At 39.4% G+C, this 72,089-nt stretch overlaps 3 long non-coding RNA genes across 4 annotated transcripts; all 3 read left to right on the top strand.

Annotated features, from left to right (window-relative positions):
- Nucleotides 1-6,564: 6,564 nt before the first annotated feature.
- Nucleotides 6,565-10,405, top strand: LOC120315286. Its single transcript, XR_005558643.1, has 3 exons — nt 6,565-6,674; nt 9,106-9,217; nt 10,189-10,405. It is a non-coding gene; the product is annotated as an uncharacterized LOC120315286 (long non-coding RNA).
- Nucleotides 10,406-19,358: 8,953 nt separating this feature from the next.
- On the top strand, nt 19,359-31,565 carry LOC120315285. Of its 2 annotated transcripts, none has more exons than XR_005558642.1 (3): nt 19,359-19,778; nt 22,879-23,331; nt 26,952-27,390. It is a non-coding gene; the product is annotated as an uncharacterized LOC120315285 (long non-coding RNA). The 2 variants fall into 2 exon arrangements; XR_005558641.1 differs by lacking the exon at nt 26,952-27,390 and adding an exon at nt 31,510-31,565 and having other exon boundaries at nt 19,361-19,778.
- Nucleotides 31,566-60,638: 29,073 nt separating this feature from the next.
- On the top strand, nt 60,639-71,209 carry LOC120315287. Its single transcript, XR_005558644.1, has 3 exons — nt 60,639-60,708; nt 69,665-69,736; nt 70,997-71,209. It is a non-coding gene; the product is annotated as an uncharacterized LOC120315287 (long non-coding RNA).
- The last annotated feature ends 880 nt before the right edge of the window (nt 71,210-72,089 follow it).

Below are 72,089 nucleotides of genomic sequence, written 5' to 3'. Positions count from 1 at the left end.
TCTCCTAGCAACTCTTCATCTTACATGTGTTTTGGGATCATGATAGATATATGCAGAGAAGCTCCAACATAGCAACTTCTGGAGGAAGCAATGGAGTCACTTGCAAACTTTTCCGTAATGGTTTCAGCTACTGAGGAGAGGAACACATTTGAGCAAAGCAGCTGGTCAGAATATGCTGCTACCAGAAGCTCATAATTCCTACTTCTGAGCATCATCAGAAGTGGCCCAAAGTAAGATAGAGCTGTCCAAATTTCTAAAAGTTGCAGAGGTCTAAAACGCGAGCCTATTTGGAGCTTGTTATTTAAGGGAAGATGCAGTTAATAGCAATAGCACTAGCATTTATATCCTGCTCCACAGTGCTTTACAGCCCTCTCTAAGCTGTTTACAGAGTCAGCCTCTTGCCCCCAACTATTCTTATAGAAGTTGTCAGTGAACCCTAATGTTTAATATGGTGGAAGGCTAAAATGATGAAATGCATGGGGAAATTATGTGAATTATGTTTTAATTTCCATTCAGTTGCCTTTGCGTATTTACATTTCCCCTTTCTCAGCTGCTCTGGTTTCAAAGAGTCCTTCCTTGACACACGTGAGAAAAGTCATGGTACCCCAGCCCCCCCCCCTTTATATATATATAAAAAAAGTGCATATTTTACTTCTGGTCTACCCTGTTCCCTGATCAGCTAGCTTTCTATACAGGTGGAAGACATGGATATCCTCAGATGCATCCTCCATTTTTACGTGCAGCTTTGCCACAAGTCCAACTCCAGGTCAGATTTGTGCAGGAGTGTGACAGAATGCAACCAAGAAAGAGGCTATGGGAAACTTGAATATTGTATAAACAAATTCCTTCTCTCAAATCCATTTATAACCAGGAGGTAGGTCAATAGGTAAATAGTGAAAGTTTCAATATGCCTCTGTGTTTTCCTCTGTCTGCTAGACAGCTTTGCTCCTGGATGGATCAAGAGGGCAGTGAAACAGAAAACAATTCAGTGGAAGCAGCAGCTTCTGATGAAGTAGCTAATGGACTTTGTCAGACAGCCTCTACTTGCTTGCTTGCTACAGAAGAACTACCTGCATTGCATCTTGTGTCCCATTCATTGTGTACTCTGCCAAGCTTTTGCTCCGAAGGGGGGAGGAAAAACCAAACTAAACAAAACAAAAAGCTTGCCTTTCCAGTGCTTGCTTGCTTGCTTGCTTGCTTTCCCACAAGCCCTTTTTCCTCATCTCTCCTCCTGTCGTTCTCTCCTTTAAAAGGTGCAGCATTGTTACACTTGGCTGGCAATAACAGACTCAACTCCTTTGAAAGTAATGGAATTACATCGCCATCACAGTTCACTGGGCTGCCTCATTTTGGAAAAAAATCATCTTTCTTAATGTCTCAGCTGCAGCAAAAGCTCAGAGGTGGCTACTGACATGCAAGATTGCTGGGAATGCTGACCCAAGAGGAAAAAAGCTAGGTGAGCAGTCCATCCCAGTTCAAAGATGGGTCTATTGGGGTGGAGATGATGGAGAGGGCAAGAATAAGATTCAGTCCGGCTTAGAGCTGTCCCTCTTGTCGGATAACCTTCTAGCTGCAGATCGTTCTGTAAAAAAATTAACATTATGGAGAATTTTTCTGACTTCTTCCTGCTTCAGTTTCTTTCAAAGTCCTCTAAGGACTTCCAATCAAGTTTGTGGAATTGATGAGAAAGTAGTTGAGTTTTTTCCTGACCAGTATTCTAGGTTCTGGGAAAAAGAAATTAAAGGTGCCATTCCACCTCCTTTTATCTGTCCTTTCCCCCCATCAGCATTAGATTTTCATTGATTCAGACTTCCATCTAGAGGGAGGGAGGGAGGGTGGGAAGAAAGGGAGGAGAGTAAGGAAGGAGGGAGGGAAATTTAATTGGGGAAATTTAATTAGAACATTTAGAAATTGAGAGATAGTGTGAGAGAGAAAGTGAGAAAGAAAAAGAAAGAAAGAAAGAAAGAAAGAAAGAAAGAAAGAAAGAAGAAAAGGAGAAAGGAAGAAAGGAAGGAAGGAAAGAAAGAAAGAAGGCAGGAGAAGGAGAAAAGGAAAAAGGAAGAAAAGAAAGAAGGAAAGAAAGAGAAGGAAGGAGAGAAGGAAATGGATTGAATATCTTTTAAATGTTCTGATTAAATCTGACAAAAGAAACTCTGCTTTTGAAATTGACAGAAATCAATTTCAAATAGTTTCTTCTAAGTGCAGGATGTTGCAGATTCAGCGGAGCTATGAGGGTTGGCCTGGAGATGAGAGTGGCACCCTCCAGGTGAAAAGCGAAATAATTAGACATGGGAGTGGAACCCAAGAAAAGGAGAAGATCAGCAGCACCTCTTCAGATAATTGTTCAGAGGAACAAAAAAAAAAAAAAAGGTAGAAGTAAGCCACTGTAATAATTCAACACGTAATTTTAAAAACCCCTTTGATAGGAATGCAATAAAGGACTATCTGGATGGTTACTTTCAAAGTCTGAATGAACGTCCTCCCCCCCGTCAAAGAAGCTGGAACTTACCCTATTTATTTTGTCTTATCTGCCAATAACTAAAGAAGTATCAATGCAGAGAGGATTGAATATAGCCAATGTGTTTATTCCCATTGATTCATTTTTCAGCTTTAATATGACTTCCTTTTAATCTGTATTTTATTGTTGCTGGTTTCCATGACCGCTGTTTTTGAGCAGAAAGACAAACAATTAAATAAAGAAATGTCATTCAGTTACAGACCTTGAGTTGGTATGATCATCATACCAAGGCTTCAGTTAAATGGAGGATTCCATTGATTAGAATTAGAATTCCAACAAAATGGGAAACTTATGATACTAAACCTGACCTCATAAACCCTAAATGCCACTGGTATTTCTCAACTTGAGTGGGATGAAATCCTTCTACAAACTACAATCTTGAGGATGGTCCCTTTGAATTTTGTTCACTCTATTAAGGTGGTCTTTTGGCTCATCGGAACAAGATGCCAGTGCCTCTTAGAGCTGTCCATGGTCCTGTAGATCCTGTTTTCAACCAGTACTCTGTTGCTCATCCCATTCTCTACTATCTAGTCTGTGGCTGTTTCCTGCTTCTGATCAGCAGTCATTTATTTAAGTATCTCTTGAGTAAGAGTGAGGAGATCAATTTAGAGAAAAGGAGGCAGGCCCCAGATGGAGCTTTCAGACATTGCAGATGCTCCATCACTGGAAGTTTTTAAAGAAGATGGATGACCATTTGTCTGAAATGGTATAGAATCTGCTGCTTGAGCAGAGGGCTAGACTAGAAGACCTCCAAGATCCCTTTCTATTCTGTTCGGTTCTGTTCTGTTCTGTTCTGCCCTGCCCTGCCCTGCCCTACCCTACCCAACCCTACCCTTCCCTTCTCCTATCCTATCCTATCCTATCCTATCCTATCCTATCCTATCCATACAGATTTGTTCCCCTGGTATTTCTAATAAGGCTGGACAGAACCATTTGAAACCATGAAGTGCTGGGTCTCTTTTGCATAGCAAACATTACATTAGCTAGAATAATTTGCATTGATATAAGGAAAAGGTGAGATGGTTCTTCCTTCCCAGCTTTAGATGACCTGAGTGACCCTCACCTTAAGATAGGGAGAGAGCTTTCTAGAGGCTTATACCAGAGCTCAATTCATTCCATGCAGGGCAAAATTCAGTTTAGTTTCCATTCCTATTTGTTTGCATGATTAACCACTGTCCAAGCTTCTGGATGTCTAAGCCGATTACGGTGGATCTGTGTACCATTTCCTAAGTAGACTGACTGATCGATTGATCAAGGGCAGATGGGATGTGACAGCAGAATATTATGGCAGACTTCTCATAGTGATGAATGGGCCCACCTTGACACACACTCCAAGGCTTTGCCTCTCAGTAATAAATCTCAGCTCGGAGTCATCTATCTCTGACCTGACGTATGGAATCAACAACTTGGGATACTGAAAATTTCATTGTCTTTATGAACATTTAAGTTGGCTCGGTGGCATAAATGCACACCTTCAGCTTTCAATCTCTTTAATAGTGGCAGGCTTCATATTATTACTTTCTTCCTCTTCTTTTTTTGGTAAGTGTGTGTGTGTGTGTGTGTGTGTGTCTTCTCTGTGTGTGTGCATGTGTATGTGTGTGTGCATCTCCATCCTCGCCAGCTAGCGAGCGGCGAGATTTTTGCTTCTATACCCTATTCTAATGAGCTATCATAAGGGAAGGCTGAAATGGTGAAAATAGCATATAAGATTAAATTTAGTAAAGGTATGATATAGCCAATGTCCTAACAGCAGATGCCAACAATAAGCTCTCCTCGATATTATCAAGTCGGGATTTGAGTATCTTGGGTTTCATTGCACAGGCATAAAATCAAGTAACTCAGGCAACATTTTCGACTTAGGGAACGCTTTCATTTTTATAAGCAGAGGGGAAAATTGAAAAATTTTATCTAGCATTATCTGAGAGGTCGACATCTTGAAGCCTTTAGAGAGGTGGATGTAGGGATTGGGAAAGGAGACAAGGCTTAATCCAATATTGTATTTCTATTTTAAAGATGTTATTATTTGTACCTTTGAAACAATGTTGATGCCTAGTGACTACCTCGGTGAGTCCCAGAAGTCTGCGTCACAAGATTTTCAGAAATGATGTGCCATTGCTAAGTCCCTGATAGTGAGAACAATCAACCAGTGGCATGGCTTGTCTCCAGAAGCTGTGGTTGTTATATTATTGGAGGTTTTCAAGAAGAGACTGGATGGACAATGGTCTTTTGCTTGAGCAAGGGGTCGGGCTAAAAGACCTCAAGGTCCCAAGCCTATTATTCCATCTCTTGTTCAAAGGGGTGCACTAGAGAGCGTGTTCTTTGCAGCGTTCCCCAGGGCAGTTTGCCACGCCCATAAGAGCACACGTGGAGCAGGAGATCAAAGTGAAAGAGGAAGTAGATCAAAGTGAAGGGAATTCAACTATAGGAAGGGAACAGAGTGTTGCCTTCTTCCACAATGCTGATTTTAATCCATTGAAAAGACTGGGCTTTATGAAATTCACTTAAGAGTGTTGTTAGTCTCAATAAAAGCTCTTGAAGAGTTTCTGATAAAGCATCAGGATCACGAGCTGTTTCATTTATTGGCTGATTACAAAGGAGGATGGAGCAAATATGCAAAAGGGAAGGACAGCATTGCAAATGGATTCTCTTGGCCCGTAGAAGTCCATTCTTGAAAGCTAATCAGTTGGCAGTGCACGATAATTTTCAATCGTTTGTACATTCAGCTATTAACTGCTGAGAACCCTTTTCTGCTCAGCTTCAACACCCATGCACAGAGCCTAAAGAAGCATGTACTGGACAGGTGTTCATTTGCAGATTATGCATATTCAACACACAACAACTGTGTTCAATGGAGAACAACCAAGGAAATGTGTGCTTGTAAGAAACACAAATCCATGCATTTGTTCCCTGTAAGCTTTATACAGGCAGGTCACTGATTATAGAGTACAGTAGTCTTACGGCAACAATTGAACCCAAAATTTATGCTACGAAGTGAAACATTTGTTAAGTGAGCTTTGCCCCATTTTATGACTTCTTGCCACTGTTGTTAAGTGAATCATTGCAATTGTTAAGTTAGTAACATGGTTGTTACGGGAATCTGACTTCCCCATTCTGATTTTGCTTGTCAGAAGGTCACAAAAGCCGATCACATGACCCCCGGGACAATTGCAACCATCATAAATATGAATCAAGACAAGCATCCGAATTTGGATCACGTGACCTTGGGAATGCTGCAATGGTCATTTGAAAAACAAGATTGAATAGCCATTTGTCTGAAATTGTATGGGGTTTCCTGCCTGAGCTGGACTAGAAGACCTCCAAGGTCCCTGCCAAGTCTATTATTCTGTTCTGTTCTGTTCAGCTAACTAAATGCCTGTGTGATGGTCTTTTCGGTAGATGTTTTCACAAATGGACGGCTAAAACGCTAAACTAAAGTAAACGGATGCAGAAAAGTCTGCTTTGCCACAGCGTATGTGCTGAATGTACACCCAGCAGGGACAAAGAAATGAGAAGGAGGAGAAATTCAACAAGCTCTGAGCAACTATGGAAGCTCCATTCCCAAGCCAATTTTTTGGAATTTTCCCTAGTTCAAACACTGTAGGAGCAGAATGCAAGGCAGGCTCGACCCGTCGATAAATAATAATAATAAAAAAGCAGCAGAAAAAAAAACATCCAGCTCATATGGATGTTAGTGTTTGGATGCTGGTTCTATTTTATTTTTTTTAATCAGACGTTTTTGATCTATCCCCCTGCACATAAGCTTACTCTACCTCCCCCTCAAGTTAGTAACAGATATCAAGTGCAAGAATGTTTTTAATTGAAAACCATAAATTTGGCCTACTAAATCTACTAACGATTCATTTTAATTAGGGACCCAGCTGCTTCCTGAGATTTTGCAGCTTGGGTGTTAGAACTTTAAGGCGACTTAAATGAGTCTCCAGCGAGCCGCTCTGGAGCTTTTCAGAAAAATCAGCATTTTCTCCAATTGGTTATGGAAGACTTTTCCAAATGGAATTGATTGACAGTCCCCTTGTCTCTTTCCAAACAGGCGCCTCTACAAAGCGTGGGCAAGAATTCACCTTCAGCCCTTTGGATGCTGGAAAACTGACCGAGCTTTGAGGAGAATTCAGAGGCTTTGATCAATGTGCCAAGCCAGGTTTGGCTTTCATGATTCTTTCCTTCGATTTTTGACATGCAGGATGAGAAAATGAAAGAAATGCGGTGGATACACAGGACTTAACCTCTCCTCCCTCTAGTGGTTCGTTAGAGGAACAGCAAGCTTTAGCATGTTCTTGCAGATAAAAACAACCCATCATGCCGTACTTGAAAAGCACAGAAGGAAACTGTTCAGTTCCCAAATGATCCTTGGATTGTGTACAACAACATTTGGAAGCAGGCTTTGGCCGAATCTTGGGATACAATTATGTCTTTTGGTCTATTTCTGTAACTGCTTCTCTCTCTCTCTGTGTCTGTCTCTCCCTCCCTCCCTCCCTCTTCCCCTCTCCCCCTCTCCCTCCCTCTCTCCCTCTCCCTCCCTCTCTCCCTCTCCTTCCCTCTCCCCCTCTCTCTGTCTGTCTGTCTCCCTCTCCATCTTCCTCTCTCTCTCCCTCTCCCTCCCTCCTTCTCTCTCTCCCTCTCTCTCTGTCTGTCTTTCTCCCTCTCTGTCTCCCTCTCTCTCTCCCTCCCTCTCTCAGTGATGGCTCAGTGGTTAAAGAGGCTGAGATTGTCAGCTAGAAAGCTGACAGCTCAGGTTTGAGACCCAAGCATCATACAATGGGGTGAGCTCCCGTTGCAGCCTCAGCTCTTGTTCTATGTATCAGTTTGAAAGCATGCAAATGCAAGTAGATAAATAGGTACTATTTTGGTGGGAAGGTAACAGTATTCTGTGGTATACATCGGTGTATAGCCATGCTGGCTACATTACTAAGGAAATTGTCTTTAGACAATCATGGCTCCCTCAGCCAAGAAACAAACAAATGATGGCTCCCTTGGCCAACAAACAACTCCCTAGAATTGGACACGACTGGACAGAGGAAACCTTTACATTTATCATTATGCAAAATCTCACCATCACAAATGAAGGCGGATGTACGAGTCCCAGGATAATGTTGCAGAATCCAATCTGGGTTGGTTATTGAGACTAGAAGTTCTGTGTTCCAAGCTTTAGACTCATGCTGAAGCCCATCCTCAGGGAACTTCTCTCCTTTGGTCCCGGTGACCAATCAAGATTGGATCCCTTAATCACCTACGTGTGCCCAATATCATGATATGGGAACACAAGAGGCAGAACCTGAGTTGTGATGGTGCAGTGTTTGTTTCATCTCTCTCCATTCTCCCCTGCTTCCTCTTGCCCTGCTTTCTAGGCAACCTTTCCCCTTACTCAAGGATGCCTGCCCTGTTGTCAAACACCTCTGGAAAAAAGACTGTAGTTCCACAATTAATTCTCTTGCTGTTATTTTTCCTGCCCAATTCAATGAAACACAATTTAGGCATTTCTTCAGAGGAAAGAGACATTCTGAGTGGCTGGAGTACGAGGGATGAGCCGGCCACGGGTTGTACATGAGAGACAATGTCGTGTTTCCGTTATGCATCTGGTTTTTGCAGAGTCTCTGGATTTTTAACATTTCCAGGGAGAAGGAAGATGATTGAGGGAGTTAGGTATGTTTTAAGCTAAGCCATATGATGAACAGTTGGAAGAACTAGGTACGTCTAGCTTAATGAAGAGTAGAATCCAGAGTGACATGATAGCTGTCTTCCAGGACTTGTCACAGAGAAGAAGGGGGTCAACCTATTCTCCAAAGCACCAGAGGGCAAGAGAAGAAGTAGTGAGTGGAAGATCATTAAAGAGAGACCCAACCTAGAACCAAGGAGAAATTTCCCAACAGTGAGAACAATTAACCAGTGGAACAGCTTGCCTCCAGAAGTTGTGGGTGCTCCATCACTGGAGGTTTTGAAGAAGAGGTTGAACAGCCAGACTTAATTCCCTCAATCATTCATTGTATGTTTTAGCCTCCAGACCTCTAATCATCATTGTTACTCTGCATACTCATCCTTGGCAAAAATTGGCAGCAGGTAAGGTCCCAACTCAATGGACTGCCAGAAGATGGCTCTATTGCAATGCTGAAAACATCTTCGCTTTTCCCAAGGGCTTTTTACAGGGCATGAAATGAGGCAAGGTCAGCCCACCTCTGACAAAGAGACAGATGGAAGAATGTTCTCCCCCTCCCCCCCTCCCCCCCCCAACCACCAGGAGTAGGAATAGACAGACAGAACTTTATTTCGATCATTGACCAATAACAATACAATTAATAAAGCGAACAAGTCTGTAAGTCATGAGTAGGAATACACATCCTTTCCCTTTTTCAACTTATTTGGTTTGTTGGTGCCGGAGGAGGACTTGTCCTTGGTGAAACAGGCTCAGGAATTGCAGGTGACAATTGACTTCTCTTGCTTGGAATTCAACCCACCAAGTCCTCTGAAAACAAAACAAAACGAAGCAACGAACCCCAATCATGAGCCTGTCCACAGTAGTTCCTTGTGGAAATAATTATGCCAAAGAGAAATTGGTTTGTTTCTTCTTTTGGCAGATGCAGGGAAAGGGCTGTTTTTTTGGCAGACGAAGGCAGAGCCCTGATTTTGAGCAGCCGCTGACAATTCCTGGCATATGGCAGGAGAGGAGACTTCTGCCTTTCCCATCAGGTAGGGCCTGTCTTCTTGACTGTAGCAATGATCGATGCCCTGGCTAGGAAGGGTAGACTTCTGGGAAGGGAGCCAGCAAACCAGACAATGCAAGTAAACAGGGTCAGTCTGGACAAGGACTCTGGGTGAGACAGGCAGATGATCTCCGGTGTACTAACAGGAAAAGTGCTTACTTAATAGATCATCAAAACACCAGTCCATTTGTGTTGCTGGCTGCAAAAGCCACCTTGAAAATTTGGCTCAGTTTGTCGAGGGCTTTAGAAGCTGAGGCAAGAGCCTTTCCCGGTTCCTCAACTTCAAATTTGAATCTGTTCTTTAGCCAGTTGGCAGGTGGGAAACATAGGGACGCGTTAACTCTTTACATGCAGTTGCAGAAGAGAAAGAGAGCTAGGTTTAGCCAGAGATAGAAGCTTTAAAAGAGCCCAGCCCATCTTAGTCCAGCTGTCCGACCTGTCTCAACTTGAAGCTTTAAGCAAGAACGATCCTTCACTCCGTTTGTTGAGAAAGATGGCAAGAAAAGTTCCAGAATGGGGTAATCTATACGTAAGGGTGTAGGTCTATACATCTGTTGTGCATAGTATGTTTAAATGTGTGTTATGTGTGTGTACACTTTGAGAGTAAGCAGCTAAATTTCATTTTTGATGTGTGCCGTTGTGCCCACAGTAAAAAATGACAATAAAGGTTATCTAATCCAGGGGTCTTCAAACTTGGCCCTTTGATGACTTGTGGACTTCAACTCCCAGAATTCCTCAGCCAGGCACGGATGCCTGGCTGAGGAATTCTGGGAGTTGAAGTCCACAAGTCATCAAAGGGCCAAGTTTGAAGACCCCTGATCTAATCAAATAAATGTTAGGGTACAATTATAGTCATAACTCGAGGATTATCTGTACCAGTGATTGTTTAGCACTTTTCTTCTGGAAAGACAGCAATCAGAAAACACACCTACCTTCCTTCTACCTCCCCATTTCTAGGTACCAGACTGAGAATGGGTGTCTTGAAGCCAATGCAGACCTCCAAGAAGGAAAAAAACAAAACGCCTTTTTTCCTACTCATGTTGGGCCAGCATCTGTTTTGAGTTTCTTGAAACTTCTCTTCCCTTGTGAAGAGGCATTTATTTCTGAAGGTGCTTGAGAATTTAGTTGAAATGTCTCTTGATTTCAGGCTTGTTTTACTGTTTGAAGTGGCAAAATGTGGCACAGCTGTTGCTTAGGGAGACATTCCCCCCCCCAGGTCTATAGCCTCCTGAAAAAGTCCCCAGGGAGATTTCCTACAACGTCTGCTCCGGGGATTTAATGGGAGCGTGGGAAGTCAGGCCGGTTAAAGATGGCAGGCGAGATGATTGTATAATGAAAGAACAGGCCATTTGAGTAAACCCTTCATGTAGCCCAGTCCCAATTTTAGAAGGAAAAAAAAATCTGTTTCTTCCTAACAAATCACAAGTAGGGGAAAGAAAGAAAGAAAGAAAGAAAGAAAGAAAGAAAGAAAGAAAGAAAGAAAGAAAGAAAGAAAGAAAGAGATGGAGGGAGGGAGGGGAGTTGAAGATGAAGACAAGGAGAAGGAGGTGAAGCAGAAGAAAGAAAGAAAGGAAGGAAGAAAGAAAAAGAGGAAAGAAGAAAGAAGAAAGAAAGAAAGAAAGAAAGAAAGAAAGAAAGAAAGAAAGAAAGAAAGAAAGAAAAGAAAAGAAAAAGAAAGAAAGGACAGAAGGAAGGGAGGGGAGTTGAGGATGACAAGGAGGAGGTGAAGCAGAAGAAAGAAAGAAAGAAAAAAAGGAAGGAAGGAAGGAAGGAAGGATTGCAACTTCAAACCAATGCAACTCATCCTGGCACGCATACATAGAATCTTCCTGCTTTCCTGGCCCAAACAGAACATTGCTTGCTCAATTTGCTCCTTCAGATTCTTCCCTAAGAAAGGCCATCCAATATCAACCCAAGCTCACTTTACCCTCCCTCTCTCCCCTGCCTGGATAAAAGCTGAACCAGCTCAGATCTTCCACCTCAGGAACTGTTGCGGCAAACACCAGTCTGGTGCTTGGAAGCTAACAAATTTGCTGTGTCACAACTGATAATCAATTCAAGTAAAAGAATGTCCAAATCAATTGAGCTTTAGCGAGGGCAAACTGACTGGACACCGTTAGGCCCCTAGCAAAAAAAGTAGGCCAAGCTTGATAAATTTGCCCTTATTATGGCTATTGATGTTTAAATTTCTTCAGGGACCCAGCTACATGGGTGCCTGGTGGTGACAGAGGTACAATGACCTCCTTCGATTCTTAATCTACACCTGTTAGTCAGCTCCCCAGTTACTTGTGAGTGTACTCCCGCTTAAAGGTTAACAAAAAAGAAAAACAGGCCACATTTATGTGGCACAGCTACAGATCAATGCAGAGTAAATAACCTTCTCCATCTTATTTCCCCCAAGCATTATTGATCCTAGTTCTTTGTTCTTTGTCATGTTTCTGTCTTCTAATCCTGGGAGACAATAAACAATCGCCTCATATTGGACATGTTAACTGGTGCGTTATGACAGCTACCATTTTGTCACTCAATGTAGCACTTGCTCTATGAAAAAAAAAATCTTACTTCAGGTCTTTGTGAGATATTGGCTCTCTAGACTGAATCCCAGAGCTCAGAATGATGGGGATGGTTTCTTTCAATTAATTTCTTTTCAATAAAGAAATAAAAATAAAATGTGGATTTTTTTAAAAAGAAAAAACAAGGGTCCTTTTTTTTTTTTTTTTCAAATAACGAACAAAGATACCACCATAAGAGTTTAAGGGGTAAAAGAGCATGAGATGAAATAGGAATGGCAGTAAAATAATAAAAGTGGGAAATTTTAACGAAGCAAAAATTTTAGTAAGATGAAACGTTTGTCTCTACTTCCCAAAAGGCCAAGAGAAAGGCCACAACTAAGGTTTGCATGGGATCAGATCCCATACTTTGATAAGCACCTATCAATAAATTGTTATTGAGGGCTAGATTTTACTACTCTGTACTCCCAGGTATTTTATGGGAATTATTCACCTGCTGTCCAACATCCAATGTCACCCATTTTAATGGTCATGCCAACTTCATGCAGAAACAGAGGACCACTCGCTTTGCTGCAAGAAGATTGTGCAGATGACAACAAACAGCTTCATAGTGCAGTTCATAGTGACTTCGTAGAGTTATGCTTAAACTTCCTTGAGAAAGAAGCAACCACAGTACATTGGAAGATCTGCATGAAATATCATTTGCCTGCAAGGAAGAACTGGTGGGTCCACAAAATCAACCAAGTGATAGAAAATGAAGAAGCTAAAGTCCTCTGGACCCTTAGAATTCAAACAGACACGCACCTGCTATATACAGCAAAGATAATGTCAGTAGTAATAGGTGCCTTGGGTGCAATCCCCAAACATCTGGATTATGACTAGAACACCATTGGCATTGACAAAGTCACCATCGGTCAATTGCAAAAGGCAGCTTTACTTTGAATAGCTTACCTCTTGTGATGATACCTTTAACACCATTAAACAACAACATCTGCCTATCCCAGTTCCTTGGGAAGGACTTGCTAGGTTGGACAAAAATGCCAAATCCAGTCTAAACATCTGGCTGTCAGTGTGACTAACCACAATATTAATAATAATAATATCCTGAGACCCAACTATTAGGGACCATTGCACATAGTTGCAAACAAAGACTTGAATGGAGTTCCAGAATTCAAGGGTAATCACAGTCCTAAAACAAGAACAAATGTGCCTGGACACCATAAAAACATAAGAAGTTTATTCCTGTTAACAGCAGCACACAAATGGAAAGGACAAATAAATAAATAACTGTACGCATTTATCCTTGGAATGATAACAAATAGCAATGACATTAATAACTTGTACAGAGTTTTATACAGTTTCAAATTATTTTTTTAAAAAAAATAATACAGTGAACTCAGTTTTACACAACTAATTAATTAAGAAGTGCTGATCCTCAAATTTCATGCTAATTGTAAAGTTTATTGACTGGTATTGTATTCTTTTGTCCATTAATTTCTTTTTTTATTTTTGTAGTTATTAATTCTATGCTGTTGTTTTGCAAATGTTTTAATACATACATTTAGAGCACTAGGAAAAAAGTGGACGGAGGGTATTAAAAATAATATAGAGTGGTGAAGAAGGATGTGCAAGTATGGATGAAACCAGCCTATCTAGGCAAAGCCACTCCATAAATCAGCCCCAAAGCAGGCAATGACAAGCGATATGTTACAAAAAACAAAAAAACAAAAAAACCCGACCCTATATGGACAGGTGTGAATCATTTAGGTTAGCCTGAATACCAGATGAGACCTCCTAGTCTGAAGGGATCCCTCCAGTTTCTGGGAAACAATGTATAATTATCATGAATAGATCTGAAGGTGATGACATGGATTGGGCCAAAGCAATAATGCAAGGGCTTTGTGAAAATATTTCTTTGTGGGTGGCGATGTGTCAAGCACATAAATACAGACTCTATGGACAGATGTGGCTGGATGAATAACATCAAAATAATAAAATTGGATGCTTAATAAGAAACAGAGGTTGGGAAAAAAGTGCAATCCTGTCCAACAGGACATTTCTAGGTAAAGATTGTAAAGTAGATCCTGAATGATTGGTGTCGAAGATGAAGGTTAAACTTAAATAGATAATTAAATTAGGTGTGCTATCAAGATATTTAATCAGAATAGCAAATCCTTGCAAGAAACACATCCAGTATGCTTAACTTCATGTAAATGGAGCTAGGAGAAGAGATAAGTGATCCCGTGAAAAACAAAGCAGGAAAAAAGTTCCCAGCATCTCAAAGGAGGGGGAAAAAAAGGATCCATGCTTTCTCAATAAACTAGAGATAGTTGGAGAATGCTTGACAGACTTTCAGCATCAAGCAGAAAAAGAGACCAAAAGTTCTCAATTAAGAACATCAATACACAGAGGAAAAACGCAAGAAAAGGGAGATGTGAGGTGTTTTGAATGTGATCAGAGAAAACAGGAAAAATTACACTGGAATACAAATATTCAAGACGGACGGGATCAAAGGTGGAAAAGCCATAAAATGGGGCAAAAGTCACTCAACAACTATCTAACTTAGCAACTGAAGTTTTGGGCTCCATTGTGGTTCATACTTTGAGGACCACCTGTACTTTAATTCTGGGAGCCCTGGGAGCGCTGACTAGATTCTTCTTCTTCAACATTTAAGGAAGTATAGATTTTTCACCCCAAAATTCTCCAGCTAAAAATTTACTTAAAAGAGACCTGGAAAGTTTTTAAGAATATAAGAAACAGTTGGAGGTGTCAATCATTGATTCCATCTACCTCCCTATAGAAAGGAACAAAGGGGAAAGACTAGATTTTTTATGAAAAACGAATAAACAAATTCTCATTCCCCACTAATTTAATATTACTTATATTTCTGCATGGTGAGCTGTTGGGAATTAAAGTCCTGTTCATTGGATTCAGGGAGTGTGATCCTTGGCAAACATCTTGAAGATGAAAAGATGGATTTTCATGAAGCCAATGACACCTCCCATTACAGATAAGGCCTCCCTTTCAAATGAATGTAAGAGGGAGCCTCTGAACGAGGCACGTAAAATCCTAAGTGGAGCGGGAAAAAAGAGTGAAGTGAGAAGCAAAGAAGCAGCTGAAGGACAAAGACATAAAAATCAGCAATGCCACCTTTGCATTACAAGGCAATAGACTTCTATTGATTTTTCTGGGCTTACCGTCCCTTGTTTTAGTGACTAATGATTCCTTCTTGGGTTATGATGACTTTGCATTTCATGTTTCTCCAGAGGGGAAATGCTGCTCTTTGTAGTTCAGTTTTGGGAATGAATAACAGAATTGGAAGGACCTTGGAGGGATACCTCTTCAACCCTAACTCTAACCCCCTGCTCAAGCAAGCCACCTGTCCTGTATGGTTGAACCTCTGGCATAGCTCTCCTCTTCCTCAGAGCACAGAAGCCCCATGATCAAATCAAGCTAGTGGTGGTTGTTATTATTCCTGCTTTCTTGTCCTGTACAGTATATATTTCCTAGCTAAATACGTATCCCTGTCTGTGTGCAAGTGGAGACAGTATTTCCGCTGGGGTTGCTGGTATAATGAAGTAGTCAGGCACGCGCATGTTTGCAAGCGTACAAGTTAATGGGATTATCAAAAAGAAATGTGGAAGTCATCTTTAACAAATGGATAGTGATGATTTGAGAAACATGACTTAGCTCTGCTGTCACAAGGACTGAATTATTGAGTGCAAAGGCTAACGGGCCAACATTCAGAATAAGAGGTATCTTTGTTGGTAGAGGTCCTGCTTTTCCTCCAATAGAAGATCTCTGAAGGGGGAGTTGATGGAGATTCTCAGTCATCCAAAGTCATGGCTGTCCCAAAGGTGCTTTTTCAAAAGGCAACTGGACTTTGTTCCTTGAAGACATTTCGCTTCTCTTCCAAGAACTGAAGAAGCTTCTAGGACAGTGTTTCTCAACCTTGACAATTTTAAGGCATGTGGACTTCAACTCCCAGAATTCCACAGCCAGCAATGCTGGCTGTGGAATTCTGGGAGTTGAAGTCCACATGCCTTAAAATTGTCAAGGTTGAGAAACACTGTTCTAGGATGAGAAGCGAAACGTCTTCAAGGAAAAACGAAGTCCAGTTGCCTTTTGAAAAACACCTTTGGGTCTGGAGGGGGAAAGAAAATACAGAAGGGGTGGAGACAGGGAGTTAAGAAGGAGAAACTGGGTGGGGAGAGAAAATAGGAGAACTCATTCTCACGAGCAAGTGGGGGATCTTATGTGCCAGTTCTGACAACACTAGTGGGTTCTCAGTGGTATCTTGACCCCAAACCACTCCATCTTTCTCACTAAGGCTAAGGGGAGGAATGTGTGAATGACCTTGGGAGACAGGAAAGTGCACAGCCATGTGAACAGTTGGACAAGAGGCACCTTAGTCTGACAAAGTAATGTAAAGTAAGTAAAAAAAAAAAAAAAAGGTACCACTACGATCTCAGAAGAGAGCTTCCTAGCTTCTGGAGCTGTAAAATTGACCAAGAGAAATGTACTATCAAATGTGCAGGTTTCTGTTAATATAACCTTAATCCATGTGGCTGTGCTTCCTGTCTGGACTACCTCACAAGGTTGAGATCAATCTTTGCAAGTTTGAAAGTCCCACATACCATTACAGAATGTGCTGCAGGGACAGAACGAACCCTAATGAGATACTTGGGAATTTTGTTGAGGATTCTGAGTTCCACTGAGCTAAAATCCCAAACCTGCAATCTGCTCTTGAGGAGAAGGTCAGCTATGATGATCCTTACCCAACCGATGGCAGTTTTCCTTCCTTTCTTCTGCTTTCCTTTCTCCTTCTCCCTCCCCCCCCAATTAATTAATAGTTGATTGGAGAAAGAGAAAGAGAGAGAGAAACTCAGTGCTCTTTAGTACAGTGCATTAGCTGCTGCTGCTGCATAAATCTAAATTTGGTGAGGTGCCACGAAGTCTGGACCCAGAGCAGATGGCTTCTTAGTCCTGAAGAAGCAGAGACATGGGGTAGCAACTGAGGACATGAGTAAGTGAGAGATGGTAGGAAACGGTGACAGCCAACACCTGCCCATGTCAAACTTTTTAAGCATTCTCTGCATTGCTGATTGAACAGTGTTATTTTAGCTCTGGGAGAGGGAGTTAAGCAAGTGGACGTGCACTCACTCCTCTCTCTTTGTGGCTAAGAGGTTGGGCAGAATTGCAAGCAGCCCTACTCTTACTGTAAAGTGGCCTACAAGTAGTCCTCGACTTTCATTTCGTGACCGTTCGAAGTTACAACGGCACTGAAAAAGGCGACCTATGACCGTTTTTCATACTTACACCCATTGCAGCGTTGATCATGTGATCAAAATCTGAACGCCTGGCAACTGGCTCCTATTTATGAGGGTGGCAGCGTCCCTGGGTCATGTGATCGCCTTTTGCGACCTTCTGACTAGCAAAGTCAATGGGCGAAGCTGGGTTCACTTAGCAACATGTTACTAAATGAACAACTGCAGTGATTCACTTAACAACAATAAAATGGGGTGAAACTCACTGACCAATTGTCTCATTTAAGAACATATATTTTGGGTTCAATTGTGATGATAAGTTAAGGACTGCCTGTACTTAGACATCCCTGGGACAGTGATATGTTGTCTTTGGGAAGAACACTATTATATAAGGGGGAAAAAACCCAATGGAAAGAAAAGTATGATGTTACTATATTATTATATTATTTTGAATATAATGGAGCATCCACAAGATTTTTTTTTAAAAAAAAAAACAATGTAACAAGGGATTACTCAGATCCCCATTCTCATTGTCTTTCTAGATTACAAGCTTACGGAAAACTAGCTTAAGGTCAAAGACATCATTGTCCCCAGTATGCAGATCACTGTTTCTTCAGTCTGTTTCTGTCTGTCACATATTGTTCCATTGCATCCAATTTCTAAGCAAATTATTAATAGTAATGTTTGGGAAATCCACAGTGGCTGACAAATGAGAATGAGGTGTGTCTTTTTGCAAAATAATCCTTTTTTCTTTTCCAACATTCTATATGTGCCTCTTTAATGAAATTTAAAACAAGCCCTTTCAATGCATTTTGCTAGGAGACAGCATTTAGCTAACCTTGGTGGATGCTAAGAAATAGTTACGCAAAGTTAGACCTTTCTAGTATTGGAATGGGATACCACCAGGAAATCTCAGATTTAGGCAGCAAAATCAAATCCTCCTCCTCCTCCTCCTCCTCCTCCTCCTCCTCCTCCTCCTCCTCCTCCTCCTCCTCCTCCTCCTTCTTCTTCTTCTTCTTCTTCTTCTTCTTCTTCTTCTTCTTCTTCTTCTTCTTCTAGACTTCCCTTTCCTTAATATAGGCTATTTTTAATGTACTTTCCCCAATATATAATGAATATTCCTTGCTAGATTTGATAAACCAAAGGCTTAGTTTATAGTTTCATCCATGCCTTGCTAATGTATCAACTTTTATCAGTTCTACTCAGTAGACGAGACCAGGAAATCAATTCCACAGGAAGGCTACAAGTACTTTTATTGAGATTGGCTATAATACCAGTCTCTTGCAAGTCTGGCTGTGTTGCATCTCCTCCCGCCTCTTATACACCAGTGAATCAGGCAGGCATCTGCCTCAGCCACTTCTGAAAGTAATCACCTTGTTCAAAAATGTTTCAGCCCCTTTTGTTGCAATAAACTTTCTTGCATATTTCTATCAAGGTCATCTTCATTACTCTGTACAACTTTAGTGGATGGTGGGATACCTCCTCAACTATGAGAGTCATCCGTAAAGTAAAGCCACTTTCGTGTAGTTGTTAAGGTGCTGGCTCAGAAAGCAGGAATCTGTGAATTCTAGTCGTAGTTCTAGGTGTGAATACTGGTTGGGTGAGTTTGGGCTGATCACTCTGTTGCTCAGCCCAACTCACCTCACAGGCTTGTTGTGTGGGAAATAGGAGGAGGAAGGACCATTAGCGATGTTCACCTCCAAAAATCTGCGCCCCAAAACCCTGTCTGCATTTCTCTGTGCTGTGCTTCAGTCTTCATGAAAAGCAGCTCTCCTTGATGAGACATGACTATTTGCATGATGCCTGCCTAGATCAGCATGAAAGTCCTGTCAGTATTGTTACACTGAATAGAATTATAATAGAATTATTAGGTGTTTGTTGTTGACATTGTTTTTTTCAGTGATAATACTTTTTTAGGTTTGGGGTCATTGAAGCAAACTTTTTGAAGCACAAATGCACCTGACCAAGTATTTTGCTGTTGGCAAATTGCTTTCCCAGTGAGATGCACAACCCGCCTCTACTTCATTGTTGTTCATATTCATACACACACACACACACACACACACACACACACACACACACACCCCTTGTGTGTGTGTGTGTGTGTTTGTTATTACTTTAGTGCTTTGCGTAAACTTTACATGCCCACATACACACATGCACACATGAAGCCTGAATGCAATCAATGAACATATGTGCTACGGTGGCTGTCTGGAGGTGGTCAGCGGTGTTTGTGTCATGCAAATGCTTCTATGGGAACAACCTGGCAGCTGTTTTTTTCCAAGCTGACACGTTATCTGGAAGAAGAGGCCAAAAGAAGTTCTTGGCTTTTATTCGGATGTGGCTTGGGGTTGAGTCTGCCTTTTCTCTCACTCGGTGAGTTGCCATTAGCACCGCTGACAGTTACTAGATAAAGTTAAAGACTCATGCAGTGATCTGCACCCTAATTGGACTGTAATGTATAGCCTCAGTCAGGCAAATCTCTCCATAGACGGCAATCAAGCCATTTAGGGAAGATGCATCGGCTGCCAGCACCCTGGAGTAACCTTAAGCTACGCTGGCCTTTTAGCAGCAAACACAATTAATTTTGATACTGAAGGGCAATTAGGACTGGGGTTAAAATGGAAAGAGGCTGTGGGGGGGGGCACAGAAATATTCCAAACAGAGAATGCCAAAGATTGCAGAAGGGAAAACGGTTTTCCTGGAATTCTGTCCCCCTCTGCAAATGCCTGGTGCCTCGTTTCCTGCAGCATCTGAAGCATTGCTAAAGGTGAGTTCTCCACACGACACAAACTGCCTGATTAGCAGAAAGATTGCACAAAACTTTCTCTCCCTGGTGTTGTAGAGAGAGTATTTTAGCACCAAATGAGGTATGATTTTTTTTTAGCTCAGGTATAAAAAGCTAGATTTGGTACATGAGAGTTTAGGAAATGTGACTTTCCAACTACATACAGTACCGTAGATTCACTGCAGAGAGTCCTTTACTTATAGTCACAAGTGAGCCCAACATCTCTTAGTTGCTTAGTTATATGTTCTAATGATGTCTGTCATCCTATGCACTTCTTCAATTTTCAGCAACCAGAGGTCCCTTGCTGTGTTGAACTATGTTAGCTACCAGCTGCCAAACTGGTGCAAACTGGATGAATCCCACCACTGAGCTGTTGGCTTGCAACCTACACCTTCCCCATACCTGCTAAAGTTGTCTTCCCATAGGTGGTGGAATTCAATTTCTATAATTTTCAATCCCAGCTTGGCTAATGTTGAATGATGCTGGGAATTGTCATTATACACTATTCAGAAGTTTTACATTGGAGTTTATTTCATTGTACACTTTAATTCTTTTTTTTTTTAAAAAACACCTTATTTCTTGTCTGTCTCTGAAAAGCAAGCTAAAAACACTGTTGCACAAAGAATGTTATTTTTCAAGAGAGCTGCCCCCAGTAAGGCTAGTACATTGAAATTAATGAGCTATTATAAATGTACCTTTCAAACTTCAAAATATCTAAATACAGAAATGCCCAAAGATCTCAGGAAGATGTTTACTTAAGCAAGATTTGAGCAGCTTGACACAATAGTTAAATGTGGTTTAATTAAATTCCTTACCATAAATGTACTTGTATTGTGAACTCAGTACATATATTATTTTAATGTCAACTGTATAAGAAGAAGAGACATCAATATCTTGCACTGTGCATGAGAGGAATGGTCTATTGGGATCCCTATCATTAAAATAACATATTTTATGTGTGGTCAGAACCCAAATAATATATATAACATGCCTCATTTATCCGAATAAATTTTACAGTTGAGAACAACATATGTGGATGTGATTGGGATAAATTGTGGAAATGTCACAGAAATGTGATCTTCATTTTCTTTTAGTTCTGCTTTTTACTCCATTTTCTAGCACATGCTCACATTACGCTTCTGGGTTTTACATTCTGATATGACCTGGCTGATCAGTAAAGTAGTATGATCAGTCAAACAGTCAGCCAGATGTTTAGACTGGATTTGGCATTTTTGTGTCGCCTGGTCCTTCCCAGGGACCTGGGACAGGCAGATATTGGTGTATATTAATACTAAAGATATCATCACAGGAAGTAAGCTGTTCCAAGTAAAGCTGCCTTTTGCAATTGACCGATGATGATTTTGTCAATGCCAATGATACTCAAGTGGTGCTCGAGATGTTTTGGGATTGTACCCAAAGCACCAAAGATAAGTACTATCTTTGCTTTCTTTTGTCACAGTTGTTCTATTTGCAACTGAACCTTCAAATGACTTTGAGAAACAAAACTACTTGTCAGTTCTTTGTATTTTGTGATTTTCTCTGATTCTTTTTCTCTATTTCTAATGTCTCTAATGACAGTGTCCATTATCCATCCTCTTTTATCTTTATTATTAACAATTGTTAAGTTGGGGGTGTGATGTGACAAGTGTCCCACTGTGTTTAATTTCTTCATTTTCTATTATTTAGTCTATTTTGTGATCCCACCACTTCTTCCTTCGTGGCAAATGGTATTGCTTGCAGATACTCCTATGCACCATTGTTGCTAAATGTCATGCCGTGGTTTGCGTCATATATTGTGTCATATTTTTGCAGCAGCTCTCCAGGTGATGCACTGTTTCTTCAGTTCTTTGCAGGGGGGGGGCATTTTGCTGTCTGCTGCTATCTTCTCAATTCTGCCCCAATGTGATTTTTTTTATCCCCTTAAGGCCTTATCTTGGATATCCAGAATTAAATGACTTTTCTTGCAGCAGTCCTGCAAGATTTAGCCTGGTTGCTCAATCAACAATCAGGTTGTATAGGGTCTTCTGCTCGAGTAGGGGGTGGACTAGAAGACCTCCAAAGTCCCTTCCAGCTTCTATTCTATTCTATTCTATTCTATTCTATTCTTATTCTTATTCTTATTCTTATTCTATTCTTATTCTTATTCTTATTCTATTCTTATTCTTATTCTATTCTATTCTATTCTATTCTATTCTTATTCTTATTCTATTCTTATTCTTATTCTATTCTATTCTATTCTATTCTATTCTTATTCTTATTCTTATTCTTATTCTATTCTTATTCTTATTCTATTCTATTCTATTCTATTCTATTCTATTCTTATTCTTATTCTATTCTATTCTTATTCTATTCTATTCTATTCTATTCTATTCTATTCTATTCTATTCTATTCTATTCTATTCTATTCTTATTCTTATTCTATTCCTATTCTATTCTATTCTATTCTATTCTATTCTATTCTATTCTTATTCTATTCTATTCTATTCTATTCTATTCTATTCTATTCTATTCTATTCTATTCTATTCTATTCCTATCACCATATTGTTTATGGTAAAGGCACTCCTCTGATTCCTGTAATAAGACCTGTCCAGTAGGGTTGAACCTCTAGGATGGTTCTATTTCCCCTCAGAACCTCAGAACCATGTCAAGGTAATGCTTATAATAGAATAACAGAGTTAGGAGGTACCTTGGGGTCTTCTAGTCCCACCCATTGCTGAAGCAGGAGTCTCTATACCATTCTGGATGATGATTGATTGATTGATGATGATGATGATGAAGAAGAAGAAGAAGAAGAATCTCAATAAATGAGACATATCATTGTTCCCAGATTCATCCTCTTGTTAGTAACCCAGAAACTTTGCAAATATGTTCCTGGGAACCATGAAATGTAACATGTGGTTTGTTTCTCAGGGTTATTGGAAGACTCAGTTGCAAAGTATACTTCACAGTTGGCTTTTCTATTGTAAGAATGAGGGACAATGTTATTTTTAAAGCCTTTGGACCATCCCATCCGTGCCATAAATGTAGATCTCAAATGGAATCTCCTGACCTTTTAACATGTGGCCTTCTCCTAATCTCTAGGAAGACTTTTGTCCCTTCTGTGACCGTCAATAAAGAGAAGTTTGGGTATATGCATCACATATTGAGTCAGCTCAGTGATGCCACGTGAGCCTTCTGAATGTGTCAGAATGCTTCATCATCCAAGGCAGAAGGAAGGTGGTGGAACCTTATCCGTTGTGAATATGGATTCTCAGCAGGCTGGGCCTCTAAAGTAACTTCAGCTGTAGCAGCTTCTGCCAAGTGGTCTCAAAGTATCCCTCTAATTCCTGGATGGAGTCCCACCTGCCTCACCCTGCAGCGAGCCAAGTTGGAGACCCTCATCCCAGGGTTGAAGACATACGCCTGGCACCATATCAAATACTTAACCTTTAGCACCTCCCATTTTTGTACAGCCGAGAGAGAACTCCTTGGAAGTGCACCAGAGGAAAAGCAAGTGGACAAAATAGTCCGCTGCCCTTTGGGGCCAACGAAGAGGTAGGGCTGGAATTATCCCAACAGCTTTGCTCCATTTCTGACAATAATGATATATATTTGAAAGGCCCTTAGCATTGACCTGAGATCGCTCAATTTGTTTTGTCAGCTGTTTTGAAAAGTGCTTCCCATTCTGCATTGTAAGTCATTGTTAGGAGGCTCTGCTTTTTTTTTTTTTTTGTTTTATTTCTTCTTTGTTTGGCCATGGTGGCTTGTTTTGTTTGCTTTTTTTTTTTTTTAAGAGAGAAACAAAAACAGAAGAAAGCAGGAAAAAAAATAAGCTTTCTCCCTACAGCTCGGCTCTTTGTGCCTATGGGTTTTATTTTTATTTCTTTGAGCATTCACCTCTCACCCTTCTTCGGCAGACTGCCGTAACCTCCCGAGTCAAAGCAGTAACTTTCTGGCTCTTCATTTCCTCATCCGGTGTCCAAAGTCACAGGACGTGGGTTGTGACTTTCTGTACAGATAATCTGACACACGACAAGTAGGAACGGAAAGCTGTGATTCATTTCAACAAAAGCTTGGAGCGTCGGCTTGGCTGCAAGCCGGAAAGAGACACATAGGAAATGGCTGTTGTGTCGCCAATGGGCTAAAGAGGGACAGTTTTGGCACTGGGGAGAGTGTGAAAATGTTAGGTCATCTCTAATAAGGAGGAGGAGGAGGAAACTTTCTGTCACACACACACACACACACACACACACACACACACACACAGAGAGAGAGAGAGAGAGAGAGAGAGAGAGAGACTATCAGATAAAGGACAAAGCCATTTATCTGAGCAACTAACAATGAAAGGGAATTAAAAATATCTTTCTTTAACATAGATATCAAGAGTTGCACAAGAATTAAATATTTTCATAAGGGAGCAATATAAAATATGTGCCCTGATGAATTTTCTTTTTATCTTTCTCAAGGCCAGAGAAATTCCTTTGCTCTTGTTTGGCTTTTTTTTTCCTCCAAGGCGAATCTGAATTTTGAATCAAATAGCCATACCCACAGTAGATTTGCTGATCCATTTAAGAAGAGAAAGGCATGGTCCTTAATTTTTGAAAATGCCTCATGGGGCTAGGAATCTTGACTCACCCCCTGCCCTTTTAATTGCAATATTGGTTAGGGATTAGCTGGGATTTGTGCTGTCTGACACTAGTTAGTTCTCTTCTCACAGAGGGGGAAAGGAAGTGTTGCTATCATGGTCAGAACCCTTTCTCTGGACACCATAGAGCAGAAGATGTGTAATCTGTAGCCCTTCAGGTTTTTCAGAGCTGAAGTTTCGTCATTGACCATCCTGGATATATCTCTAGGAGTTCAGTATCATTTAGAATAGAATAGAATAGAATAGAATAGAATAGAATAGAATAGAATAGAATAGAATAGAATAGAATAGAGCTGGAAGGGACCTTGGAAGTCTTCTAGTCCAGCCCCCTACTCAAGCAGGAGAACCTATACCATCTCAGACAGGTGAATGTCCAGTCTCTTCTTAAAAACCTTCAGTGATGGAGTGCCCACAATTTCTGGAGGCAAACTGTTCCACTGGTTGATTGTCCTCACTGTCAGGAAGCTTCTCCTTAATTCCAGGTTGTTTCTCTCTTTGATCAGTTTCCAACCATTGTTTCTTGTCCTTCCCTCTGGTGCTCTGGTGAACAACCTGACCCCCTCTTCTTTGTGGCAGCCCCTCAAATACTGGAACACTGCTATCATGTCTCCCCTATTTCTTCTTTTTTTTAACTAGCCAAACCCAAGTCCCACAGCCGTTCTTTGTATGTTTTAGTCTCCAGGCCTTTAATCATCTTAGTTGCTCTTCTCTGAATTTTTTCCAAACTCTCAACATCTTTTTTGTGATATGGTGACCAAAATTGCCTGCAGTATTCTAGGTGCGGTCTTACTAGGGCTTTGTAAAGTGGTACTAATACTTTGTGTAAGTAGTTCTTTCGTTCTTAGTGGTTGGTAGATTGGATCGATGTCAATGTCTCCCTTTCAGCTCTAGGATTCTGTGATTCTAAGAAAGATGATAACGGGAACTCCTAGTGGAGCAAAGCTAAGAAGAAACTGTTTAAGGAATAAAAGAGATCAAAGGAGGAGTTAGAGAAGGAAAATAAATGATTGGACAAATGTCTATGGAAGCTCTCAATCATCCAAGACAGGGCTGTCCCACAGGTGATTTTTCCCCCCAAAAGACAACTGGACTTTCTGCTTCTTTTTTCTTTGAAAACATTCTGAAGAAGCTTCTTGGATGAGAAGTGAAACGTTTTCAAAGGAAAAAAGAAAACCAAGAAAGTCCAATTGCTTTTTGGAAGAAAACACCTTTGGGACAAATAATTGGACAGGGAACTGAGGTAATAACCAGTGAAATTTCAAGGGTATTTTTCTTGGTTTCTGATATTCTATTTAGAACTTGAATGTCTCCTTCATTCCAATTAAAACTGTCCACCTTCCTTTTTCCTTCCCACCGCTTTCATTTTAAATGTTGGCCTCCAATTGTATCTGGCCAGATGCAACATATTTTATTTCCTTTACGCTGCACTCTGTCGCCTCCATCTCCTGATTCTCTTCCCACCTTGGTTCCCATGTGACGGCTGCATTCCTTATTTATTAGTTTATCTATCAAAACAAAAACCTTGATAATTTTCCCCAAATGAGAACTGGCATCCAGTCAGAGTCAGGGAGATGAAAGGAAGGTTTAAGTCTACTTTCAATATTATAAAAAGGTTCCAAAATAGATATCAGGGTTAAAAAGTCCAGATGGTAATTTAACTGCATCCTTGCTATAAAACTGATTTGATTTATGGGAGTCCATAATGGTATCTCAGTTTAGATCTAAGCAGCTTGGTTTTCTCTCATCTGTAGCTTTTGAACGGCATTGGGTTTTTTCCCCTCCTACCATCAATCCTTCACTACAAAGAGATACCATTATCAAGAATTTGGGAGTTCTTTAAATGCCAACAATTGATAAATGTTAACAATCCTAATCCATGCAAATTACTGGCCTCTTTATTTATAATACAAAGCGGATGTGCTTATTCAAAGTATTCTAAATGAACTTTGACAAGCTGTACAATTAAACAGCCATCTCTTTTTCACTGCTGTCTGTTGAGCAGCACTCAACCTCTGCCTGGGAACCAGACACTTTCGGATTTTCGAGAAGTCTGAATTGATCAAATAACCCAATCTGCACATCAGAATATATAAAAAAGATGTTGAGACTCTGGAAAGAGTGCAGAGAAGAGCAACAAAGATGATTATGGGACTGGAAGGTAAAACATATGAAGAACATTTGCAGGAATTGGGTATGTCTAGTCTAGTGAAAAGAAAGATTAGGGGTGAGATGATAGCAATGTTCCAGTATTTGAGGGGCTGCCATAAAGAAGAGGTTTCCAAACATTTGTAACTCTGGCAAGGGAGTCCTGGTTTCTTCTAACCATCTTCTATTTTAAAAAGCGAAATTTCTATGTTGCCCTCTCTGTCTTTGTTTCAGCCTAGCCTGAGTTCACCTTAACTCAATTATATTATTATTACAGCGTGTCAGTTTGAGTTGCTTTCCCACTTATTGGCATATGGCTGTCTTCACTTTCATTGCTAATTCTTTTCCACTGGACTTGTTTAAAACATACTCATTTTCTCTTTAGACTCCGTGTTGTTCATGCATTACATTTCAATGATGCCTCAGTGGCTTCATTGGGAGAAGGAGGTGGATGAGGAGGGAGAATAGGACTCAGGAATCGCCTGGCTTTACATACGTCGGTTCAAGATGAGATGCCAGATTGTCAAAACACAAACGAGATGGCAGGGAAAAAGGTGAGCTGGGCAACCGATCTGTCAAGCGCTTGCCTAGAGGGCAGGTCCCAATTGGACCTTGTCCAAGGCTGTGGGCAGGAGAAAGAAAAGAGCCAGGCTGCTTATTGAAAAGAATATTCTATTAATAATTTCCCTCGGTGTTTAAATATCTTCCTTTTGACTATGCACTTTCAGCACTTCAGGAATTCTGGAATGAAAGGGAAGAAGTTGCTGGGGAAATGACACCTTACTTCAGTGGTTCTCAACCTGTGGGTCGGGACCCCATTTGGGGTCAAACGACCATTTCACGGGGGTCGCCAAACAACGCAGTCTGCCATTTTTTCCCCCTTTTCCTTAGCTGTGCTACTCCCTTTTATTCTATTGGCTTTTGAAAGCCAATAGAATAGACTCTCTTGAATAGAGTCTAATTCTATTGGCTTTCAAAAGCCAATAGGAATTGTCCAGGCTGTCTCTGCCCTGCTGAGCCCGCCAAAAGTCCCATTCTGCAAACGGTGCTGTACCAGTTGAGTAGTCCTCGACTTACAACCGGTTGAGTAGTCCTCGACTTACGACCAGTTGGGGGTCATAGCATTAAAAAGGTTGAGAACCACTGCCTTACTTCCTCTTCCTCACCATTTCTCAGGTAGGAAGAAATCATAGCTGGGAGCCTTCTTGCTATAGCACGGGCATATGTTTGACTTGTTTGATTGACAGTTGGAGAAATTATTAAAACCGAGGAATTGTTTCACCCCAATTGGAATGGCCAGCCCCTCCATGCTGGCGGAGGTGCCGTGTTTCCTAGCTACAGATGATACGTACTGCTTAAGCAGATACCTATTGTTTGAGCAGAAGTTGTGAGTTCAGGAACTTCCAATTACACAACAGTCCCAGCTGTAAACTTGACTCCAGTAATTATAAATCTAGAAGAAGTTAGTGTATCATTTTGACATGGTCTTTCTGAGGTAAAGACTCTGCCCTCGCTTTGAATACCACAATAGGACAAACCTCTAACAGAAATGGTAGAATATGGAGAAATCTCTGGATCAATTTTTTATTTTTTTGTTGAAATTCTTCTCTCTTCTTTCAGAATTTGTTGTAGTTTTCTTTCCCCGCAAAAGACCGCCAAATTTGCTATTCTTTTATAACCTTACTATTTTTCTGCTCCTTCTTTTCCATTTGTCTTTAAAGGCTTTAAAAGATTTTGTGATCCCTAATAAATAAATAAATAAATAAATAAATAAATAAATAAATAAATAAATAAAGTTAAATGTAACAGAGAAGGAAAGAAAAATATATAAGAAGAGTAGGCAAAAAGGCAACTGTTTAAAGATTGCATCTAGCTCAATGTATCTTTGATAGAAAAGAAATGAACTTAAATCCCTCAGAATTCTCATATTTGACTATTTTGCATAACAAAAATAGAGATATGAATCATTGGTTGAGTTTACATTGATTTGTCTCAGACAAAAATTGCTTTTGTGCATGTGTAGAAACCCTTTCAAGTCACTGACCTGATTTGGAGACATTCAATTGGATGACCTAATACCAATCAAATTACTTGATTAAATTTGGAGATTTGAAGGAATGACTTTTGAATCAAATCTCCAAAATGAAATTGCACATGGTCCTATGAAATCTATGTTAACCGTATTTCATTCATTAATTTTAATTACAATCAATGTAAATACAAATTTTAATGGAGGGGGCTGTTAAAAATACAATGGTAGTTTGCATCAGTGTAAGTACACTTACCGTCTCAGAGGAGTTAGCCTTGAAGATTCCTGTTCTGAAAACCCCATCTGTTGCTATCTATCTATCTATCTATCTATCTATCTATCTATCTATCTATCTATCTATCTATCTATCTATCTATCCATCTATCCATCTTTCCTTCTGCTGTCTAACCTCTCTCTTTCTATAAAAATATATACATATCCATATATAATGCACACACATAGAGAGCATACATATTCAAATGTTAGCTTCAATTTTTCCATGTCATTTTTGCAATCCTGCACTCTCCTTTCATTTTGTGCATAGCCAGCAACATCAATGTAGCGTAAACACTTATTTTATGGTGTAGTGGCTATGCTGGAAAGTTGCATGAATCTAATAATTTCAGGCTAGTAAAACAGTTTAAAAGCTTCCATGATCAACCTAAAGCTGACCTTTTAACTCTTGAGCAAAATGTGCTTTTATCAACAGAAGCTGCCTCTGAAATTTTTTAAAAAGGGAGGAAAATGCAAAGAGGGAAAAATAAATCACAACCAGAACTTGAGAGACAAAAGAACAAGAGGAGGGGAAACAGTTGTGAGGGTAAAATTGTACAAAAAAATGGCGGATGGTTTCTTTACATTTTTTATATGGAAGGAAAAATTATCCCGTTCCCAGGGAAAAATTTGGGACTGAATGGGTGGGTTGTAACTTTGTCTGCAGGACAGTGGAGAGGGTACTATGCAAAATATGAAAATAAAATATGAAAAATGTGAACAAAAGATATTCACAAGTACCACTATGTAACTAATTAAGAGCACGAAGAACACAATCCATGCCTAAAGCACTCACATATTTCTAATATTGGGAGTTTAAATGTACATGGGCTACTATGGTGTGGACCAATTGTACTTTTGGAATACTCTTCAAGGGCAGCCCCAAGTAAAGTGCATTAGCTAGTTATAAAGGCAGGAAATACAGATGTAAAATCCTTCTGCAAATCACATGCCATCATGTCAATATTTCCATTCCTATGACTTCCATTTGCATAATACCCTGTGCAGGATCTTCATACAGCCTATTATAATTCTGGTGGCTTTCCTTGATATTTTTTTCTCTCCCTCAGATGCTTTGCTTTTGAATTCAGTGCTTTCAGCTTTGCTTGAATGCTCCACAGTAGCTTTATGCACTGCCTGTAACCAATTACAGGATGGTTACGAAGGCACAACACCATGCATTTCACAGGAAATCTGAGTGAATGAGTTTCCCTTGGATGTGCATCATGGATCTCTTTTGATGGATCAGCTACTTCAGCTACTCAAAATGGCTGTTGAAAATAAAATAACTGAGTGGATCCAATGCTGGTGACTCTGCTTAGCAACTTTAGTAGACATGGGGAAAGCTGAGGAATGCGCGCGAAGTTTTTAAACCAGTTATTTCTCAACCCGATGGAGAAATTCGGCTTTACAAATTCTTTCCAAAATGACAAAGACACTTGAAGACATTGTCATTGGTTGAATGAAGTGTTCTTATACAGTCAAGGGATATTGGTGAATGTTCTGCCTTCTATTGTACCATTGTCTACCACTGTAGATTCAATTGCCTTCTATTGTACTACCATAGACCAAGGGCTTGAACTATTTTTTCCAAAGTGCCAAAAAGCAAGACAAGAAACAATAGTTGGAAACTAACCAGGGAATGAAGCAACCTAGAACTAAGGAGAAATTTCCTAACAGTGAGAGAAATCAACCGATGGAATGTCTTGCCTTCAGAAGTTGTGGGTGCTCCATCACTAGAGGTTTTTAAGAAGAGGCTGGACAGCCACTTGTCTGGAATGGTATAGGATCTCCTGCTTGAGTAGGGGGTTGGACTACAAGACCTCCAAGACCCCTTCCATTTCTGTATTCTGTTAAAAATATAATTCAACAGTGGTGAGGAAATGTGTGTGTGTGTGTGTGTGTGTGTGTGTGTGAGAGAGAGAGAGAGAGAGAGAGAATGTATCTATAAGAGAGAGATAAGAGAGAAAATACCTCATTTTGCTTCTCAGATTCTGTTAATGGATCTGCCTAATATTTGCTAAGCATACAGCCAGTCAATTAACAGATATCTTTTCACACTATTTTTATCCATAGCTGTTGAAACCATGAAAATGACAAAATGACAGCTGACAATTTTTTTTAAAGAAAATCTCATTTGCCTCATTGGAGGAAATACAGAGAATGCTGTATCTATAAGATGATTCAGACATTGCAAAAATGAGGACAATGGAACTGTTGGTATCCTTCTGTAGAATGGCATTTCATGGGTTTTTTCATTATATTGAAAATAATACTGATCCAAAATTTGTATCTAAGATTCTAAAACTTTCCTTTCCCTTCTAAAAGAGGTGTTAATCTCATTCTCAAGGGGCTTTATTTTTTATTTTTTAGATCCTGCAGAATGTCTGGAGTCCAATAACAGATTCAACCAAGTAAATTACACTTATAGCGGCTTTCGTTGTACAACATGGAAATTTGGTTAATTTTAACCTTATGTGTGTTCTTATATCTGAATCTCTCTCTTAGCATGTTATACAAACTCAACACATATGATTCATTATAGTTTAATGATCTGCAGATGATGCCAAACTGGGTTCATTTAGTAAGTGATTTAAGATGTTTGTGCAAAAGAAGAATAATTTATTTTATTTTAATTTAGTTTTCCTATGGAAGAGGAGGAGAAGGAGAAGGAGAAGGAGAAGAAGAAGAAGAAGAAGAAGAAGAAGAAGAAGAAGAAGAAGAAGAAGGAGAAGGAGAAGGAGAAGGAGAAGGAGAAGGAGAAGGAGAAGGAGAAGGAGAAGGAGAAGGAGAAGGAGAAGGAGAAGGAGAAGGAGAAGGAGAAGAAAGAAAGAAGATTTATTCACAATGGATTTCTGTATTTTTAATTTTGGGGGGGGACTCAAAGAATGAGGCTTCTGCTGGTCCATTAAATTCTTTATTTTTCTTCCAGTTAGGAACACACTGGGAAGTCTTCACCTATTTTGGAATTTAGCCAAGAATCATCAGATATTATGACAGCTAAATGTCTGGAAGAACAAGACATTTGGTTCTGTCCTGTGTGCTTCCTTTTTATTAAGTCATTAAGAATCAAATGGTTTCCCCCAAGTTGGTCCATGAAAATGCATTAGACCATAACAAATCCTTTTGATCTAAGATAAACTTGGCCAAGACAGAATATGGCACATAAATCATATTATGCCAACTGTTTTGCCCTCTTTTAATTCGCTCAGTTTGTGAAGTTAGGAGACATTGAAAGGAGATGAAGTGAAGTGAAGAAGGTGAGAATTGCTTTTTGACTTCACAGGGAAAAGCAAGATTGATTTACCTTGGAGGTGGTCTCGTTTTCATTTCTTTCATATTTCAATTTTTAAAAAGCCTTTTGGTTATTTGGGGACTCACAGTAGTGACTGCATTCTCTTTGAGTGTGCAGCTTCATTCCAGGAACCGTTGTTTCGCCATGCAAGTTTGGTCATGGGACCTTGCAATTTTGCATTATTAAATAATTATGAGAATGAGAGAATACCTGTGCTATTTGGGCTGGGAGGGGTGTTTTGTTTTGAATTTGTTTCCTTTGTTTAAAATCTGTTTTCCATAGACTGTAGGAGAAGAGCAGGCAGGTGGAGTTAAACACGTCATAAGCTTAGAGTCATTTCCACAAATAGTCTAAGAGCAATGCCTCTTGAATTCCATTGACTCTTATCTGGTGCCAATTTAGCATTGAACTTTAGTTGACTAGATTCTTAAGCATAGGCTTGAGCAATAAATCTTCTTAACTGAGATGATACATTTGGTCCTGATCCTCTGCATGGACCTTGACCGCCTTCAGTGTAGAGCAATCTTGTCCCAGAACCCTATGACTTTGTTTAGAAATTATTTTACTCTTTGCAAAAGAGGCAGAAGGGAAAAAAAAAATCATCTCTCTTCAGGAATAAAGAATATCGCTGATGCAAAGAGCAGGATCTGACCCAGTTTTATTATAAACTCTTTTATTTATTTATTATTATTATTATTCAGAAGAGATATGTCGCTAGTGTTGCTGACAGCCAGATTCCTCATGCTTGGAAGATGCTTTGTTGAATCAGGACAACATTCATGGATTCCAGAATTCTGTTATTGACAGCAGCTGGCCAGATGCCCCTGGGAAAGTGGCAGATAGGAGAAAAGTCTCATTTTGTTTCTGTCCAGCATCTGACCTTCTGGAGGTATGCCTTCTTTGTACCTGGAGAATACATTCAGCTGCTGCCATAGGAAGTATCCACAAATAAGCTTCTCTCTTCTACCCCTTAAAAGCCATCAGGGCATCCTGTAGCTAGAAATGCAACTTGTCAAGTTAGGGATTTCAGGGAAAAGCCATTCCTTTTCTCCTTACTGTACTGTGCCACACAAAAGGGCCACAACCAGAAGGCTAGAGTGAATCGACCCTTAATATGTAAATGTCAGGAGGTTTTTAAGTCTGGTTTGCTGATCAGGTTTTTGTGCTGCATGGATACCACCTCCCTGTTTAATCTCCGTTCCTCTGGCTTGCTTCCCTTGAAGTTGCTTTCTCATTCACAAAAGGTTGGCTTTTCTGCTCGAAACAAAATCACAATGTGATTCTCCTTCCCTTTATGGGGAAGCAGGGCGGGTTGCAAAAGATGGCTGAGCCAATATTTCTTTTCAGCCGTCTTGAAAAGAACAGCCCTTCCACACTGATGGTGCGATGGGAAAACTTCACGCTCTTTTTCTTCTGCCAAGCAGAGCTCATGCTGCGAAACCCTGATGGAGCTTTGGTTGGCCCTGAACACTTCCAAAATCTTGGTGGCCACCAGCTCTGAATGAGGCTTCTTGTTTTGTCTGCCGCCCCCTAAACAAATCGCCTTTGCAACAGCTACTGTATTTTTCTCTCCAAACCGAGCATGCCAACTTTGGGGGGCTTTCAGAGTCTTTCAAGCCGAGCCTTGCCAAAATGTCTTATTGCTGGCTGCTCTCTAAGGTTGCTTGCATAAAAGCAGCATCTTTATGTTGCTGTTTCCTGCATCAATAGAGAAATCTCTCCCGTATTCATTAAAAAAAGAAAAAGAAGAAGAAGCAGAAGCAGAAGAACCAGGCTCGGGGAAAAGTGCTAAGCAAAACCGAACAAATGTGCATTTGTTCAATAGCAGTGTATGTTGAATACGAGACTTTGTCTTCCAACTTGGATGACTATAAATGGCACCATATGTTTCCATTTTGAAAAGGTGAGTAAAGGAGGGAGGCAAAATATCCTTTCAATAGGATTCACCCCAAGACAAGTGGGCATCGAGCAGCTGAAGAACGAATATGTTCTCCCACCTTGGAATGATAATGCAACTTGCTATGTATGGCTTGAAAACAGGGCTATGATTTTATTTGTGAAAATTAAGCCCAGAATAGCTTTGGGTTGGGACCCTCCGCTCTTTCTCTTACTGTATCAAAAATCAAAATAATTTGGGTTTCCATTTTTTTCTGTTGAACTCAACGCTCCAGGAAGTAGGACGGTGTGGAGAAATCTAACGTAACAAAACAATGTTTGTTTTATTTCCTATTTATTTGTTTTATTTCCTATTTAAATATTAAGGAATATTAAGATACTGGAAGACTGTTATCATGTCTCTCCTATTTCTTCTTTTCTCCAGACTAGCCAAACCCAAGTCCCGCAGCCGTTCTTCGTATATTTTAGTCTCCAGGCCCTTGATCATCTTAAGTAGCTCTTCTCTGAATTTTTTCCAGACTCTCAACATCTTTTTTTTGTGATATGGTGACCAAAATTGACTTCAATATTCCAGGTATGGTTTTTTTCATTGGACAAACTAGATTTGTATTTACAACCATGTAATTCATTTAATGACTCTGTGATCCGCTTAACGATTGTGGTGACATATTTAATGACTATCATAAAACCAGTGGTAAAATCAAGTCCTATCATGTGGAGACATGACCTAGGACTGCAATGACTCATGATCATAATTTCAGATCTGATTGTAATCGTAGGTTCAGGATTGCCCGTATTCCATTAAGAAAGTTTGGAAGCTACAGCTGTTCCTCATGTCCCATGTAAAAAAGATTACAAAAAAAATGGGACCCAACTTGGACAACCTTCTTTTCATCCCAGGCTAAGAGTCTCTTTTCCCAAACTATAATTGGTGCTTGAACTTTTCACCCTGGCTCGGTTCATCCTTGAACTTCCTTTCTCTCCCCCAGCCCTTCTTTGCTCTTCCACTGTTTATTCTGGAGCCGTAGGGAGAGGAAGAGAAATTTATACCCATGTGCCTTTAAACTGCTGACATTCCATGTTTACAGAAAGTGTTTACACAGAAAATTAATCAGTTACGGTTTTAAATTTTAATTAAAGAATGCTTTCTGGGGTTATTGCAAAACAGGCAAATGCCCATAAAAATGTGTATTTGACAATCAGGCAGTGTTGTTCTTGGACTGGAGAATAGGCCACCAATCACTTGTGCGTGACATTTGTGTGTGTGTGTGAGGGTGTGAACATTCCTGCTTCCCTCCATTCCATTTAACACAAGACTCTCCCCTTCAACAGGCGTTATTTTCAAGGGACCTTTCCAGAGTGAATAATATTTACAGACAGCAGTGCATAAAATGTAGATCTGACTGCCTGGATCTGTTGTCTTTGCAGAAGAGAACAGGCAGGAAGTCTGTCATACACAAGTTTCTCCCATCTTGACAAAGTTGACCAATCTTGACAAAATCATTCAGCTTTGGTCTCAGAAAGACTGTAATAATGTACCTCTTCATCCGGGCTGGGTTTTAGATAATCTTCCCAGTTGAACCCCTTATTTATTCTGCAGAGTGTAATACAGTTCTCAGTTTATGATCACAGTTGAGCCCAAAATTTCACTTAATTTTTTGTTAAGTGAATTTGGCCCCATTTTATGACCATTCTTGCCAGAGGTGTTAAGTGAATCACTGCAGTTGTTAAGTTAGTAACCCGATCGTTAGGTGAATCCGGCCAATGAACTTTGTTTGCATAGATAATCTCAAGAGCACAAATGGCAGGAAGGCTCTTTATAAATGCATTGAATAAATAGACATGCAATCCTAGAAACTTCAGACTAAATCATGCAAACCTGAACTAATAAGGTTGTTTGTTCAATTTCCATAATTTATGCACAAGTCACAGTATCCAACATTTCTGGAGGGATATCAACTTTGAAACAATACACTTCATGTAATCATGATCAGAATGACCTTTCTGCAAATCTTTTCTTCATCCTGATTAACCTTAGTAACCTTCACATTAGTAAGTTGCTAGTATTACACTAGATATGTTGGGGAGCAAAATATTTTGGGGGCTGAAACAGTCTTGGCCCTCTTGAGTGCTAGTTCGAAACTGTGGGGAGAGTGTTTCCCTCTGCACAATTAGATATTTAATGATCCAACCATCAGCTAATAATAAACCACAGAATTGTTCTTTGACCTCATGATTAGAGAAGTCACCTTTCAGAATAAGGGACGCCCGGTTAACTTTCCTTAAGAAACTTTTATTATATCAGACCTGAGCGTCAATTAATGGCTGAAATATTATCCCTTCTTTCCTGAACTGACTTCTAAGATGTTTCAGAGATGCCTAAAACCTCTGGCTATTATTTTGAGCAGCACCCACGTTAGAGACTGAACTCCCTGACTAAGTACATTTCGAGGCTAATTAGATATTCCAAATTTCTATCAAGATTATTGTCACCAATGAAATGGTTCATTGAGTTTACGAGCTATGCAGACTCCCTTTTATATTTCCATCAGAATAGTTCTAGAGGCTAAGCTATAATGACAAGTTGGGAAGCAGGCTGAAGGGGTGTAGAAGTCTCCTCTAGGTTGACCTCCTTCCCTTCTCACTTCCTTCTGACTTTCTGGTACCATAAATGTGTTGGGGAACTGATGTTGATGGATCTACAGATCTATGGATCTTTATCCATAAGTCTTCCTCTGGGACAACGTTCTAAAGTTAGTGAAAACATGGATGGGCAATTACATTTCTTTGAATGCCAAGAAGAAATTTGCTCTTGCAAGGGAAAAAAATTCTCATTAGATGATTTTCCAAAGGAGCAGAGCATTTTAGCAAAATGTGTCCAATAAAGGAGACTATTTGGAGCTAAGGGTTGAAATGAGGGGTCTGTGGTGTTTTCTGATGATGCACTAAACTGATGGTGTTACCTAGTTTGGGTAATGAAACATCTGCAAGAAAACAATCAAGCTCAGAGAGCACCAAGGACCTGAAATGTAGAATTATTGCACCTATCAGTTGACAAGAAGAGTGAGTGGACTTTGTCCTACCTTTGTTTAATGTTTCCTCTGTTGGTTTTCACCCACTCTGGTTCCCTATGCATCCATAAATCCCAATGAGATACTAGGAAGGATTTATCATGGCTCATTTATTTCAGAAAAAAATAGGGACCAACCTACAATGTAAAACTGGGGGTGGAGTCAAAAGAGGGATCAGCCTAGAATCCCTACATAATCACAACCCTGCTTGAATTCCATGGACCCTTACCCAACTCCAAGCAGGTGCTTCAGTTGAGAAGATTCCTCTGCAGAGGTAGGATTAGCAATAAATCAGTTTAACTGATCCTTCAGATATGGACCTGATCTTTTGTGCCTGACAGTTTATTTTCTTATAGTTAGTCGGTGTTGTTTTGGATGGCTTTTAGGGAAATTTGTCGCCTGGATATTTTACTTGCTTGTTACAGTTTATCAAAGCCACCAAGAATCTTCAGAGTGTGATGGGCTAGAAATGTGAAAAATAAATAAATAAAATATCGCCAGCCTTGGCATGAGAAGGTGGCATTTCTGATATAATGAACTACACTGGGCCATTTTGAAGAGGGGGGGGGCACCCAGTGATCTCAATTCCTGTTTTTTCGTAATATGACACTGCCCCCCCCCCTGAAAACGTGGTCTATGGGATATTTGGAACGTACATCAGCTTGAGGGCTTGCTACATAAATCAGACCTTTCCTTCCTGTGAAACAGAGCCAGACTTTTCTCAGATGTTTTGAAAAGGACAGGCCAAATGGCTGCTGTCTTGGATATCAAGTATGAATCAGAAAGCAGTAAAGTTCACTACTTATTACATGGGGAGCTGCAGTGACGAGAAACCTTAGATGAAATGCCAGGATAAAGCAGGAAGAAATTCAAAGCAAAATTCACTCTGAAAGCTGAACAACAATAAACTACAACTATTTTTGGCATTCTGGTCATCATCTACAGTATATGATCTGGGGAGCAGCAGAGAGCTTCTTTTTCTGCCATGGCCTGTAAAAATGATAAAATAAATTAAGCTTTCTAAACACATTTTCCTTTCTTTTCCTTTCCTTTCCTCTTCCTCTTCCTCTTCCTTTTGCTCTCCTCTCCTTCCTACCTACTAATCTCTTGATTAGTCTCTTGAGGAAATGGTTCTTTTCCTACCTAAACATGAACCAACAGGTGAACTAACTTGTGGAAAAATAAATACAGGAAGATTTTTTTTTCTTTTTCTGCTAAGATTATAATTTATTGAGTGAGCCTGAAACTGTTTCCTAAAGTATTTTGCAGGGTTGTTAACAAAATATATATACCATGAATATTGTCTTGAGCTCCAAGAAGAGAGGGAGGATGATCAACCATAAAAAACTTAAAGCATGCATTCTGTTCTGCAGCATTTGCCAGGACTGAGATTTGAGCATTTTTTAAACTTTCCAATATAAATTGGATGTATTAAAATGTAAGCAGAAATATTGAAGGAAAGGGATAAACAGTAATTTATATTAGGAAAAAGGTTACTTGCAAAAGTGTGCATGCTAGGAAAAAATGTGTGTTGATACACACACACACACACACACACTCATACACACACACAGAGAGAGAATATATATGGCTATGGCTATATATAAATTTATAATTTATCAATATGTATATAAGTTTGAAAAACAATGAGGCAGAAATGAGTCAGATGAAAAGACATGTCAAGATCACGAGAAAGAAAATAATAAGAAATCCAAATGGACAGTTTCATGCGTCCTTAGTTTATATTTGAATGGATCATGATCAGCCTAATGCTGCCAATATTATCTCCCAGGCGCACATTCAGCCACTGAATACATAATCACCCTGTGTAAGACATCTGCTTTGCATGAAAACCTTGCTAAAATCCATAAAGAAGGACAGGGTTTCCATGGAAATCTGTTCACCTGGTACTTCTTTCCAGATATTACTGAAGTAGATAATCACATAACACCACCCACATTTGTTTGTAGTTCCGAATTATTGGGGCAGAAACCCTTGGATTTCATCAAGTGGTTTATTGTCCAAAAATAGCTTATGCTAAAATAAATGACTTAGTCTATGCAATTTGACAAAACTCTTTCAGAACTTCTCATTCATGAGATAATCTAGCTCTTCAAGGTCTTGAAATACTGTCTTATGTCTAAGTATGTTTACTCATGTATGGCTGTTTTACTTTTATCCTTCTCATCTGTTCCATGACCTTCTCTGATTGGTATGATTATGATATTATGATATTATATTATGAGTAGTAGTAGTAGTAGTAGTAGTAGTAGAAGAAGAAGAAGAAGAAGAAGAAGAAGAAGAAGAAGAAGAAGAAGAAGAAGAAGAAGAAGAAGAAAAGAAGAAGAAGAAAAGAAGAAGAAGAAGAAGGCTTGACCAGCATAGAACAGTTAATCAGTAAGACAGTTTGCCTTCCAGGTTTGTGGATGCTCCATCAACGGAGGTTTTCAAAAACAGACTGGACAACCATTTGGCTTGAGCAGGGGGTTGGACTAACTCCCTTCCAGCCCTATGATTTTATGTTCTATGTTACATCAATAATTTCAGGGCAAGTGGTTGGTACAGGGGCAGGGGATCAAAATATCAGCTGTGAATATGCAATCAAAGCCCCTTCCATTATTATTTTTTACATGTGCTTTAGGTATGAGCATGTCAAAAAGGAACAGGGCTTCAATCATGTGGCTCCAGTCAGCAGTTTGACTTTTTGGATTCCTTGCAGATGCCCCTCAAGAGGTTCCTCTCTTCTACCATTCTCCGTTCCTGGTCAGTAGTCACCGTCAAGGTTGGAGGGGAATCTGTTTATTTGGAGTCTGTAGAGCAAATCCTACATTTATTCATGGTTGCTTCTCACTTGCCAAATAATCTTGACATACTTTGCATTCCGTAAAAAAAAAAAAAATGTTCACGCCAGCATCTCAACAGAGAAAGGAACCTTGGTCTAGGTTATATTTGTAAGTGCGACAAATAGATTGAGTTTTGTTCTTTTTCTTGCGGATTTTTCTATGTATATTTTACTGTCAATTTTGTGACATTTTTGTCAGCTGAGACTCAGAGGGCAGAGGTGCTGGTAGCAGGACCAGCAACATTTTGATTCTCTGATATATATTTTCAGGGAATAAATAAAAACAGAATGAATGTGTGTGTGAGAGAATGACACACACACACACAGAGAGAAATAGTTCAAACATCAGGAGAATTTGAGGTTATTCATACAGCTTATAAGCAGACTATTAAAAAATAAAATCAATTAAGTGCAAACTGCTCAGTCCATGAAGTCTTGCTCCACTGAAACGATTTGCTTGATTTTCTCTTTTAATAAAACTTACGAATAAAGGAAAAGCATCATGAAGAATTCTCCTGAGGAAAATATTTGTTTATTTTTAATTACATGATAAACTTAAGAAGTATGAAACATGTCCATTTCCTGCTCAGAAATAACTCCTCGATGAAGGATCAAATTGTTGAATTAGCATGATATTTTAGGACAGGCAGAGGTGTTTTAATGTGATATTTGTACTATGTTATACCTGAAGGGAACCCTGGATTTAGGAAGCATCAAGATCACGTGAAGTATTAATACCACTCTTCAATGCCTTGGTAAGGTCACACTTGGAATACTGCATCCAGTTTTGGTCACCACGATGTAAAAAAGATGTTGAGACTCTAGAAAGAGGGCAGAGAAGAGCCACAAAGATGATTAGGGGACTGGAGGCTAAAACATATAAGGAATGGCTGCTGGAATTGGGTGTGTCTAGTTTAATGAAGAGAATATCTCAGGGGCTGCCACAAAGAAGAGGGAGTCAAGCTATTTTCCAAGGCACCTGAAGGCAGGACAAGAAGCAACGGATGGAAACTAATCAAGGAGAGAAGCAACCTAGAACTAAGGAGAAACTTCCTGACAATTAGAACAATTAACCAGTGGAACAACCTGCCTCCAGAAGCGGTGAGTGCTCCAACACTGGAAGTTTTTAAGAAGAGACTGGACAGCCATTTGTCTGAAATGGTATAGGGTTTCCTGCCTGAGCAGGGGGTTGGACTAGATGACCTCCAAGGTCCCTTCCAACTTTATCATCATTATTATTATTAATTTCCTTGGCCAATTCGAAATCAGAAACATTTTTTTGCTATGATTACATACTACTATTCCATACTTCAAAAGAAATCTTGTATAAAGCTTTGTGACACAGAGACAGAGGGAAGGAAATAGGGAATGAAGGGAGGGAGGGATAGATAAGGAGGTTTCTATCTAATAATCTTATCAACCTAACATCTAATATATATAAATAATAAAAAAACAGTCAACAGCTTAGCCCAAATATTACACTAGTCAGTCCGCTGCTTATTTGCTTTGTGCAGCATATTGTTGGTGTTGTGCTGGGTTATGTTGTGGCCTCGTGGAAAACTGGCCTAGGAACTGAGAATCTCTTTGGAAGAGAGGGTGATAAGAAAAGTGCACTGTGCAGAAGGCCAACCTCAGCAATATTTCATATTTGCGCTCAACCACGTCATAAAAATGGTGAGTGCGGATGAAAATACTAAAGCAGTTGCGAGGCAATAATTCATGTTTGAGTTTTTATGTCCTTGTCTCTTTCCAAACTGCTAGAGGGTCTACTCTGGCTTTACAATGACATACAAACAAATAAAAATAAGGATTTTTTGGGGGGGGGGGCAAAGTCCAATAGCTTTGCTGTGTACATGTCTGAGAACTGTGAGTATCCCGGTCAGGGGCTAATGGCCCAAAGGAACGATGTGCCTTCATTGCATTGTAGGGAGCGTGCTGCACGATTCCTCTGGAAATTGCTTCTTATGGGAGACATGAGGTGGGTTGGGGGTGAGAAAACCACAGAAAGGAAGACCACATTTTGTGAAAAATGTCTTAACCTAAGGCCACTTTGGGACCATCTGCAGAGAAGGGAGTTCCAATGACAAAGACAGAAGAAGAAGAGTTTATTTTATTTATTATGCATGGCATAACAGAACAAAACATTCATGCTTAAAATTCACAATAACAGCATATACAATAAAGGTAGTTCTCGGCTTACGACCACAATTGAGCTCCCAATTTTTGTTGCTCAGTGAGATACTTGTTAAGTGAATTTTGATTCATTTTATGACCTTTCTTGCCACAGTTAAGTGAATCACTGCAGTTGTGAAATTAGTAACACAGTTGTGAAGTGAATCTGGCTTCCCCATTGACTTTGCTTGTCAGAAAAGTGCAAAAGGGGATCACGTGACCCCAGGACGCTGCAACGGTCATATATGCATAGAAGTTTGTTGTTGTTGTTGTTGTTAATTGCGAAGTCGTGTCCGACCCATCGCGACCCCATGGACAATGTTCCTCCAGGTCTTCCTGTCCTCTACCATCTTCTGGAGTCCCTTTAAGTTCACACCTCCTGCTTCAGTGACTCCATCCAGCCATCTCATTCTCTGTTGTCCCCTTCTTCTATTGCCCTCCATCTTTCCCAGCATTAGGCCCTTCTCCAGTGAGTTCTTCCTTCTCATCAGGTGGCCATAGATGTTTACTACTCATTTATCCCTTCCCATTCCCCTCCCCTGGTCCTTTAATGACAGGATGCCAGGAGGCGCCAAGCCGAAGATGCTGGATCTGACACCTGCATGGTTGGTTCAAATCCAACTGGGCGCTGTCTAGGTTTTTTTTTTCTAAAATAAGAGTCTTAAACTTTTTGTTAAATTTGGAGGGCATTTGTGGCTATTTCTTCATGGTAGTGCTGGAAACAGCATGGCCTTCTGGATGTAGCTAAATGGCACGTTCCATCAATGGTTGGTTTTTGGATTGATAAACAATCAGGAAATGATTTTGCCAACAACCAGCCCTGAACAACTTTGTTATCAATAAAATTGCCATTTTGTAAAAAGCCAAAAACAATCAAAATGAAGAAGTCTCTGCCCTAACTGTCCTTTGGTTTATATTCTTTGCAAGTGAGAAATTGTTAAGTTATTGGAATTTTTGTAATCCCATCATTTTCTTTTCAAATAATCATGCTGAAATAATAGCTCTCTGGGGGGGGGAAGAAGAAGAAGAAGAAGAAGAAGAAGAAGAAGAAGAAGAAGAAGAAGAAGAAGAAGAAGAAGAAGAAGAAGAAGAAGAAGAAGAAGAAGAAGAAGAAGAAGAAGAAGAAGAAGAAGAAGAAGAAGAAGTGGAGGAGGAGGAGGAGGAGGAGGAGAAGGAGGATTGTGGAGTCCTTGATTCTCTCTGAGTTTGATTGTTTGCTTGCAGATGTTTCATGACCCCACTAGATAATATCATCATTGCTGCAAGCAAACGTGGAGATGATTCATGGAGAAATCCGTAGAAAATTCCTTCATCAATCAATGGAATTTAATTACAAGGAGTAAAATAACAATAACCAAAATACAATAATGACAATAATTGTTTTCTTTAAAAAAAGACAACCAAAAGAACCAAACCAAAACATCATCATGGGAACTGGCCAGATTTTAATACAAGCTTATAGAGAAGAGGACATTTTAAGCTTCTACATTAAAAAGTAGTTCCTTGGAATAAGCCACTAGCATGACAAAAACACCAGGATGAATGAGATTTTGATGATAACGATCTTCCATTTATGTACAGCATTGTTTAGCCAGATGGACTCAAAAGTGTTTTATGTGCTTTTCTGCTAGCACAAAATACCTCTAAAAAAGCTCTTATTCTCCTGATGAAGTGCAGCCGATTTGGGGAAAGAGAGTAGGATATGAAGCCTTGGGATAAATTGTTAGCCCAAAGAAACAGTCTCTCTATTTTTAAAATAGTACCACATTGACCAGTGCTGAAACCCAATAACCTGGAAACTCAGAAGTTAATCTTGAGAAAGACAATTTCTCTCTAAAGTTTATTTCAGGTGAAAAGGGCAATCCCAAATCTCGTTGCTCAACAACTGAGTAATTCCAAAAATAACCCCATTTGCCTGGCAAACTGGACTTGGGGAAATTCATCACGTTCAAAGGAAAAGTGGCCACTACAGATAATCCTGGACTTACAACCGTGCATTTAGTGACCATTTGAAATTATAACGGCAGTGAAAAAAGTGACTTACGATCATTTTTTCACACTTAAGACTGTTGCAGCATCCCCACGGTCACGTGATCAAAGTTCAGATGCTTGGCAACTGGCATGTAGTTAAGATGGTTGCAGTGTCCCGGGGTCACGTGATCCACTCGTGGGATTCAGCTGCTTCGCACCACTTTGCACCGGTAGCTAATTTTTGGTTACCCAGGCCCAGAATGGACTTCCGGAAGCAACATCCATACAGAGAACCAGTTGTTCACCTATTTGAATCCCACCACTGATGTGATCCCCTTTTGTGACTTCCTGACAAGCGAAATCATTGGGGAAGCCAGATTCCCTTAACAACTATATTGCTAACTTAACAAGTTATTTTGGACTCAATTGTGGACGTAAGTCGAGGATACATGCATACTTATTATAAACATTTAAAATTCTCCTGGAACAATGGAATCCTGCTGCCACGCGAGAGCAGTGGATTTTGAAAATCGGTATTTTATTTTATTTTATTAAATAACCCCCTTTCTCCTACTTTGTTCTCTCTGCAAACAAAGTCTTTTTGCTTCACTTTCACATTTTGCTTTCATGTTTCCATTGTTCTATCTGCATCCTGACCTTTGCTGACCCTGTCTTGTTTCTGGCCCTGATGGGATCCCAGCTAGAAGCAGTTACAGCTTCATCGATTGTATGTTTCAGGACAAATCACACACTGGCCTTGACAATCTTGGTAGACAACCCCATGCTGATTTTGGAAGCTAAGAGCAATGCAACATGTAAACGCTGTTTCCTATCCAACTGACCGAGCTCAGTTTGGTAAATTTGCTTTCCTCTGCATTAGCTGAAAATGGATTTTTATAGCTGCTGATAAAAACAGAAACATGAATGAACAGCATGGCTGACCTTTCATCAATATACACATCCAGTGTTCCACCAAGAGGGGGGTTAAATTGCTTCCCAGCTCCTTGATGGAAGTACGCACCAGCTTTCTTTCTTCCACTGCAACATAAATTGATAGGGAACTAAGAAGACCAACTGGATTAGGCTTATACACCAGCTAAACAAAGTTGTAAATTCAGTTGTGCTCAGTAAAACAGGTAGTCCTAGACTTACAATGGCTCCTTTAATGACTGAAGTTACAATGGCACTGAAAAAAGGGACTTAATGACCATTTTCCCCACTTATGACCATTTCAGCATCCTCATGATTATATGATCAAAATCTGGTTCATATTTATGACTGGTATGTTGTTGGCCCCATCCTTCACTCCTTCAAGGGTCCTCTCCCTATTCTGTTATTCTGTTAAAAGTATAATTCAACAGTGGTAATGAGATGAGTCAGAGAGAGAGAGAGAGAGAGAGGGAGGGAGGGAGGGAGGGAGGGAGAGAGAGAGAGAGAGAGAGAGAGAGAGAGAGAGAGAGAGAGAGAATCCCTCATTTTGCTTCTCAGTTTCTGTTAATGGATCTGCCTAATATTTGCCCAACATACAGCCGTCAATTAACAGATATGTTTTCTCACTGTTTTTTACCTATTGTAGGTACTCCATCACTAGAGATTTGTAAGACGAGATTGCACAGCCATTTTTCTGCAATGGTGTAGGGTCTTCTGCCTGAGCAGGAGGTTGGACTAGAAGATCTCCAAGGTCCTTTCTGTTACTTCCTCTGGTTGCATTTAGCTCACCCACCTGAGTGGCAAAGCTGGGTATGTTGATGGTCCCACCTATTAAAGAAGTACACCTGATGGATCTAGAAGAATGCATGAAATAATACATAATAGGACCAATGTTAATGTGCAATATATATTAGCTCAGTCAGATCAAATCTGAAGTCCTAGATATAACCACTGATCCTTCTCAAATCCTGCAACCCTCCAGACTTCTGCCTAAGGATACAATTTATTGCCCTGGTACTAAATTAGAAACACAGATTTTAGAATAGAAAAGAAAGGGAGAAAGTCTCAAATTCTGGAAATAAAAGCAGAATAATGATGAACAAATCTGGGCTAACATAACTGACTGCCAAGCAGCATGGAAAATAAAAGTGATTTTCAAGGATGCAGACTACAGGAATTAATGCAATCAAATGGAATTTGGCTACGCTGGAGAGATTAATACATCTTTAAATTACTCTCAGTCTTTTGTAATACACTCTGACAACTCTTTATAGTATAAAACATGATCTTTCCATTAAAATATAAATTTCATTGGCACAATTAAAACAGATTTAAAGTAAAATGAAGCTTGACACACAGAAGACATTACTCCATGAATTTGAATTCTAGCTACAGTGAATAAGAATAAATAAGGAAACTATAATTTTCTTGTTATTCTTCGTGCACTATATTTGTTGGCCTGGAATGCCCAACCTTTAACTGAAAACAGTGCTTAATTCAAAGGAGTAAGAGATAAACTAGACCAGTTTGGTCTAATGGTTAAGACACCAGGCTAGAATCCAGAGACTGTGAATTCTGGTGCTGCTTTAGACATGAAAGCCAGTTGGGTGACTTTGAGCCAATCACCAGGAGATTGAGTTCTAGTCCTGCCTTAGGCATAAAAGTTTGACTTTGGGCCACTCACTAGGAGATTGTGACTTCTAGTCCCTCTTTAGCTATGGAATCTCCCTTGAGTTATTTATAAAAATAATAAAAGTATATCATCATCATCATCATCATTATCATCAACATCATCAACAACAACAACACTTGAACACCATTGCCATTGACAAATTTGCCACCAGTCAGTTGCAAAAGTCGACTTTATTGGGGACATGTTTGATGGTGTTACAGATATTTAACCCTTCAAGACAATCATTTTAATTTGCATTTAAATTAGGGATTCATCAACCTGTAAATTTCTGTTTTCTAACAGTTTTGCCAGTATTCCATCGTAATTCAGTATTGTTCAATATCTGCACCCCAATGACAATTAAAAGGAGAAATAATGAAAATCCACGTTAGTTTTATTACATAAATATGTAACTATGCAACTTTATTACATCAGTGTACCAATTTTTGTGCATTTTCCCCCCGCCTTACCCATTTTGACATGTTTTTTTCCCCAGCTTTGATTTGCCCTTAAAAAAAGAACATAATTCAGATCAAGAATTGCTAATCAGTTGGTTTATTTAAAATGAAAGCCAAGCTCACTTTCCCCCTATCCTTAATTTATTTTTAAGTATTTAATTGCTTTTAATTCAATTTTCTGCTTCTAATTACATTCCAATAAATTTAATTTAAATGTTAAAGACTTTGTTTAAGTCCTAGATTAATGAAGGAACAGAACAGAATTATTGATAAAAGAGGCAATTATCTATTTATTTAGCGTATGGCATATCGTACATGGACTAGCAATATATATTAACATTTCACCTAGATTAGTAAAGCACAATAAAATATACATGTTAAAAAGATCTGTGTTCAACTACCAGTGCCCTAACCATTGAAGCATATCATCATTTATATATATATATATTTAAAAAAATCAGACACTGGACTGGTATATGCTCTCAGCTTACAGCTGGTCACGATGTGATCTACAGTTTGAAAAGAGGCAATAGTGAAATTAGTTATTTAAAAAAAAAGGTACTGACAAAATGACCTGTATGATGGTGAATGAACATCATTTGCAGTACAATTGCAGTTTGTTGGCTTTTGGGGGCTGGAATTCTATAATTTCAATGAATCCACAAATAAAAAAGTCTCCCAAATGAAGGCGAATATACGTGTCCCAGGATAATGTTGCAGGATCCAATCTGGGCCGGTCATTGGGACCAGGGGTCTGTCTTCCAGGTTTTTGGACTCACACTGGAGCCCATCTTGGGGTTGGAGAGAAATTCCCTAAGGATGGGCTCTCCAGCACAAGTCTGTAAACTTGGAAGACAGAACCCCTGGTCCTGATGACCGACCCGGATTGGATCCTGCAAAAATGTCTCCCTTGGGAGCTTATTAGACCACGAAGATAAAAACAGAAACATGAATGAACAGCAGACAGAAAGTCCAAAATAATCTCCCCAGCAGAAAGGCAGCTGAGAGTGACTATCTGAAGGAACCCCAAGGACCGGGAGAATAAGGGACAAACCAAATAAAACAGGACCCCTGCTTAAGCTGCTGAGGGATTTTGCAAAACAGATTTCAGCAGTGGGCTGTAGCTGTCACCTCCGGTGGAAACCTTCACAAAAAGCATCTGCAGCTCAAATTGTTTCAAAAAGTATGTGTGTCTGTGGGTCTGTCCACATGCATCTGGTTTAGTGGGATCTACCATGGCTGTGTTGGACTGCATCCTGAGAGAATAGGGGGAAGGGGGCATTCTAACCAACGTTGAGCAAAACGGAAAAGGAAGGAAGGAAGGAAGGAAGGAAGGAAGGAAGGAAGGAAGGAAGGAAAAAAAGAACAGGCATGTTTGGGAAGTTTAAAAGCTGGTTTTGAATGCATTCAGTCTGCCTCCCTTATTAATCACAACCACATCTCCACCTGAAAGCCAAGGAAAAACCTGTTTAGCATAAAAGGGTGGCATGTAACCAGGGTTTAAAATGAAGGCAGGGAAACAATGAAAGCAGATGTTCCCATGGAGCGGCTGGGAGAGATATGTCAGCCTCTGGTAAAAGGAAGATTTTAGCACCCTGCAAATTCACTTCTACTATATTATTATTAGCATTAGACCTTTAAGTGAAGGAATTTAAGTATACCTGCTTTTAAGTGTACCTGCTATGAAGAAATTCAGATGCCATTCCTTCCTTCCTTCCTTCCTTCCTTCCTTCCTTTCTTCCTTCCTTCCTTCCTTCCTTCCTTCCTTCCTTCCTTCATCCCTCCCTCCCTCCCTCCCTCTCTCCCTTTCTTCCTCTGCACTATTGGCTTTCTTCTCTCTCTTTCTTACTTCTTCTCTTTTTTCTACCTTAATTATTAGTTTCTATTAGTTATTATAAAAAAAATTAAAGATCTTTGTGTGTGTGTGTGCAGAAATATCGCTGAAAATGCTGTTTATCCAGTAGGCAGTATGGTAGGTGATTATTATTATTAAAAAAAAATAGTGGATTTTCTTTTTGGCAAATCATTTTCTTCACTGCAAGGATGTGTTGATTGCAGCATGGGAGGGAAAGGTAGAGAGAAAAACACTATCAGGGTTTATAGCCTGAAGAGATGCAAGGTAGCTTGCTTCTAATTTCAGCTACGAATTGATTCTAGGACAAAGGAGCATAAATGGAAATTAAAACAGGTTTAGAACAGACGTTTGGAAATCCCTTTTTCACATTGTAGGTAATAAATGAGTGGTGAATGGCCTATCAGGAAAAGTTGTAAAAGGAAAAGTGACTTTGATGGTTCATGTGCCCATTTGGAGGTAAGAGAACATCCTAAAAACAGAAGATGATGACAACAAACGGGCGAGCAAGCCGTGTCTTTCCTTCCCCAAGGTAATTGTTATTTGTACCGCTGCTGGTGGGTTTGGATGATTATATCCTGTGTTATTTGCATTTGCAAGTTTGTAACTTGCCTTGCAAGGCAATTGATAAAGACGATGGCTTGGAACGATCTCGATTCATCCCGGATCCAGTGAATGCTTCCTTTGAGACCTCAAGTGGCCGACTCAGACTGATGGAGGAGAGCTGGGTTGAAAATTGTGATTTTTGTTGTATTGGTGATATGTTAGGTCTGAATGTATGGAAGGATGTCCTACATTAAGTGATGAATCTTTAAAAATGACTATTCATTTTCCTACCTCATTGGTTACAACAACAACAACAACAATAACAACAACAATAATAATAAAGTTGGAAGGGACATTGGAGGTCATCTAGTCCAACCCCCTGCTCAGGCAGGAAACCCTATAGCATTTCAGACAAATGGCTGTCCAGTTTCTTCTTAAAAACTTCCAGTGTTGAAGCACTCACCGCTTCTGGAGGCAGGTTGTTCCACTGGTTAATTGTTCTAACTAAAACCATTTAGGGAGGGGGTGGGAATTAACTGCAGGGATCACTAGAGGTAGTAGCCACCATTTTTTTTCTCTCAAGTCTTAAATCCATTATTTAAGAATAGACACAACTTTGTTGTAGAAAGGAAAACTTGAAATCATAAAAAGAAACAATAACCGCATATAGTAGATGTTTCATATTCTCCCATATATATATGAAAAGAAAGAACAGAAAAAGGATACCAAAGGGACAGTATCAGTTCTATTTACTGAACCATTTACTTCTCAACGTAGATAGTGCCATGTCACTTCTGCATGCCTTTATCCATAACTACAGTGCATTCCTCTTTTGTATTAAAAAAAATCTGAAAATGCATATGCATGTATTCTTCTTCTCTTCAAACAATGCACACCACATTCATTTTCTGTCTGTGCGTGTCCTCTCTTAACCCTGGTGTTTAATGCTTAAATAGCTGAAAAGCTAAGCTTCAGCTCATAGTTTTTATACGTTTGCAAAGACCAAATTCTTCAGGTATGGAAAGGAGAAGTAGTAAATCACAGAGCCGAAGCTTATATTGCTCTTCGAACACTTTCTGCCAGTTAATTAGGATTGTGGTAGTATCTGAATGGAATAAAATCAATTAATCAATTCAAACAGAAACTTCACCAGGATAAATTTGAAAGAGGCTCTCAACCACTCTCAGAATAAACTATAAAAACTGAAGTCTCCCTGACAAAGGCAGAAATCTTTTGAGAAACACCATAGTGCTTTTCAGCAGAGCATTAGTCAAAATTCAGATTTTTTCCACTTTTAGATGAAAATGAGATTCCAGTGCTGTTGAAGGATGGTCAGACTTGCAGAAATGAAACAGCTGACCCTTTCTCCATTGTTACATCTCCATTCTAGGCGCTGCCAACTGTGCCCTCGTTTGCATTCCTCAAAGCACAACACTGGATCTCCTTCTACTCCATTGATAAAAAGCTTCCCACTTAGTGGGACAGATACAACTGAAGAGAAAATGACTTTATTCTTTAATAGGCTCTCAAGTTCCTCGATAAAAATGCGCTTGGCAGGAAGTGATTCATCTAACTTCTGGCTTTGCAGTCATAAAAAACATTAAAAGTCAAAGTACATTTTCAGTGCAACTGACATCTATCTAAGGCACTACACTTCAGAACATCATACATTCAAGGGGAACTCAAAAGCTGAGCTGTTTGAATGCCATTGTTGGAATTCCAGATAACACTAATTGAAACCAGTGGAATGTTCTCAGAATGTCATGGCCTCAGAGCCAGTCTCCACTGAAGATGGATCAGGCCCCATTGAAGACTGTCCCTGCCAATCTGACCACTATCCAATCAAACACTGGCCCTCTCAGGTCCCTCCTCAACCAGCACTAATCCTTCTTCAGCCTATATGTCTGTATTGTCTCAGTTTGGGGTATCCAATTCACCTTCCAGTTAGACATCAATTGGATTCATTCCCCCTTATTCCGTTAACACTTCCCATTAAGTAATTCCACCTAGAGTAGTAACTTAGATCAAAGGAAAGTCAGACAGGAAGCAGGAAAAGAGAATAGTTGCAAAAAATTAGATTTTATGTCACTTTGGAGAAATGTCAGCAAGAAGAAAGGATTTACCAAAGAAAGAATTTGCTAACAATTTGCAAGACGACCTGGAAGAAAACAAAAAAACAGGCTGAATACAAAAGTCAGCTAGGAGACCGTTATTCGTTTAAAACATAAAACAGGAAATCGTAGCTACATAGCTTCTGCAGATAGCAACAGCGTTGGCTGATCTCTGAAATCTACACACTAAATAAAGAAATAAGTGGAGGAACACCACATTTTCCATCAAAAATTCCATCATGTAATGGAATGCTTCATTAAGATTGGAGAGAGCCCTCTTCAATATGATTTCCAATTATTTGGAGATTGAAGCTGGAACTATTTTTAAAGAAAGTGAATTCATGATGACAGGACAATGTTGGTTAAATATGTGACCTTCTGATCTGAGTTACAAAAATCCAGAGATCCACTAGGGGGCATCCAAGCAATGCAGAACATTCTAGCTCTTCTCTGCCCTCTAGTGGTCCTCTGGATCTCTGCAGCCCAGATCTGGTGGCGAGTATTTTACATGATCCTATGTTTTAAGAGGACAAGCTTGTTGATATTAAATTATAATGAGTTTAAGTACTTCAGTGAAGCGTCTTCCCCTCAGCCAGACAAAACACACTTAGACACACATACACAGAAAAGGAGAGAGAGAGAGAGAGAGAGAGAGAGAGAGAGAGAGAGAGAGAGGCAGAAAAAGAGATTCTAAATGGAGGGGGGAAAATAGCTTTGGTTCCAGTTTTCAGTTGATTTAACAGCAGAGGGAGTGCTTCCCTTTGGCTCCAGAGATGCAGGCATTTGCTTGGCGCTCTTAATTTGCACAGCTGACAGCAACCCCAATCATTATCAGTTGGACTTGATTTGAGAATCATATACTCCTCACTGTTGTCCTCTCTCTCTCTCTCTCTCTCTCTCTCTCTCTCTCTCTCTCTCTCTCTCACACACACACACACACACACACACACACACACACACACACACACACGGGGTGGTGGTGGATGGGGGGGGGAGAATGAGCAAGAGAGAAGAGAGACCCTCTTTTGGTTTACATTGGGTAGCATGGCAAATTTCCATGCACACAAGGAAGCATCCAGCGACTGCTTTTCAAGAAAACAATTCCTTTTAATAAACAGAAACATTCCAGCATCCAGACCCACAGCAGCTGCTAATCAAATTAGAAGCAGGCAAACATAATGGATTTATCAAGGCAATCAACTGATGCCTTGTTTTCTTGGCAGCTAGAGGGAGGGAGGTAAAGGAATAACACAGAATCCCTTTAAAAAAAAAACACCAGGTAGCATCAGTTCTCACTCTTATGTTGGCCAGAAGAGGGATGTCCTAACAAAGCCTTGCTAAATTTGTGTCTCAGCTGGAAAGAAAAAGAATAGAATAGAATAGAATAGAATAGAATAGAATAGAATAGAATAGAATAGAATAGAAGCTGGAAGGGACCCTGGAGGTGTTCTAGTCCAGCCCCCTACTCAAGCAGGAGAACCTACACCATCTCAGAAAGGTGATTGTCTAGTCTTTTCTTAAAAGCCTCCAGTGATGGAGCAGCCACGATTTCTGGTGGCAAGCTGTTCCACTGGTTGATTGTTCTCACTGTCAGGAAGTTTCTCCTTAATTCCAGGTTGCTTCTCTCCTTGATCAGTTTCCAACCATTGCTTCTCATCCTCTAAACATTCTAAATTTCCCGGGGGGAAATGAATCAGCTTTCATCTGAAATGGAAAAAAGTTTGCAGTCAGTGGATGAGATCCAGAGGTGGGACATACAATGTAGAATAAGAGAGTTGGAAGGGACCTTGCAGATCTTCTAGTCCTTCTCTCCTTTTTTAGTTTCCAACCATCGTTTCTTGTCTTGCCTTTTGGTGCTTTGGAAAATAGTTTGCCCCCCCCCACGTCTTTGTAAGAGGGTCCTCTCAAATGAGGAGATCTTCCAAAGCACCGCAATGAAAAGGATCCTATTTGAGGATCTAGTGCAGTGCTCAGAAAAGGAGGTTACGCTATCCGATCATGATGCTCAGCTAACTTAACTCTGCATTGGCTTGTGCTTCTAAGCTCCCTCTTTGATAGATCCCACGATAACATTTGGAAGCCTGCTGAAAAAGTTTACTGAAATATCAAACATGCTTTCAACTCAGCAGTGGGGAAAATAACCACAGTGAAAGAAAGGAAACCAGCCAGCATAGGCCAAATGGGAATGTTGATCCATGTAGCTTCATATTGACAAGGGTTTATTTAATGCTTATCACCTTTCCACCCTCAGCAAGATGCTTCAGTCAGTTAATAGCTATATTAGATTTCAGTGAGCTCCACTTCCCACGATTTTGTATCCTCACGGTTTTGACTGTTGTTTAAAAATCATCTGGCAACGTTACACATAAATATAACTATTTAGACACTGGACAAAAGTAGGAGCTTTTAATCCCGTTGTATTGTTGTCTTTTTTTTTTAATAGTATTCAGTTTTCCCTTTTCTTTGTAGATGGTGTTGTTTAGTTTCTTCAACATACATCTTCTTTCTGTAAGGACTGAGCAGGAAATGTAGAGTATTAAATTTTGTTCTTAAGTGTTGCAGCTGGTAAGCTTTAAAAAAAAAACTCGCTAAAATTGGCACAAATAAATAAATACATTTTTAAATTCTTCCCCACCAGGAGTTAAACCTGAGCATTTCTGCATGTCATTGTCAACCAGGAGATTGCATCTTTGCCATTCTTAGGCCATTCCTAAGGAAAGATGCACCAATCATAGAAGCAAAGCTTCTGCAGCTCTGCAAAATATTCCCAACTCTTCCTTTTGGCCATACATGCCAAAGCTGTTGATCGTTGTAGTTGAACAATGCATGAGAGACACTCTTTAAGATCCCAACTGTGTTCTTAAATGACATGTGGTAATGCAGCCTTTTGACTCAGATTTGGCTGAAAAGCAACAGAAGGTTATATGAGCTAAGAGCCGGGAAGAATGAAGGAAATGGATTGTAGTTACTGAAATGAATCTCCCTGAGTTACAGCATGGTGTGGCCTGAGGCTTAGCACAATCTTGTGTTTGAGGTGTGATGTAACAAAAAGGTAGCAAAAGTTTTGGATGGAATGTTAGCAGTTTCTTTAAGCATCCTTTTCTTCATGGGGCTGGATAACCTAATACCAGAGTCACTTCAGCCTTGTATTGGGAGTGCCACCTTATATGCTTTCACGTCAAAAGAAGCGATAGAGGTACATTCAATCAGCTGCCAGAACAAAGAACACTTTCTTGCAGCTCCTGAAAGAACTTTTGGTGGGATTTGTGTGGCATAACAGGAAGCAGGACTGAGGATTGTTCTACCTGCCTTAATGAATTCAGAGTGTCTTGACCTTTGCTTGGTCTGTCTGATCCAGTTGCTGATAAATGGCATGGATCTCTGGAGATTGCCCTCTTCCCAGCAGTTACCTGTGAACCCTCCCCAAACTTCTGAACCGCAGAACCCAAACTTCTGAACCTAAGAAAGAAAGTGCTTAATAACTTTCACCAAATTAAAAAAAAAAAAGCAGACACAAAAGCCTTCTAACAAAACCTGCTAACAAAAAAATAGCAGCGTTTGTCTTCCTTGCTGTTCATTTGCTATGGAATCAGTCCATTTTTTAACCCTGCTGTGGTCTTGCATAAAGTTTCCAACTGCAGGTAAGAAACACATCAAAATAACATTTATCCAGAAACCCAAGCTCTAAAGTTGGACTCTTGAGAATTGTGTAATAACGACTTAATTCTGTGGCTCTTTTCAATCCAGTGCTGACTATGGTTGACAAATCCATAAGTTTTGATTTCTGTCAGTTTTCCCTTTCCTTAGGGATTGGTTCTCTGCTATTTTTGAATCACTTCACAGCTGATTTCTATTTTTTTTTTAAAAAAAAAAAGTCTACATGAACATAACTTTGCATTTTAGCACATTTCTATTAATGCATTTGCAAGCAATGCTTTTAATAAAATATCATTTTCCCTGTAATGTATGTATGTATGCCTACACACACACATACACAGACACACACACAAACACAGACATACACACATATAGACATACACACATACATACATAGGTACACTTTGAAAGTCAGGACTGTATTCCATTTTTTAAATGAATATGCAATAATATAATACATTCATTGGTGTTCCTTATTTCTTTGATTCAGACTAATTCACCTTTGCTCCTGATGACTGGATTCAAACTTCCTTTCCTTTCCTTTCCTCCTCACTCTTTTTAAATAGTCCTTGTCTTCTTGATTCAAGTTGATGGGGAGCAGGGTTAGGATTGTAAACATACAAATTACATTTATTGTTTTCCAGTTTAAATAACATGGATTCTTGTTAGTTTCTTATCCTTTTCTTTTCTTTTTTCTTTTGGTCTTTCTATGGAGAAATGGAATAAACCTTTTAAAATGTCCTGGCTGTTTGCCAAAAAAGGATTAATTTTATTTTCAGAGGCAAGACTGAAATGGATAAATATCTACCAATATATTATCTATTAGATAAGCATCTAACATCCAAACATTATGCTTACTATCATGGAGTAAGATCACAGCCCATCAGCTATTTGTATTTGAAAGAAATAGAAGTGCTAAATAACAATATATTTTGCACGAGATATTTAGCAGATAATATTCTCAGTTGTTGTCTGAGTGTTAGTTATTCCTTTTGTTGTTTGAGTGTTAGTTATTAACCTACTGCAATTGAGTGAATTAAGTAATCTCTTGCAAGCATCCCTCTTCGATTAAATGGATCTTCCCAAACAGCAATTTCTCTCTTTTCTTAGAGAGCAGCATTCAGGTTCCTGCCAAGATTTATACTTGACCCTCCCCATTTGTTACTTTATATTCCTGAAGTTATAAGAGACCATTAATAAAAGTCATCCTAACATTAGCACTGCCACATTAGATTAACACGTATAACAAAGTAGCTTTACAGCTTTTGTTTGCATGAGGAACGTCTTTTTGGTCTTGGTTTCCACTGTAATGGGGATATACTTTATTAACTGAATTTGCATTGCATTTTTATTCTGTCCAGAAGCAGTCATTTTCTGGATAGTATACAGAGAATAAAAACTGTTTAATTCAGGATGCTGATAAGGAAAGCTCTTATGATGGAATGATTTTTGGACTGTTTATTAATTAATTTCCCTTATGCAGAAATATAAGAAATATAAGAAAGGCTGAGCGACAAAGAATTGAGGCCATTGAACTCTGGTGCTGGAGAAGACTCCTGCGAGTCCCTTGGACTGCAAGGCGTTCAAACCGGTCAGTCCTAGAGGAGATCAACCCCGACTGCTCTTTAGAAGGCCAGATCCTGTAGTTGAAACTCAAGTACTTTGGCCACCTGATGAGAAGGAAGGACTCACTGGAGAAGGGCCTGATGCTGGGAAAAATGGAGGGCAAGAGAAGAAGGGGTCGACAGAGAATGAGGTGGCTGGATGGAGTCACTGAAGCAGTAGGTATGAGCTTAAATGGACTCCAGAAGATGGTAGAGGACAGGAAGGCCTGGAGGAACGTTGTCCATGGGGTCGCGATGGGTCGGACACGACTTTGCAATTAACAACAACAACAAATGCAGAAAACTAACATATTCCTAGCTGATCTTGGCTGGTCATGGCAATGTTAATGAAGATAAGACCTACTTAGTACTTAGTGACTGCCAGGAATATATTCTGTTTACCTAGAATATATTTTTTCTCTCCTCTCCTCTCCTCTCCTCTTCCCCTTCCCCTTCCCCTTCATTTTCCTTTAAGCAGCCCAGAGTGGTCTACAAGGAGTATGAGGGAAGTTTTAAATAGCTACATAAATAACTCCCTTTTTAAGACCTTGCAATCTTCATAAATATGGCATATAAAACATATATAGGTATATATAGGTTGCAGCACCCGTGGCCTTGGCTGCTCTTAGTAAAAGAAAGCAGAACTGGACCAGGTCATTGCTTGAATGAGAGATCACCAGGAAATTCTAAGGTTTAGCTTACATTGGCAGGTGGATAAACACATTGCAAAAGGTGGCAATGATCAACCCCTTTCATTTTATCATCAAGACAATACTTGGATGCATTCGATTTATTCATCAGGAGTTTATCTTAACTTGAAGACTTCACCTTTTAAGTAGATAAATAAAGCAATGCTTACTGATGAGAAACACGAAAGCAAAAACAGAGTTTGTTTTACAAAACAAAAAAAAGCAAAACAAGTCACTGGCAAACTTAAACAACAGAAGAAGCCATCTGGCTTTTGTTCTGTGCAAATGCAGTCATTGCTTCTTGATGTGATCCATCCATCTGTTGATAATGGATTTTTCCAGGACCTCCTCCTCCTTCTCCTCCTCCTCTTCCTCCTCCTCAACTCAACTCAACTCAACTCAACTCAACTCAGCTCAACTCAACTACAGCATATCCAAAAGACTTTTGCTGAGTTCAGATTAATCTTGTTAACAGCCTTGTTAACAAGGGGCAAAATCATTAAAGCTGGATGGAAACAGATCTTCAAATATTTCTCAGCTAATTTTACTACACACCAGGCCCCTTTCCCAGACTGTGCTTTACTGGAATTTCTCCTCCCCTCAGATTTTTATTATTATTATTATTATTATTATTATTTAAGTATAGCAGCTGGAACTCTTTGGCAACTTGGCTATCTTTCTGAAATGGAATTCATTTTCCATCCCTTGATATATTTTGTTTCTCCCAAAGGTCAACATTAATTGGCAATATATTGTCTGTAGAAATTTTGGGCCTGATAAATGTAGGGGAAGATTCACACAGTAGTTCTGTTTAGTTCTTAAAAGAAACGGGGAAAAAAAAATCTGGTTCCTTCCTGGCCTTTGTGCCAATCACTATACAATCTTTAAGCCAGTCTGAAATATCTCCTTCTGGCCTCAAATGTTGGGCTTGCTCTAATTTTCTGAATGGATAGAATATAGAATGATCAAACTCTGGCCAAAACACTCTTCAAACAACATGCTGAGGCTTCCTCAACTGTTTCGATCAACCTATTAAAATCTTCACATGGATTTGGGGAAAGGAGAGAGAATGAAAGGATGGTTTCTGTATCAGCCTTGACCAATGGAAAGGGGATTTACTCTCCATATTTGGATTTTAGAGCCAGTTTAGATGTCCTGCTTTACAACCCAATTAATAAATTTTGGTAATGTTTTCCCCTCTGTATTCTTAAGGGGAACTTCATCTGACTAAAAACTTGTCTTAAGATAAAATTTAGGAGCAATATTAGCTGGCTGTCCATGACTTCTTCTGAAGAGTGTGTTGTGCTTCATGAGACTATTTTTTTTTCTACATTTCATGATGAAATTGATCGGTTTTGTTCACAATAACTGTACCAGCTGTGCTTTGTGGTTCATTGCATGGGAAGCAAACATATTGATCAACGCTCATATATCTGCTCAGATCTCCAAAGTACCATAGGAACCCATTCCCAGCGTTTAGCAGAATTTCTTGTTTTAACAGAATATCAAAGTTGGCAGGGACCTTGGAGGTCTTCTAGTCCAACCCCCCTCCCCATTCAAGCAGGAGACCCCATATCATTTCAGACAAATGGTTGTCCAGTCTCTTCTTAAAAATCTCCAGTGTTGGAGCACCTACAACTTCTGGAGGCAAATCATTCCGTGATTTAATTGTTCTAATTGTCAGGAAATTTTTCCTTAGTTCTAGGTTATACCAAAGGAGTTTTTTCACGAGGCAATTGGACTTCCTTGTTTTTCTTTGAAGACGTTTCGCTTCTCATCTAAGAAGCTTCTTTGACTCTGCCTTCTTGGATGAGAAGCTTCTTGGATAAGAAGCGAAAAGTCTTCAAAGAAAAACAAGAAAGTCCAGTTGCCTCATGAAAAAGCACCTTTGGGATATGACCAGTGGTGGGATTCAGCCAGTTTGCACCACTTTGGCAGAACCAGTAGCTAATTTTTTTGTTGCCAAGGCCCAGAATGGACTTCCGGAACTGGCATCCACACAGAGAATCGGTTGTTCACATATTTGAATTCCACCACTGATTATGACCTGGATGACTGAGAATCTCCACTGCCATTTAGTTCTAGGTTGGTTCTCTCCTTCATTAGTTTCCACCCATTGCTTCTTGTCCTGCCTTCAGGTGCTTTGGAGAATAGGTTGACACCTTCTTCTTTGTGGTAGCCCCTTCGATATTTTTATAATATGGATAATTTTCAATACTGCTAATGTCTGTTAACAATGTCTCATTCATAATCAGCAAATCATTGGTATTCTCTTGCATTATTCCATCTTCCTGCTTTTTGTTAAAAATAGGTTGGAATGCCATCTTCAAATACTAACAGGTATGGAGACTTCATGTATAATACCTTCACTTTCTCTATATCACATCCCTAGATTTGTGGGATCCTTCCGCTTTAATTTTTACTTCTCTTCTTTGCTATGTGAATTTGGGTTTTGAGGTTTACATTTATACCAATCCCATCATCTTCTTAGTTCTTCTCTCGCATGTAGTGGACTTCCCGTGTTTATGGTAGAAGTAATTGCTCACATTTCTTCATCCTTTCTTAGTTTGCATCCTCGTGAGATTTAATTTCAGTTAGCTAAGAGTGCTTCACACTTAATTTATACATAATGGTTCATTATCAGATGTATTCACACTTCTTAAAGTGTCTTGAATCTTGGCTTCAACTTGCTTTTAGCATTTTCTATTATCTCTTCCAGAATGATAGAGGTTTCTTTTTCTCTGCATTTGTAAAATTATGAGATCATGTTTTGCAAGAGTATTCCTGCAAATGAAGCTATCGCTTATGGCATTTGTGAGGGGTTTTTTTTTGGGGGGGGGCTTGTCATATCAGGTAGTTTTCGATCCTAATTTGAGTGTTTACAAGCTAATTGTATGCAGTTCCATAACATTCCTCCTCAGCTAACACATGGATGCATTAAGGATAATTTTAATATTTCAGGAGCTTGCATACCATTATCTAAAGTTCAACTATGTACTCCCACAGAGGCAGAAAAGACACAATTGGAGTCGAGGACTACCTGTAGTTAGAAAATACTTAACGGAAACAAACAGGTGAGTTTGCCTTGCTGACTCTCCTTTTAGCTGTCCAGGATGTCTTGTATAGCTCCAGTTTATTTATTTTTTCCCTGAACAGATAATGGATCATTCTAAAAAAAAAAAATGTTATTATTTTCTAATAATGCCAACAGGCTCCAGAAGCATTCTTCATTGTCATCTTTTTATTATGGGCACCGACCAATATTGAAATAATAACATAAAGCAGAACAGCTACAACACGTCTCTATATAAGTGAGGGAATATCATGCAGAATGAATTGCCAATCAAGTCCTACATTGCACGGAACCGGCTCTCATCTTATGGTGGAACGGAGCAAGGACTTCTATTGTAGCTTTGGCAGCTATTAATAGCGACTGGATTCTGCAGGATATTGACATAGATTTGGTGGTGATAAGTATTGCTATTTTCAAGTTGTTGGAGAAGACCCAATAAAGTAGGATTTGTCTTACTGACTCAGCAGTACCCCCCCCCTTTTTTTTTTTTTGCCAGAGAGCAGCTTTTCTGGAGATAAAAGTGATAACAGCTCTCAGATAATGGCTTTATTAAAATAACAAACCATATTTTTTTAAAAAAAGAATTTAGAAATTGGTGAGCAAGGGAGCCCAACTGAATGTTATAGAAGACACTCTGCTAGAGAGAAGTTCCCTGAAGCTCCAGCTGGAATCTGAATGGTCAGAATCTCTGGTCCTGGTGACCGACCCAGATTGGACCCAGCAGTTATAGAAGACTCCAATATTATATGTGGTAGCTGTGGCCACTACCTGTGTATCCAAACTCAAATTTTCTACACTGAATATAGAAATGGAATTGTGAAATTGGAAAGGATCTTGAAGATTACCCAGTTCCATTTCCCATCCGGCGTCATGTTTCCTATGAGGCAATGCCTTGGAAAAACAAAATTCTGCATGATTTTGTTTGTCCTACCAGTTCACTTCCTGTATACCTTAAACGTTCCTCCAAGGGAGAAGAATCGTGGAGAAATGTTCCTGGATTATGTGATTTCAGAAAGCGAGAGAACGAGAATGTGTGTGATGCTGCTGCTCCTTGCTTTGCGAACTCCACTTTCCCGCAGCTTCCCTAGCTTGCAACAAATTTCTTTGATTCCAAGGGGGGAAAAAAAAAAACTTCCATAGATTTTTCTTGGTAGTAGGGAGAGCTAGAAAGATTTCATAAGGATGGAAAGATGCCCTACCAAATTTACCACCATCACCTTCATTCCCTCTGAAAGTGCAAAACCAAAACCAAGAGAAAATAAAATGGAATGGTTAAGCTATTTGAGAATAATCTAGAAAAATTGTAGAAAAACAAAAAATCAAAAATTGGAGAAACATCATGGCAGCTTTTGGCAAAGCATTAATGGGGAAAAAAATAGAAGAAACCATTTGACAGTTTGAATTTAGAAGGCCCTGGATTTTTCCCAGATAAAAGGTTTTGTATTACTGCAAAAAAAAATCTCTCACCTGACCTATCGGAGTGTTGGCTGTTTTTATCACTGTAATCTTGACAGACCAGTTATACAGCTTTGCATATTCTGTCCAAGAAATATTTATTTACATCTCTTAGCCTTCTGCTAGGGCTTTCCTTCCTTCCTTCCTTCCTTCCTTCCTTCCTTCCTTCCTTCCTTTCTTCCCTCTCTTTTTCTCCAACAAGACCTTTTGCTAGCATTACTTTAATGCCCTACCTTAGCCAATAAAATTTGATGGGAAATTTTAATCAACTATTTTTGCTTGTTTATGCCTTTAGCATACAACCATCCTTGTGTTTCCCTTTTTTCCTTGCTTGGAAAGGAACAAATATCTACCAGGGACTCTTGCAACCTGGTTGAGCCATGTCTCATAGCAATAAATTCAGGCATAGCATTTTTTCAAGGTGCTCCCTAAATAAATACTAACTAGAGTAGCTTCCCTTATGATGGATATTAAAGTTAATGGTGGATATCTTTCCCCTACACATAACCCATAGATAGTTACAAACACCCAAGCATGATAAAATAGCTCTGGTAACCAAACATTTAAGGAGGAAATTTTAGTTTTTGGTGAGTAAGAAATAAAAAAAAAAGAATCTAGCTAGAATCTCAAGAAAAAAAACTGCATATATTTGCCACCATTTAATAGTATAAGAATGAAAAACATGTGCTTCAGACACATGTGGTGTTTAGGACTTTTCAGCTGGGAGGGCTCAATATTTCTTTCCATTCATTTTTAGATAACATTTTATGAATGCTTTGAGTCACAAATGCTTTACAGTGAAAGTCAAGGCAATTTTGGAGGCAGTACTTCCAAGAATATATTCCCCGCCCAGGGTCACCTTACAAGAGAGATGAGCAGCATAAGAATTATAAATGAATGAATGAATGAATGAATGAATGAATGAATGAATGAATGAATGAATGGGCAAGCAAGCAAGCTGGGGTGGCACAATGGTTAGAATGAAGTATTGCATTCTGCTCATTGCCAGCAGTTTGATCCTGATCGGCTCATGGTTGACTCGGCCTTCCATCCTTTCAAGGTGGGTAAAATGAGGACCTAAGATTGTTGGGCTGACTCTGTAAACCGCTTTGAGTGGTTACATAAAGCATTATGGAGTGGTATACAAGTCTGACTGCAAGTTGAACAAATCTTCAGTATGGCCATTGACCAACATAAAAAAGTTTAATGTTCTATCCTTCGTGTTTGAAATGGGCAGATTTTTGAAACTGAATTACTAGCCTACCTCCATATGACCTCCCTATTCCTTCCAACTCTGAAAAGACTACAAAATCAAATCACTGAATCTATCTTGGCAAAGACTAAGACCTTAACTGTTAGCAGAAGGCTGACCTTTGAAGGCTGAGTTAGCTTCCCCCCCCCCGCCTGATTCAGGGCTTAAAATTTTCAATTTGTTGTGGATTTGGGGGGGGAGGGGACAACTGTCATGCAGGCATATTCTTAAATTGGTACCCATTATGCCCATTATGTTATTGAACCATTTGTTCTTTGGGTATCTTGATTGTTTTTCTAGCGTACCCCAATCTTCATTGTTTGATTTTGCTAAGCATTGCTGCTATTCCTTTTCTTGTTTAGACAGGTTGCAAATTGTTTGTGACCTGGTCCACAGTTTTTTTTTTTTTTCATTATCCTGCCTGGCCATTGAGTGTCCGTCGCAAATCAGAATATTCAGGAAGAGACAGGAGAACAGGAGACTTCAAAACAAATAAATCAGAAGCTAGCTAAAAACACTTTCCGTCTACCATAAGACTACAGAGTTTTATAGAGAGGACAGACCACAGTTCCATAGTTCAGCTATAGTACATCCTTTCTGCTTTTCACTTAATAAGAACAGTAATTCTTATTTTTGATTCTTTGATGGTTACTTGGTAACCAGATAGCTATCTGTATTTGCACTTTCTGATATACATTCCAAGGACTAAGAGGAGCCTCTCAGTCCAAGGCTTTCTTCAGAGCAGTGGTTCTCAACCTTTTTAATGCCGCGACCCCCAACCGGTCGTAAGCTGAGGACTACTCAACCGGTCGTAAGTCAAGGTCTACTCAACTGGTGCAGCACCGTTTGCAGAATGGGACTTTTGGTGGGCTCAGCAGGGCAGAGACAGCCTGGACAATTCCTATTGGCTTTTGAAAGCCAATAGAATTAGACTCTATTCAAGAGAGTCTATTCTATTGGCTTTCAAAAGCCAATAGAATAAAAGGGAGTAGCACAGCTAAGGAAAAGGGGGGAAAAATGGCGGACTGCGTTGTTTGGCGACCCCCGTGAAATGGTTGTTCGACCCCAAATGGGGTCCCGACCCACAGGTTGAGAACCATTGCTTCAGAGCATCTTCTGAAGCCCCATCTTGTGATTCATCTCTGGATGTTTGGAGTCTTCTTGGTTAACCTTGACTCAACTGACAGGATATCCAAGCTCAGAAGATATTTAGTCTTCTTCAGTGGCAGCAACAGGTGGAGAAAGAGTACAGGAAGCAAAACAAGAAAAATTAGACACTATTGAATTTTGGGAGTAGACTATTTCTAACCATCCTAATCATGATCCCCCTAGTATTTCCCCATTTGGAAAAACATACTTATGGGACCATGCCTCTAGCTCCTGATCTCTGCATTCTATCAAAATTACAATGACATAAATTATGAAAACATAGCATGATGCATAATTAAGTAAAGGCACTTGATTTCAACAGTAGCTGAAATCACGCACAATCCTGGCTTCTACGCCATTTTTAGGTCTTCACCCTGTGTACTAAGAGTTGTTTTCCTCCACTGGGAAAAAAATAAGATTTCAAGAAGAATGTTTTCTATACATCACCAAAACCAAAGATAAAAGTACCATTTAAATGAATAAACATATTTCTTTGGGGCATTTATTGTATTTTTCATAATGGGATATTGTAAACAAAGGCTCACCAATGCCCACTGTTATGTCAGTGGGAATATTTGTCAGCAACAATTTTCCTAATTTGCTTTCCAAAGGTATCGGTATTAGTATTTGTTTGATGTTTTGCAAATTTTTCTATCAGCTGCATCAATGAAATACTAAATCTGTTTTCTTTTGAAGATGTTTTCACAGCAGTCTGGTATTGTCAAGGTATATTTTATAAACATTTTGCAACACGGTGCTTCTTGGCACCGTCTTATTGCCAAAGCTAATGAGCTTCCACGGTTTGCAGGGCTTATTACAACTACCATAATATACAATCATTGCAACTAGAGTAAGATAGGAGGAAGCCAGTTTGGTCTAGTGGTTAAAGCTCCAGGCTAGAAACCAGGAGACTGTGAATTCTAGTTCCACCTTACATACAAAGTCAACTGGATGACCTTGGACCTGTCATTCTCTCTTACCTCTAGAAAGAAGGTGAAAGGGCAAACTACTTTCAAAGCACCTTGTCAGGAAAAGGCAGGGACTTATCCAGGCAGTCACTAGAAGTCAACACTGACTTTAAGGCACCTAACAACAACAACAACAACAACAGCAAGCAAACAAAACATCTGGGGCACTACTTGTACACCATCAGCATTCACCAAATCCCCATCAGTCAATTGCAAAAAAACAGCTTGACTTGGGACAACATACATTCTAAGACAATGCTTTTAATATTATTAAACAACATCTGCCTATCCCAGTTTCTTGGGAAGGACTCAATTGTCTGGATAAAAATGTCAAATCCAGTCTAAACATCTGGCTGACTGTGAGACCAACTGTAATATACTACACTTGAGAGAGGAAAATAAGTTACCGTTTGACCACAAGATTCTGTTGCGTTTTTCAACCAGTGCACAGACCAGTAATTATTCAATTCTAAACTTTTTGCAGCACAGATGGTCAAAAACTGAAACCTATGTGTGTGAAAGTGAAACCTGCAAAAAATACACACATTCATAAAATGATGTTAATGAATGTACTTGATTAAGGGAAATTGATTGTAAAACTATGAATAATAAGCAAAATTGCAAATTGTTTCTCTTTTTTTTCATACTCTCAAAACTGGAGAATGTGTTTTTGCTCATTTCTTCTAATATATCATTTTTAGGTCATGTTATTACCCAATATCATGCATTTTTAAGATTATGTTTTCCAAGATAGACTTTCTATGGATATTTTTTTTCTATGAATTTTGCATTAACGTATACACTATCTAGCCATCTGAATTTGTGCACTGCTCAGAGAGATGCAGATTTCAAAGATGAAGTGGATTTTGGTTTTCATATCGGTTTAGAAGCTACAAGGTTAACCACAATGATATTAAACTAGGAAAGCAAAGAATTTCCCTGCATAGTGCCCCATCTATAAGCATATAATTCCAAAATCTAAAGAAAGGCATTAGAAATCTAGCTTCAGGAGAATCTCAGATTTGTTTTAAGAAAAGAAGTTTCTAGTTCATATGAAGGCAGTATTGTCTATCTGCCTGCCTGCCTGCCTGCCTATCTATCTATCTATCTATCTATCTATCTATCTATCTATCTATCTATCTATCATCATCAAATCTATGTGAAGATAAAATAGCTGACAGGTTAATCAACAGCAAAGTTAAATTTCTAACCTCTCTGTTAACAATATGTTATTGTAGAAGTTTCTAGTCCATATGAATGCAATAATTATTCAAAATATAGGGGAAAATATGTGCTGGCTATGAATATTGCTGTCCCTTAAATAAGGCAGCCATTTGGTCTGTCTTAATAAGCATCAGAGTTTTCTGAGTTGTAATGATCCCTGTGATGTTTTTTTAAATCTTCCTAAACCTGTTTAACTGCCAGGTCATTCTTGCAATTTTGCCAGAAAAAGAAAATCATTTTCACTTGAAGTCAATTCTATTGGGCAGATTTAACTGCCATGATCTCTTCTGAAAAGTAGTGAGTAGCCTAAATCAGCTTCTTGGCTGAAATTGCCCCTTTTCATCAGAAGAATTTTCACCAGTTTTAATTGTTGTTCCTCTGTTTTGCCTGAGAGCTGCAGCACTTCACTGCATATTGTTCCCATTTCACTCAAACCCAAATTAATACTGGTATTCTGCCTCACAGAACCCCTTCACTATACCGCATCGAAAAAGAGGTAAACAAGGGAAATATTTCTCCCTAGCAGTAAAATCTTGTTTAAGATCACATGTACATCCAGAAATTGCATTCAAAGGCTTTGCATTGCATTTTTATTCTTCTTGAGTAGGATGCCAATGTTGAAACATAAATGGAAAAATATCCTTAAAATAATTTATGAAGCTGTTTCAAGGTTTAAACATTTTTAAAGAACAGAAAGTCAAACTATTTTCTTCTTCCGTTTCCTTCCTTCTTTCCTTTCTTCCTTCCTTCCTTCCCCACTTCCCCTTCCCTTCCTTCCTTCCTTCCTTCCTTCCATCTTTCCTTCCTTCCTTCCTTCCTTCCTTCCTTCCTTCCTTCCTTCCTTCCTTCCTTCCTTCCTCACTTCCCTTCCCCTTCCTTCCTTCCTTCCTTCCTTCCTTCCTTCCTTCCTTCCTTCCTTCCTTCCTTCCTTCCTTCCTTCCTTCCTTCCTGGATCTTCTTGTGAAGGAATGCTTCTTTTCAGTCAATGACACTCAAAAAGTTGCAGACCTAGTCTGGTCAGCTCTGCAACCTTTCTCCCTTCTGTTTTCTCCCTGCTCTGAAACCAGGATGCAAATCTCTCAATGGGATTGGAAACTATTTCCCGTGTGACTTGGATGGTGATCTTTATTCTAAATATATTTATGTCTGTTATTACCAGGACTGCTATTTTATTTTTACTAATATGTAATTTAATTGATCTGAACAGGGCTGAGCAAGCTACTGTTACTAGGCAGTCTAGAAGTGCAGTAATACATGAATCAAAATAAATAATGGTGAAGGAATAACCTTTCTACTCTCATCTGACATTGATACTTTTGCATTTTGACAAAGAAGGAGAAGAGAAACTATTCCAAAGGTCAGGAATACAGAGTGCCAAAGAAGGAGGAATGGGCAAGTTCTAACTGGAGATGTCATTAGAGGTTACCATAATGAGTAGATCTGATGGGTACAGATTCATTATACAAACACACATGCACAGAAGTCGTTTGTGTCAACTTATTTTCCAAAGCACCAGAAGGAAAGACAAGAAACAATGGATGGAAACTAATCAAGGAGAGAACCAACATAGAACTAAAGAGAAATTTCCTGACAGTGAGAACAATTAACCAGTGGAACAGCTTGCCTCCAGAAGTTGTTGGTGCTCCATCACTGGAGGCTTTTAAGAAGACACTGGACAGCCACTTGTCTGAAATGGCATAGGGTCTCCTGGTTGAGTAGGGGACTGGACTAGAAGACCTCCAAGCTCCCTTCCAGCTCCATTCTGATTAAGAAGCTACAAATAGGCTCTGATCACATGCATTATGGGACCATTTGATTGGGTGATGGAGGTGGTTCTTGTACTCATTTAAGTTTATTTTTTAAAAAAATTAAGGAAAGAATAAAACAGGAAAAAGGAAACAAAAATCTGCAAAATACATATTTATAAATGTACATATACTGAAACATTCGAAGCCACAATTCATTGCAGTCATCCATGGTTGGTGTGTATTAATTAATTCTACAGCCCACTAAATAGTTGGAGCCATATATTTGTGTTTCCGATGTTGAACAGTAAATCTTTTGATTAGATCATTTCATTTTTCATATATCAGTTCATTTTCCTCATCCCACTTGCAAGCGATGGAGATAAATCTCAAATTGTAATTTCTTCTTACCAAAATGAAAGAATATATTTCAATAAAGCATTTAGTTTCTCTGCATCCCCATAATAGTCATTTCCAAAATTTCCCATAATCTTCTAAAATCAGATTTGAGACAATATATCTTCTGGGAGTGAGGACGAGATCTCAGATGTAGCCATTCAACTTATGTAACATACAATATTTAAAACAAAAAGAAAAGGGAGGAAGGAAGAAGGAATAAATAGAAAGAGGGAAAGAGGGAGGGACAGAAAAAGGAAGGGAGGGAGGGAGGGAAGAAAGAAGAAAGAAAGAAAGAAATAATAGAAAGAGGGAGAGGGAAGGGACAGAAAGAGAGAGGGAGGGAGGGAGGAAGGAAGGAAGAAATAGAAAGAGAGGAAGAAAGGGACAGAAAGAGGAAGGAAAGAAGGAAGGAAGGAAGGAAGGAAGGAAGGAAGGAAGGAAGGAGGAAAAGTCCACAAAATCTAATGATTTTCCTAGTTGTTCAGTCTTACGTGACATTGCTTTCAACTCAAACTGCAGCCATTAATAAAATTACAGGAAGAGCAAAAGTTGGAATTATAAATTAATGATTATGTGTGCTTGAACACAACGTGTGGGCCACATTTTTACTGTGATGTTTTATCCTTATTTGGGACAACAGTAATTGGGTCTTAAACATGATAAACCTTACTGTCTCCGTAGCAATAGCCGTCTGCAGTAAGTTTTTAAAGTCTATTTTAAAAAGAGGTTAATCAAAGCTAATGGATCTATTTTATCCATTGCCAGGAGCGTGTGCAGGCATCAGTAGGTGCATGTTCTGTTTGTTATGTTGGATCACCAGGTGAAGCATGAAAACAGGTAGAAGTAATTATCTAATAAGGTTATTTAGAGAAGAGATGGCATCATCATTGTTGTTACAAAATAATGCTTTTTTTTAAGGTTACCAAAATGTTTTGGATGTCATTGTTTAATAGATTCTGATGATTTAAACCAATGCTTTCCAAGGCCATAACATGATGTTACAATTGGGCAGCAGGATAAGAATTCTACACCTTTGTGTCTACGTCAGCTCTAGAAATTAGATTCAGATAGGTTGACTTTTTCATATTAACAATGGCCAGAAAAAAATGAAGGCAGTGAAGGGAACATACCAAATTTTCAGAATCTCACATGCTATGTCTAGAAAAATATGCTTAATCCAAAGAAGTGATTTGGGGGGGGGAGTGTTGAGAAATATATTGATCCATAAATTACTTTATTTACTAAACTGATTAATTAATTTATTACTGAACTGATGAATTAATTCTGAGCTGAAAATGCAATCATCATCATCCCTTTCATTTTTGTCCACAGAGCATGATATGATGCGGGGTGTGGATTTGATCAATGTTTCGGGTCCATCCCATTTTATGGAGCATTTGACTCATTAGAGCTAGTTTAGTGGTGAAGGTGCTAGCCTAGGAACCTTAGACATGAAAGCCAGTTGGGTTACTTTGAGCAGCATCTTAATCTCCATCAACTTCCTTCCTTCCTTCCTTCCTTCCTTCCTTCCTTCCTTCCTTCCTTCCTTCCTTCCTTCCTTCCTTTCCTTTCCTTTCCTTTCCTTTAAAAAAAGTCTGCATTTCTACATTCCTTTCATTAACTCATTTCTTTCTTTAGCACCTTTTCTCTCCCACATTTCTGTCTTAAGAGGGCTATCCTGACTCTTTTCTGGGCTGTTTGGAAAACATGCATTTGAATGCTATTCTCTAATTCAAGTCCTTTGTTTTTGAGTTATTGTGTTTGCCAGGTTGAGCATAAAATGTTGTACATCTACTGTAGAGTTTGCTGGAGGCTTTTTCCTTCTATGTCTTTCCCTCAGTCCTCTCTGCCCACCATCTCTCTCTCTCTCTCTCTCACACACACACAGAGAGAGAGAGAGAGAGAGAGAGAGAGAGAGAGAGAGAGAGAGAGAGAGAGAGAGAGAGAGAGAGAGCATCAATGAGCATTTAAGGGGTTAAGTGGGACCAAGTAGAAGGAGGGTGAAATGACCCCCATATAAGGACGTGGGTGTTTGGCATTGAAAAGAATTCTTTTCCCACTTTTCCTTTCTTCTTCTCTCTCACTTTCTCTGGTTAGCTACCAAACTCTGCATCAAGCACCGACAAGCTCAACGTGGGAAAATGACACAGGCAAAGAATGGACCACTCATTTGAATGCTGGCAACGCATTCGTAAATGAAACCAAATTGTGGAGAAAGAGAGAGGTGGGTGGATTGGCACCATGGAGTGCAGGGAAGATGTTTCTGAGAGAAGGGAGAGCAGCAAACCACACCTTGTGGAGGAATTCCATAGAAGGTACATTCCTGGAAATATCCTACAAAACCTATGGCTGAAAATGGAATTGTCTTAGCATGCAGGTGGATTCTGGATCCTCGTTCATTTTGTTATGTGAAGAGAGGCTATGTTTAGGGTTCCTGCTGAGTTTTCAGGATTTTCATTTAAACTTTAGATATTTATTCAGAAATTGTAGATTTTGAGAGTGGAGGTTTGTCCTCTGAGTTTGTGGGTTGGTTTCCAAACATTTCGTTACTAAGTTAGGTACCATCTTCAGTGGTCTTGTGATGGGAGGGTCACATCAGGTGACGATCTTGTGATGAGTCTTGTGAATCTTGTGATGGGTCTTTGAGGGGTCAGGTGTGGGTCAGGAGCTTCTGCACCAGAGACAAATTGGCCAATAAAGTAGTCTCTTCTTACTGACTGATGACTCCCCTTCTAGCCACACATGGGAAAGAGAAGCATGTCAGAACATAAGAAAAGCTTTGTTGAAGCAAAGTAAGAAATTAATTGGTGGAAGGTTCCCAAGGGATTGAAAGCAAAAGGGTCAATAATTCAATGTATTTAATAAAAACAGAATTGAAAACAACAACAAAAAAGCATTACATGATGAACAAGTGGACTTCATCAGGATCAGCTCAACTAGCCTGAACAAATCCAACTGTACCTTTATTTTCCAAACTGCTCTGGCTCAAGTTAATAGATAAAATTGGGCAATGTATGGGCTAAACATCTTTCCCCAAGAAAGACTGTCAAAGTTCCATCTGATGATCCCAACGAAGTAAGCACACCTGAGACATTACAATCTCTAATGCAAAACTTTATTGAGCACAGCATACCGGCACTAATGAATGGAAAACCATCTCTGACAATACACACCAGAAAGACAGTTAAAA

The sequence above is a fragment of the Crotalus tigris genome, unplaced genomic scaffold (genome assembly GCF_016545835.1).
Source record: "Crotalus tigris isolate CLP2741 ecotype Arizona unplaced genomic scaffold, ASM1654583v1 scf7180000019068.207228-45:434310, whole genome shotgun sequence".
NCBI classification, from domain to species: Eukaryota; Metazoa; Chordata; class Lepidosauria; order Squamata; family Viperidae; genus Crotalus; species Crotalus tigris.
The sequence above is the reverse complement of the archived record's forward strand: the minus strand, read 5'-3'. Positions and strand labels throughout refer to the sequence as shown.